This window comes from Wolffia australiana, chromosome 10 (genome assembly GCF_029677425.1).
Source record: "Wolffia australiana isolate 7733 chromosome 10, ASM2967742v1".
Lineage (NCBI taxonomy): Eukaryota > Viridiplantae > Streptophyta > Magnoliopsida > Alismatales > Araceae > Wolffia > Wolffia australiana.
In genome coordinates, this window is record NC_135844.1 from 5,132,903 (window position 1) to 5,204,991 (window position 72,089).

Genomic DNA, 72,089 nt, shown 5'->3' on the forward strand with positions numbered 1-72,089 from the left:
AACTACTCAGAATGGGCGCTTCTCATGAGGGTGAAGCTTAAGGCCCAGCTGCTTTGGAGCGCCATCGAGGAAGGCGGCGCCGAACCCCATGAAGAAATGCAGGTGGTCGACGCGCTCTGCAGTGCCGTGCCATCGGAGATGTGGCCGGTGATTGCAGAGAAGGAGACGGCCAAGGAAGCATGGGAAGCTATCGCAACCATGCGGATCGGTGATGACCGTGTGAGGAAGACGTCGGCTCAGAACTTGCGGCGACAGTTCGACTTGGCGACTTTCAAGGAGGGAGAGTCTGTTGAGGACTACGCGCTTCGTCTCAACAGCATGGCGTCGACTCTCACCACTCTCGGCGACAAAATCGAAGAGACGCAAGTGGTTGAGAAAATAATTCGTAGTGTCCCCCAACGTTTCAGGCAGATCGTGGTCGCCATCACTACGTTGCTTGACGTATCAACGCTCACTGTTGCGGATCTGACGGGCCGGCTCAAGGCGGCGAAGGATGCCTTTGAAGAGACGCCGTCGTCGATGCACCACGAGGGCAAGCTGTACCTGACGGAGGAGGAGTGAAATGCGCGCCAAAAGAAGCAGTATGTTGGCAGAGGAAGCAGCAACTCAGCACGCCGTGGCAGACGTGGGCGTGGGCCAGCCCGAGGCAACAAGAAGGTTTCGTCGGGCAACTCTGGCCGGTCCAACGATGAGTGCAGAAAATGCGGGAAGTTGGGCCACTAGGCTCGTGAGTGCCGCTCAAAGTCCAAGAAGGAGCAGGCCCACGTCGTCCAAGAAGAGGAGGGGGCTTCACTATTTTTTGTGGAGTCAACCCCGGTCATATCGACATCTCCGGTACCAACCTCCACTCCACTCCACGCCCCGATACAGATCCAGTTGCAGGAAGAGAAGGTGTTCGCCCATCTTGGAGACAAGGAACCACGTGATGAAGAAATGTGGGTCTTGGACACGGGTGCCACGAACCACATGTCAGGTTCTCGTATGACCTTCACCGAGCTGGATGCGGGAGTGCTCGGGTCAGTACGTTTCGGCGACGACTCGGTGGAACAGATCTAAGGTCGAGGGACTATCATGTTCCAGTGCAAGAATGGCGAGCACCGGTCTTTCGAAGGGGTGTATTTCATTCCCCGATTGACGACGAACATCATCAGCGTCGACATCGAGAAGGGGGCAATGAAGATCCATGAACCAGGTGGACGGCTCCTAACAAAGGTGATGCGCGGAGAGAACCGGCTGTACATCCTCCACGTCAAGCTGATTTGGCCAGTGTGCTTGGCGACGAAGCTCGACGAGGAAGCCTGGAGATGGCACGCGCGCTTTGGCCATGTCAACATGGCTGCCCTGAGGAAGATGGCTCAGGAGGAGCTCGTGCGTGGGTTGCCAGAAGTTGGTCGGGTGGACCAGTTATGTGAGGCATGTCTCGCCGGCAAACAAAAGCGGTCGCCGTTTCCTGAGCAGGGCGAGTATCGCGCGCAGCGCATTCTGGAGCTAGTACACGGCGACTTGTGTGGTCCACTTGCACCGGCGACACCCAACGGCAGCAAGTATTTCCTTCTACTTGTGGATGATCGAAGCCGGTACATGTGGGTGGCCATGATGTCTTCAAAGGACTGTACTGCAGCGGCCATCAAGGAGAAGGTGAGTCCGGACTGAAGATGGGTGCGCTCCGTACCGATCGAGGCGGCGAATTCACCTCACACGAGTTTGCGGAGTACTGCACGAGAGAAGGTATTCATCGTCAACTCACAGCGCCATACAGCCCGCAGCAGAATGGGGTCGTCGAGCGCAGAAATGGTACGGTGGTAGCAACTGCAAGGAGCATGCTCAAGGCGAAGGGGCTACCGGACTGGCTGTGGGGTGAGGCAGTAGCAACTGCTGTATACATCCTGAACCGGTGCCCAACAAAGAGTGTGGATGGTATGACGCCATTCGAGGCGTGGCACGGGAAGAAGCCGGCAGTGCACCATCTGAGGGTGTTCGGTTGCATCGCCTACGTCCGGAACACAACGCCACATCTCAAGAAACTCGAGGACGCGGCGCAAGATGATCTTCATCGCCACGGCGTGGATCAAAAGCCTATCGTGTTTATGATCCCACCACAAAGCGTGTCCATGCGACACGAGACGTGGTCTTCGATAAAATGCTCAATGGAACTGGTGCAACGGTGCAGAATCAGGCGAGGAGGGCAGCAACGGTTTCATGGTGGAGTATACCATCGGGAATCAGACGCGTGCGGAGGATGATGCGGCGCAACTTGAGCAAATGTCTCCATCGTCTGTGCACTCTAGAGGGGGAGCAACACCGATCGAAGATGGAGGAGAGGACGTGAAGTTCGCCACTCCACCCCATGTTCGTATTGACAACCTGGATGCTGATCACGGTGATGATGCACCACTCCGCTTCCGCAACATCAACGACATCATCGGGCCGGCTTCTCCGCATGGGCTTGCATCACGGGCATCAATTGCAGAGGAGCTGCATGCTGTAAGTTCTGATGAACCTGTTTCCTTTGCTGAGGCAGAATGCAATCCAAGCTGGAAGAAGGCTATGGAGGAGGAGATGGCATCAATCGAGGAGAACCGCACCTGGTCCCTTGTCGATCTCCCGCACGGTCGTCGAGCGATCGGGTTAAAGTGGGTGTACAAGGTGAAGCGAGATGAAAGCGGAGCCGTGGTGAAGTACAAAGCACGTCTTGTGGCGAAAGGCTACGCGCAGCGCCAGAGATCGACTACGACGAGGTGTTCGCTCTGTGCGCGGCTCGACACGGTGTGCCTTCTCATCGCTCTCGCGGCGCACGAGGGGTGGGAGGTGCATCACATGGACGTGAAGTCGGCATTCTTGAATGGTGATCTCCAAGAAGAGGTGTACGTGGAGCAACCTGCTGGTTTCATTATTGCCGGCAACGAACACAAGGTGCTCAAGCTGAAGAAGGCGCTCTACGGCTTGCATCAAGCGCCAAGGGCCTGGAACGCGAAGTTGGACAATACGCTAACGTCGTTCGGATTCAGGAGGAGTCCCTTGGAGCATGCTATCTACACCAAGCGGAGAGCAAATGCGCAGTTGGTGGTGGGAGTATATGTTGACGACCTAGTCATCACCGGCGCCAATTGCGACGACATCAAGAAGTTCAAGAAGGAGATGGCTGACGCATTTCGGATGAGCGACCTCGGCCTGCTTCGCTACTACCTCGGCATTGAAGTGAAGCAGAACACGAGGGGCATCTCGATCAGCCAAAGAGCCTACGCCGCCAAGATTTTGGAGAGGAGCGGCATGACAGGTTGTAATCCTTGTCAAGTACCAATGGCTACACGTCTGAAGCTGAGCAAGAGAAGCGAGGAACCACTAGTTGATGCTACAACGTACAGAAGCATCGTGGGGAGTCTCAGGTATCTGGTCAATACTCGTCCAGATCTTGCTTTTGCAGTTGGCTATGTTAGTCGGTTTTTGGAGGAGCCACGAAAGGATCACATGGCAGCTGTGAAGCAAATTCTCCGCTATGTAGCTGGAACCAAGAGCTGGGGTCTCATGTTCGAAAGAAAGAAGAAGAAGGAGGTCCAGCTGACAGGGTTCAGTGATAGTGACTTCGCCGGTGATGTTGATGCTCGAAAGAGCACAACTGGAGTCATTTTCTTCTTAGCCAGCAGCCCCATTACTTGGCAATCGATGAAGCAAAAGGTGGTGGCTCAGTCTAGTTGTGAGGCGGAGTACATTGCGGCTGCCAATGCTGTCTGTCAAGGCTTGTGGCTCGCGCGGATGCTAGCAGAAATGCAGGGCTCAACCCCAAGCGTACCAACACTGAGGGTGGACAACACATCTGCCATCGCACTGATCAAGAATCCAGTTCTCCATGGGCGCAGCAAACACATTGAAGTAAAGTATCATCTTGTCCGGGAATCAGTAGAGAAGGGACAGATTAGCGTGGATTTTATCAGAAGTGAAGAACAGTTAAGCGACATTTTGACGAAGCCGCTTGGAAAAGGCAAGTTCCATGAGTTTCGCACCATGATTGGCCTCGTCGATGTCCAACATGAGCACAGCAAAGCTCAGGAGGAGATTGTCAAGGTGACCTTTGCACGTGGAAACGTGGACGCATAACTCCACGGTTATGCGGGAATTTCTCCACGTCAACCCATGTGAGCAGAACGTGGGAAAGGAAGTTATTTTAACTTCCGCTTCTGCTCCTCTATTTAAGACGATGTAATCAGTTCTTTTTTATATATGTTTTCTGAGTTCCAAGAGCCTTTCTTCTTCTTGTGTCATTGGTGCTTGAAGGTGATCTCGCCGGCGACGTCCAACCACGTCGTTTTCTCCGACGAGTATCTGACAAGACCGAGCGAGATACCGCGAGAGAGATAGGAACGAACGAGACAGAGAGGGAAAGAAGAGCGAGGGATAGAGCGAGAGAGGAGAGAGCGAGATAGATAGATGGGAAGAGAAGAGAGAAGGAGATAGAACGAGAGAAGAGTAAGAGAGATAGAGGGAGAGAAGGGCGAGCGAAAATGAAAGAGAGAGGAGCGAGTAGGAGAAAGAAATAGATATATAGATTCATAGATAGATAGAGAGAGCGGAACGAGAGATATTGACAGAGAGGAGTGAGTAGGATAATTAGAGAGAGAATAAAAGAGAGAGATATAGATGGAAGGAGAGGGACAACCCGGAGGAAGAGAAGAGCGAGATAGAGAGAGAGAGAGAGAGAGAGAGAGAGAGAGAGAGAAGACCGAGCGAGATAGAGGGAGAGAAGACCGAGCGGGAAATGGAGAGGGAGAGAAGACTGAGCGACATAGAGAGAAAAGGAGAGAAGACCGAGCGATATAGAGAGAGAGGGAGAGAAGACTGAGCGAGATAGATAGAGGGAGAGAGTTCCGAGCGAGATAGAGAAAGAGGGAGAGAATACCGAGCGACAGAGAGAGAGAGGGAGAGAATACCGAGCGAGATAGAGAGAGAGGGAGTAAAGATCGAGCGAGATAGAGACAGAGGAAGGGAAGACCGAGCGAGATAGAGACAGAGGGAGAGAAGACAAAGTGAGATGGAGACAAAGGGAGAGAAGACCGAGCGAGATAGAGACAGAGGGAGAGAAGACCGAGCAAGATAGAGAGAGAAGGAGAGAAGAGCGAGCGAGCGAGTGAGATAGGGAGAGGGAGAAGAGCGACCGAGCGAGTGAGATGGAGGGAGATAGAGAAAAGAGCGATGGAGCAAAAGAGAGAGACTAAAGCAAGTGAGAGAGAGAGAGAAGCAATTAAGATAGAAAAAAGTAAGAGAGTGCGAGAGAGAAGAGCGAACGAGAGAATGAAAGGGAGTCAATATTTCATATTTTGATATTAAGGGTGTGCAGTTTCTGCTGTGCGATATTAAGTCCTAAACACGAATTCTCACAGCTCACTGTCGCCGGGCCACAGCGGTGAGATAGGGTGATGCCGCGCCGCCCAGACGACGGCTCCGGCGAAGACGGCGCCCAGTGGCCACTCCGGCCTGGCCCGGCGAAGCTATCAATCCCTGCTCATAGGGTTTAATAACTTATAATAGAGAGTGAAGGGATATTAGAATGTGGAATGGATAGAAAGATGGGGGTAAATGAATGGTTTAGGACTTACATCTTCCTTTGGTGATGCTCCCAAGCATTAATATCCCTTCATGGACCCGTCTATTGTGCCTGATGCCTTGGCGTGTTGCTATAGACACAAAGATAGATCAAGAGAGGGAAGAAACTCCCTTTAGAAAGAATAAAAACCCTAAAGTGGCACTCCAAAGCCTTTGTTTCACAAGGCCCCTAAACGGAGAAATACAAAATGAAGTACAAGAAGAGCCTATTTCGGGGATCTATTTATAAGCTCAGCCATAGGCTATGGGAAGAGAAATACCAGGTGGATCTCCCCACGAAATTTCAGCCAAACTGCCCACAGGATCAGCAATTACGGTCATTTGAATTTTGACCATTTCTAGCCATTCATTTGTTTGAGTAGTTTCACTAAAAAAAGAAGCCACCAGGGCATTCCACATCATCCATCCTTGTAAGGCACAAATTTGACTTGTTACAGAATAAGAGAGAGCCACGAGTTGTTCCACGTCATCCCTATTTGTAGGATACAAGTTGACTTGTTCCATAAGAAAAGAGAGCCACTAGTTGTTCCACATCATCTCTCCTTTGTGGTCCTTGATTTTGCCATTTTTAACCTTAACAAATACTTGAAAATTATCAATATAATCCAGAAAAATCTCTAAAATTAAAAATTACATGTCTTTATCTAGAACTCTTTTTTGAATGAAATTTTCACCAAATTAATTATTTTTAAATAAACTTTCTATTTTAATCAACATATTTTAATGCAAGAACAATTATTTTGTGGACATATGTATTAGCTTACTTGTGCTCTAAAATGCATGAATAAGCGAGAATTATCATGCTTATTTTCATGGTATCTCATTCGATGTGCATTAAGATTTATATCTTACAATTTATAAATCACAAGTACACCAGTAGCACTCTGGTGATGGGTGCTTGGATGGCTAACTGGCAACTAAAATGAGGAAAGTACTTTAGTTGTCGGTACCACCTTAATGAGGCATGAGTACTTCATTGTTTCTATGGAACGCCGATGCACACTATTTGAAGCACCCCTTAGTGTGTGTTAGGGGCCCATTTAAGTAAACCTCGTTCAGAATCAGATCAGATTCAGAATCGGAGGATAGGAACAAGAGGAACTACTATTTACTTTAATTAAGAAATAGCTTTAAAATAAACAGATTTGCTTACTAATCCCCACTAATCTTATTTACTTGACTCTAAGTCACTTATTCAAGAAAGAATTCCGAGACAGTTCATGTTGAACTGAACCTAAGGTTAGGATTACATTATGGTGATCGCTAATGAATTAGTAATTGAAGACAATAACTAAGAATCAATAACAGGTTCAGCATGAACAATGTGCGCTCTGCCACGACTCCTGCTAAATAGCCGCTCCTTTATTTTTCTTTAATTTCAGAAACTCATGAACGGACGAAGGATGGTACGACTTTGGGAGCAGGATGGTACGACTTTGGGAGCAAAAGGGGGAAATGAATGGTCACGAAGTAGACTGCAAGCCCCCACCCCTAAAATAATGTGTTGTACACCACTCCCGCTAGTCATCTCGTGCCTCGCTTGCTTTAATTAGAGTGGGATGGGATTCATTCACGTGCGTTCTAGCTAGCACTACAAAATCTACTGTCTTAACGCCCCCACAAAAGCTTTATAAGCCCAGTCAAACATGACTATTCATGATGGACGGGATCCTACAGATCATGAAGAAATTTGTCTCTTGCCTCTCGGCACGTCAGAACCGCATGAGTTCAATAAGGTGTAGCACGGTCCATCAACATCGACATAGATTCGGTGTTATTGATGGAACATGGTAAGCCCATCTTTCTCCATATGGAAGTGTTGTGGGCACATAGATATGTGGTTAAAGGAAGCCTCCAAAAGCAAAAGCTGAGCTGTGGATCACGTGACCTGCACAGAAGCTGACTGGGCTTTCTCCTGAATCAAATTCTATTTATCTTAATCTTAATAATGGTTGCATAGGTCTATGGCTCTGGCGACTAGGCTTGTTGGACGAAAGACAGATGACACAACAGATGTCTATTCATTCATCTGTTCACAGCATTTCCTTTTGCCTGATTCATCATCTGCCCATGTTTCATCATCCTCACAACTCCATCATTAGGCCTGTTACGTCATTCATCCATCCTAAAAATAGAGTGGATGAAGGACAGATGACTGGCTAAACAGACTAAATATGCAATGAGAGGGCATAACAAGTGATTGAGCGAGAGAGAGCTAGAAAGACAAGGAAAGGGTGAGAGAACAAGACTGAGAGAGAGAGAGAGCAAAAGAGATATTGAAATAGAAATAGAGAGTAAAAAAGAGTGTGAGTGCCGAATGAGCAATAAAGACAAAGTGAGAAAGAGTACCAAAAGAGTGAGTGAGTGTGTGAGGAGAGAGAGAGAGTAACAAAAGAGTGTGCGTCGAATAAGCCAGAGAGATTAAGTGAATGAAAGAGCAAGGGAAGAGAGAATGTGAGAAAGAGTGTGTGAGGGAGAACAAGAGAGAGAACGACAGTCAGAAAATGAGAGTGAGTGAAAAGGGTGTGCACCAGACAGAGAGAGAGCAAGAGAGGGAGACCAAATAATTGAGACTAGGAGAAAGGAGACCAAACATCTCCATCTGTCAATCCATCCTCCTATCTCCTCCTTGAACATTCCAATCCTGCGGACACTAACATCCAGACTCCATTCATTGTTTAAACTCAACCCTATACATAGGGCATGAATGTATTACAATATACGTACATCTTCTGCATATATAGTCTTCAAATTCATCTTATTTTCTTCTTCTGCTTCTACTTCTCACATATCTTATTTAACTAAACATCACAGCTACAATGTCTGTTTTTCAAACAGGGAGAGAAGTGTGTGAGAGAGAGTGGGAGAGCGAATGATTGATAGTGAGAGAGAGGGAGAGAAAGAAACATCCAAAGAGAGAAGGAGTGAGAAATAAAAAGAATGAATTCAAGATTGAAATCAAGGGGGGTTTAGACAGCAAGAGAGAGTTAGAGAGATAGAGAGTGACAGAAAGAGAGAAAAAAATAGAAGAGATTGTGCAACCCCAAGTAAGACAGGGAAGGAAAGCACAAGAGACAGAGACAGAGAGAAACATTGAAATATTTTTAGATGTATGGAGAGAGAAAAAGAAATTGAGTGAGTGAGAGAACATAGCAGATATATAAAGTATGTGACTGAGAGAGATGAAGAGGGAGAGAGCGTGAGATATAATAGACATATACGTCTTCTTGCTCATCCCTGTACATGACAGTCATCCTCCTCATCATAAATGGCAATTATTGTCTTTACCAATAATGTTCGTCTTTTCCATTGTCCGTTGTCTTCGTCTCTACCCTTCACAATCATCATACCTTGTCGATAGTCTTCATCCCCCTCATTGGTGGTTGTCCTCCCCATCATTGGTGGTTGTCATTCCCATTCTTGATAGTTATCATCCCATGTTTTCAACGGTTATTGTTCCTGTCTTGGTACATGGTTGTCCCACTGTTGTTAGTCATTTTCATTCTTTGGTCACTGTTCCCATCATTGCTGTCATAGTCTGCATCATAGTGGGTCATTGGCCCATCGTCGTCTGTCCTCTTCCCCATCGTCATTGTAATATGCATCATAGTGGGTCATTGGCCCATCATTGTTCGTCTTCTTCCCATCGTTAGTCATCATCCCCATCATAGTGGTCATAAACAACCTTCATGTATTCATCCATTATTGTCCCATCATCGTTGGTCGTCTTCCTCATCATCAATGGTTGTCATCCCAATCGTTGTGTTGTTGTCGCTCTTGTTATCCACAATTCTCATTCTTGTCATCTATGCTTATCATTGGCATCCTCAACAGTCTTCAATCACATCATATATTGTCATTGTCCCCATCATCCTTGATAGTTGGATTTGTCACGGTCGTCTGCATTGTTGATGGTCATCATTATTGTCCACACTAGCCATCCTCATCGGTGGTAGTCATATTATGCATCATCGATGGTGTTCAGGATCGTAACTTAATGGAGCCTAAAATATGTATCCAACCAAGCTCAAGGATACACCAAGAGTATTTGGATGAGAGGAAACAAAACCCATGCACTGATTTGGAGAAAGCAACCTTTTTGAATGGGGTGATAAGTGTTCACAGTAGAGGTCCAAATAGCAAATACAAACGGGAAAAAAGAACAAGTTCACTGAAGGGACTAACCAACAAGAAGATACACATATGGTGTCACCTCATCAAAAAAGCCTCTTTGCAAGATGTTGTGTTGTCCCCAACTCTTCTCCAACTCTCTAATTAGCTAGGCTTGAACCCTCCAAGGTTGTTCAGAAGATGCTCCCAAGAATTTCTTCTAGAACTCATCTAGAATTCCCTCAGGATTTCTCACCCAAGATGAGGTTGAGTTTCTCACCTTGGACTCTTGGATGCTGATGTCACTCTAGTGAGTTGTTATTTATTTCTCTACACCATCATATTGATATATTCTAGATTTTACCATATTATTGTAGGTTGCTTTCAACAAAGCCCACTTTTAACTCAAGGATTATCGATCATTAATATTTTGTTAGAGGATATATTTAATTCTATTCAAACTAACCCAAACGTATCCCATTATCATAACTATGATAGAGCAAGACTATACCTGATGTAACACAAACGCTGGGAACAAACGGAACATGTTACACCACAGGGGACAGACCCAGAACACGATGTGATGCGATATAAATGACGTGTAGGTTTTAAAGAATTAATGAGAAATATGTCGAAAGTCAGATGATACAATACATAAACAATTGACAACACCTGATGGGTTTTTAACGCGGTCAAGCTCCCAATGATCCACATGATCGAATCGAAGGGGCGACGTAGTGGGTAACATTCTTCATACAAGAGTGTACAGACTATCAAGAGAATGACCGGGTCTAATATCGACAAAGAGAATTTCCTATCACACAACGATGGCTATTCCAACAATAGATGTATGCTCATGTAGGCCCTCGGAGCAGTCTCAAAAGGCACTGGAAGACTTAATTTAGCTGAAATAAAGGAAAGGATACGAGGAGATGATCTGTAAGTTCAGACAAATTTGCACGGAGATCGCACGTTCCAAAGATAACTGTGAATTTCCCTGCCGAGAGGAGAGCTTTGTGGGAGATGTATGGCAGCTATCCAAGCATGGAGATAGTGTGGTAGCTTGCTTGACGACGATTAATGTGTTGTCAATATCAATCTCTGACTGAGAGGTCGAGGAGCAGAGTTGCCGGCGAAGTCCCCCTTGATCGTCGCTCAGAACAAATGGTCGTCAAATTTGTAAAATCGATCGTGAAGAAGAAACTAATGCTCAATTGCTGCAAATACTGCAATAGAACGTTACTGGGAGTAGAAATGATTGAGTGGATGGTCCGGAGAGATAGTTGTGGCCCTTCGTGAGTGGTTCATTATGAATGCCCCAAAATTTGTTTCCTGGTTCGTGTACACCATAGATGAACGATAGAGATTGTTGAACGGAAGGGCCCACAAGTAGTCCGCGAAGTAGTCAGAGTGCTGGCAGAGTCTCAAGCTCCCATAATCGTAGAGAACATTCGAAGATAGATGGGAATCTTGAGGGCAGAGTGCTTCTCATTATTGTGTTGGATTGCGATTCTGCTCCGTCTTTCTCTATTTACTCTTGAGCCACCATGTAAGCAAAATTAATCAGCAACAATAACTCATTTGAAAGTCATGGCCAGAGAAAGAAGTGTGATCGACGATTCTTCACTTGACATTTTGGAATTGACTCGTAGATGGATGAAGACCCATGTAAACGGCGTTCCTAAGAAGTGTAGACGACGTCGAATAATTCTATGATGTCCACTGGTGACTTTACTACTAAGACAATACGTTCAATGAGAAAAAATGAAATAAAATGTCGGTCGTGAGAGAATAAAATCCGATGATCCACCGTTGTATCAAGAAGAAAGCACGGTGTAGGGAACTCTAGAGCGACATGATAAAAAAAAAACAATAACTGCTTTTTACAAGACAGATCTGGATCTTCAAATTCAACATGTCTACTCCCACGTCCCCCCTTCCTATTTACTTATTGTGGGGTTGTGGCAGTTAAGGGACTAATGGGTCCTTTTTTAGGGGAAGCTTATTGGGCTTCCTTTAAAAAGGGTCTTTTAGGGGAGAAGAAGAGTCATTATGGACTCTTTCCCTTTCCATTAAAAGGTACGATTAAAACACTTAAAAATAAAATACCGCACAAGAGGGAAGCACGTAATCACGTAGGAGGGGCCTCCCGACAATCCAAAGACGACGGAAAAAGAAAATAGCATAAAGACACACGACATCAAGTAAGACGACGATGCCACTTCTCAAACCTGATAATGGAAGTGTGGTTTCTTCATGTCGGCTTGGGCTCCGTGAAGTGGCCGATGACGAGTCTGGACGCGATTGCCTAGATGGTGCTCCATCAATATCTGAATTATTAATTACTAAAGTTACCGAGAGGCCTTAATCCCATAGTTATCATGACTAAATCAATGTATAACCTACTATAATGCAGATAATAATCCCCATTGAGGAAACTCAAACCTAGCATGATGATATGCTTGTATGGTGCATCTCATATACAGAATCCTATCCCTGGGCCCCCTAGCGGTATATTTGATTCTGAAGATATAACATTTGTTGCTTACACGTAGTAGGAATGGCAAATAGAGGCTCATGTTTCTTCATCAAAAGCCTAAAATTCACCTGAAGTCCTGACTCTAGATCACAGAATTCTGGAAGAACCCACTACAGGAGTGCAATAGCGATGCAAGTACAAACATAGCCATTCTCTCCCCGACAGGGACGTGGGCGCCCACCCTCTTACCTGCTCCAAGTGGAATGTAACGAAAGGTGCCCCCAATGTAATCCCATAAGAAACCTTTTTGATATGAATTTTGTAGCATCTTCCCAGATCTGAGAGTCTCTATGTACAGCCCATGTACTGATGAAAAGCTCACCCATGCAGCCACTTTATGTATCATGCATAAGTGAGGCTCATATGGCGACCAGAGAATATCCTAGAAGCCAAACGAGGAGATGGCAGCCATGGCGAGAGTGTCATGGTTGGCGAAGACAGCGTCCTACTCTTTGAGAACTTTAATAACTGATTTTGGAGAGGTAAACACGACACAGAGTTTGGCCCTAAGGGAGAGGCTCACGATAGGCCATGCACGACGGTGAGCTTTTTCATGCATGCATGGAGGTCGGCCTGAAGAAAGGGGAGGAACCCTAGAAGGGGAAGTCCGCGAGTTCTTGGAGGTAGAATATATGTCCCACTTATTTTCTTACTCCTTGGCTTTCTCAGAATGTATAAAGTGACAAATGTGAACAAGAAAAGAAAGAGGAGGAAGATGAGGGCAAGAAGCAAAAACAAAGTTTTACTTATAAAAAAGAAGAGATCCATGATTTTTACAATAGATCAATAATTTTTCTTTATAGATCGAGAGAATTTCAATGTTTTGCACTTCCACATGTCAAGTATGTATTGTCATTTATGTTTCTTAAAATATGTACTGTTATTATTTTGTCTTATGTGTTGTTTGACCCAGATAGGCTATAGGTGTAAAGTCGTCATGTGACCAAGGTAGGCATAGTGTTTGAAGCTGTCATGACTTGTTCGGACTTGACAATGCAAGTCATAAGTTAGGATTCCATTACACATGCAGTCAAGTTCAACCTTAGTAGAAGGCTGAGCTTGTTGCAAATTGAAAGGAAGGAAGATGTGGGTAGTGGTTTGGTCGACAAGTCGACAAGTTGCTCGCAACTTGGCACAAACTTAATGTCTAGTTCCTTTGCTACAGCCCATTCCTTGACAAAATAGAAGTCAAATTTCACGTGTTTAGTCTAGACATGGTTAGCAGCAAGGTACTTAGCACCAAGGTTGTCACAATGGATGATGGGGCCCCTAGAATGTGAATTTGAATGTGAATTAGAATGGGGCCCCTAGAATGTGAATTTGAATGTGAATTAGAATGGGGCCAGATCAGCTCCGCAGTAGCATTAGAAATTACTATATATTCTCTTTTTGTTCTTGATCATGAAACTCTTGGTTGCTTTATAGAGCACCAAGTGATGCAAGATGACTGAGGAGACGGGGACGGGATGACGACCGGTGCTGGCTACTAGGACGACTAGGGAATAGGTAGGATGACGACTAGGGAATTGATTCTGGAGAATTAAATCCGATGAAATAGTGATGGTGCAGCCCCTTTCCTTGTCGAGGGTGGGAGTACTGTCTTCAACCACCACGGTGATGCCAAGCACCAAAATCAATAAATTCGTATGACCGTTCGCTAGAAGATTCAAAAACCTATTCTGCTAGTCGCTTGAAGATTCAAAATACAAAGCAAACCCTACGGCGGTGGATAAACTATAGAGGAACACTAGACGAAGAACACGGGACACCAAAGAGTGTAGAAGTACCTCAGCACTAGATTAGTGTGTGACGATGATGCAGGGAATTCTTGAGCCGTTGATAAAGAGCACGAAGTTGAGCGGTGATACGAGCGTAGGGCGCAGACGAGCAGCAAGAATGTGGAAGTGGACGGAGATCTGTGTGTAGGCGGGCGGCGATCCACGCCAGCAGGCTGCCAGCGAGGGTGGCATCCCGCGTAGATGGATAGCCTGGTGCGCGGGCGATAAGCCTGCATGCGGGCGGGTGGCCTGCGTGGGGGCGGTGGCCTGCGCGTGGGCAAGCTGTTGGCATGGGTGGCGGCCTGCACGCGGGCGGGCCTGCATGGGCGGTGGCCCGCATGGATGGTGGCCTTTGTGGACGGTGGCTTGTGCGTTGGCAGCCGGTCGGCGTGGGCGGCGGCCTGCACGTGGGTGGGTTTGCGCGGGCGGCTGCCTGTGTGGGCGACAGTTAGTGTGTGGGAGGGCCTGCGCAAGCAGCTGCCTGCGTGGGCGGTGGTCTGCGCACGGGTGGACCTGCGCGGGCGGCGGCCTACGCGGTGGCTGCCAGCGTGGGCAGTTTGTAGGGCAGCTGGCAGAGGTGACCGGCGCGGGTGGCCTGCACGGGCGGTGGCTTCCGCGGGCGGCTGGCGGGGCGGCCTGCGTGGGTGACCGGTGCGAGTGAGTTATCATTAGGGTCAATGAATAAGGGCTTCTCTAGCGGCGACGGCAGCGACAATGGCGGCAGCGGCGGTCCAAGAGGGGAGAGGGCTAGGCCAAATCGTCCAAGAAGAAAACTCCAATTCATGAAAATAAATTCACCGAGTGTATCGTGCAACATTAGCCTACATGTAGGCCTTAAAGGAAAGAGAAAATACAAGAAATAAGATAAAATAGACGACGTGTGATCGTGTCACATCAGAGGGCAGTTCAGGATCTATCGTTGACGACGTGTCATGATGCGTGATGTGTCGTGTGTAAGTGGAGACGCGTCTAATGCCGGTGCATTGACTTGGTCGTTATTAGGGAAGTTCTCCAGTCGATATTAGTGACGAGTCATGATGCGGGGTGTCATCGTTGGCGGTGGAGGCGCGTCCAAAGATGGTGCGTTGACGTTGCCATCACCAAGACATGAGATTTCGGGTGCAAAATATAAGGTAGCCACTAGTAGATTGTTGATCAATTTTGTACCCGACCCAATCTGCATCGCTGTAGGCAGACAACATAAGGTTAGAATTCTGATGAATGAACAAGCCAAGGAGGACACTTCCATTCAGATATCAAAGAAGATATTTGAGACAAATCAAGTCATCTGTTGTGGGAACATGCAACTCTTGATAGGCCTTTGTATGGAAAGGTGATAGCAGGTTGGCTGATTGTGATGTATTTTAGGGCACGAACATTGCTGTAATATATGGTTGAGTTGACTACCGCAGTATTTGGCGAGTTAGCAGTAGTTTTGGATGAGGCTGGCAATGGAGTGTTGAGATGTTTGCAAGATTCCATGCTTGATCATTGTAGTAAAGTGTTGATTTATTGAGATTAAGAAAAAAGATAGCCCGCATGTAGGCAAATAAATTCACTACCAAGAAGCTAATGAGCTGGTCAGATGTAACACAAAGAGCGCCAGGATTGAACAGCTTGTATTCTAGCACAAGGAGGATGAGGCATCAGGGACGCGACGGGATGGATGATGCAAGTTTGCTAAAATCAATGAAAATATAGGTTGGAAACCGCTGAGTTAGGGCGAAAGGACCAAATAAATGACATGAGGGTTTTAGGAAATAGACAGGCTCCCAATGACCCAATTGATAAGCTCGAAGGCCGACGGATGAAGGAAAATCACAGTCCACAAGTGTCCACAACCATCATCGAGAGTGATCCAAATCGGACACTAGGAATGACTTGTGTCGATGACTAAACCTATGACTTGTAAATTTCCAGTAGAGGAGCAAACAATGATGGGCACTGAAAGAGGTAATAATACTCAAGAGAGCGAGGAAGGTGCAACCTATGGGCCAGGGACCGGATGCTCGAGGAATGTTGTAACTGATTGTGAGCAAGGAAATTAGAGGATCTCGAGATCCATAGAGGACATAGTGACCAATTGGATCATCTTTGGCAAGAGAAGATGAACAATCACAAACAGGTTTGATCGGCGTGGTTGAGGGGTGGCGGCGACCATGAGGCAGACAGCAACTGCGCGGGCTGACGTATGTTGTCAGATAATTACAGGCATCTACACACTGATGAAGGCCATTACAGGGGGTGGCCATGGGCAAGCGTCAGCCGCGCACAGTGGCGGTAACAGCCAGTTGTTCCAGTGGCCCCATGTCTGTGCATTGGCCTCAAATCGCAGCTATTGCGAGAAGGCAATGACCGTGATCAACAGTGGGAGACCTTGGGCAGCGTGACTTCGATCTGAGCAACCAAGGTGGCCCCTACTCAATGGACGGCCGAGGATCAATGGGTGTGGAGAGATTGATGGCCGCCACGGCTGCAACTGGGATGGGCTGTAGTGGCCAACGCAAGCAGTGATCGAGAACCCACAGCCAAAGGTGAGGTGTTTGTGGAAACAATAATTTTGTAACTATTGGGGCTACGTCGTGCACACGCGTGAGGTCAGCAAACCACGGGCGAGTGCAGCTTTTGGGCTGGAGTCACACGAAAGGTGAAGGCCTCCTGGCAACAAGGCCACGACTAGGTGGCAGAACACAATGGCATGGTGTAGACGGCCGACGAGCAATGAAGTGTCACATCGGCAAAGGCTGCGAGTCGGGCAGCAATAATGATGATGTCGGGCATCGCAGAAACTGCGTCGATTATGAGGGACTGTGGCGCGATAACAATGGACTGATATGGCTTCTACTGGAGAGGAAAGGAGACAACAACAATGAGCAACGACAGCTGTTCTTTTAGTGGCTTCAACAGTTGTGATGGTGGTGAACGTGGCCGTGGCAATCAACGAGGGATCATCTTCTTAAGGCTAATCTAGAATACTTGAAGATAATTATCCATGGGTGGAAAAGGATAGGAACCCCAAAGAGAGAAGAGTCAACTCAAAATCAAATTTCTCAAAATAGAATTCCAAAGGTTTCTTGGGGTATACCTTCCATTATATAGGAAAGGGAGGGTGCCCTAATGGGTGAAATTACGTAAACATCCAAAGTGACAAAGACATTCCCCTAGTGGCCTGAATCAAACCTGAAAAAATACAACAAATAAGGGGAGGCCAAAACACAGGGGCCATCAATAATCCATAAAACAACTTGTAGGGAAGAAAACAAATCTTGGGGACCCATAGTCAAGTCAGATACTTGAAGTTTGGGTTCCAAGAGCTTGGGCTTCCACATGGTCCTCCATTGTGGTCAAAGGTTCTTGAGATAAAATTGAGATTGCAGGAATGAAATGACAGTAGTAATTTAATTTTGAGTTTGGATTCATGATATGAATATCTCAAACATATATAAGTAAATAAATATTATTTGTATCATCAGCTTTAAAGAAAAGTGATGTACCAGTTTTTTAACCTATAAATCCAAGAATCTTGTAGGCGAGTTGATGGTTTGTGAAGCCAGGCTCATGGAGCTTGTTTGAGGCCATAAATGGATTTTAGAAGTGACATACATGATTAGGGAACGCAGAGTCACGAAACTCTGGAGGTTGTTCCATATGAACAATTTCAAGCAAATCTCCATGTAAGAAAGCATTTGACACATCAAGTTAGTGAACATGCCAGTTAAGGCTAATAGCTATGCAGGGAAGAGTTCAAACCGTGTGTGCTTGACTGGCGAGCTGAATGTCTCAAAGTAATCAAAGCCTTCTTGTTGGTTGTATCCCTTAGCAAAGAGTATACCTTTGCATTTATCAATAGTTCCTTGACAGTATGAATAAAAGGGATACCCTCGTCCTTGAATGTTACTTCTAGTGGAAACCAGAGGAAGAGGAAAACAGATTTATGGCAGCCATGTTTCACGAAAGAAGAGGAGATCCAATTTTTTGAATATCATGTGGATACATCTAAAGACTGGAAGTCTAAACGACTTGAATATGCTCACCCGAGAAACCAAGAAGTCATGAATTTGATCGGTGCAAAGATGATTTTTTTGTGTTTTCTATGATATTAGTTTTCACATCCATCTTCAATTCCACATTTTTCATGTCCAATCGAGTTTTTATCGTTCATGATCAAAGCCTTGACTCCCAATAGGTACCACACCTCATCGCGGTAGGTTGCCTCCCTTGACCCCATAGCTAGAGCCTATACACCCGTAGCGCCTATACACATGTTATCAGTTCTGCCTAAAAAAGCAGAACTGTAACATCTTGGGGTTATGGTACTAAGAAATAGATCCCCTAATCCCATTAGTATCATCCCTTATTACTATCTGCTTCATGCAAGAATGGCATTGAACCTATACTTAAATCGTCGCCTAAGACCAGGATGAATAGAAGAGTAAATATGGAACCTTTCAGCCTGGAACTTCTTCTAGATCATCATATATCATCGATTGAATTTGGATCAGTCTAAGCTATCAATGTTTCTCTCTCTTTTGATTTGTGTGGAATATTGCCAGTGTGGCATGAAATTCTAGGAGTGGAAAAGTCAATGAATTTATCTAAATTTTTTATATAAATTCAAATTTATATTTTTTTACTACTATTTTTTATTTATGAATCTAATGTCGAAAAATCCATAAATATACCTGAAAATCTAAAAAAATGAGGTGTCATTCTAAAATATAATAAACCCTTAAAAAATATTTAAATAAATATGTTAATCTTGTAAAAAAAAATTCATGAAATTTATTTCATACAATTATGTTAACATACCATAAAATAAAGAAACAATAGAAATTCATTCTCAAAGTGCATTAAATCATTTTAAGGCTTGATAATTATGATCATTTCAATGAAAATAATCACATAAAATACATGAAATTACTACTACTAAAAACTCCGTGTTATTTCTGCTTATCATAGGAGCTTGGGAGCATCAGGATAGCATCGAAGGAGCTTCAGGAAGTCATGGATTATGTGCCAGCATAAAGGAAGCCAAGCAATGAAGCTCGCCAAAGTCAAGAGGCTGTGATTGTGTTCCCTGACCTTGCTTGTCCAAATCAGGATGGATCTGGTGAAATCCATGACTCGATCTGGTAGATTTTTATTTGTTTATATTGTTGGATGCTTGGATTTTGATGAAAGCACTGCCATAATTGGATTTTGAATACAACTGTCAAAGTCAAGATGTATAAATACACATTACCATGAATTAATATTGCTTGTCATAAGTCCTTTCTCCCCACCTATTACCACATTACAATGTTCAAATACATACGAATGCCCCCCCTAGCAGATTTTGCGGCACATTGTATTTGTTTCTCCTCTTTCAGTTGTGGGGCTTACTTTCGAGACTTATCTTATTAAATCAATAAGATAAACTATATGCTCTTAAATCACAGCGTTATATAACCTATTTGAGGCATTTCATCAAACATCTATTGTGCATCCAAATTTTCTCATATTTACTTTGATTTTATACATAAATGATCCCAAAAATTACTTCTTAAATATATAAATTGACTTATATCTTATAATATTAAGTAATTATTCCCTATTATAATATATTTCTCTCTCTATTTAATTTCTTAAATCAACCTCAAATATTAAAATACATTTTCTCCTTATCTTTTTGGCTCTTAAACTCTTATCATATATCTACATTCTACTTTAACCTCATTAATCTTTATATAGTTAATTAGTTTCTTCTTCATGAGGTTAAGGTAGCATGTATGGATCAATCTACCTACCTTCTTCTTATTTGGTTCCTCAAATAATCTGCCTCAAGCCAAAGTTTCCAACCTCTAGACATATCCACATGGCCCTCGGTGCAACTGTTATCAACATGCTCTACTAATAAGAACTATCATTACTTTGGGATAATCCTCTTATCATTTCGGTCACAACAGGAGGGGATGGCATGAACGGGGAGAGGTAGAACTATTCCAGTTCGTAAAACCCCTAATAACTCTTATATGGGGACTTTCTAGACCCATTTACCAGTATATTTCATAAATCTATAAGCTAAATATTTGGTATTGGCTAACTTAATTAATTATATGTTATTAATCTATAGATTAATCAATATTGGATCAACTTAACCTAAATGTTTGGTTGAGTCAACAACATGTGAGGTGCCAATCTAGGTGGGTACTCTATAAGGTACAATAATTCATCAACCCTTTGACATAAAATTTCTATTATTAGTTACCATTTATATATAATCCCTCATCTGGGTGACACCCCTAAAATGGCTTAGGTCATCGTCACCTATCAAACCCTTATCAGTTATCAAAGTAAGGCTCATGAATTATGAAATTATTAAATAATCCTTTCTCTGATATTTTTACCATATTGGCCGAGGGATTTATTGCATCATCTTCTCTGAGTAATTCCCCTCTTATATCTAGGGTCAATGATATCCTCATGGACTTGTTGTTGCATTTGACCTTATCTTATTTGGATTTTTGTGACTAATGTGCTGCAATTCTTACTACAAGCAAAACCATGTATCCACAATATGTCTCTGGTGTTCATAGATATAAATGTTACGCTAATTTTCTAGTAATGTATCATATTTTTTACACATTTATTTCATTTAGATTATCATAAATGTAGATTCATTAATCTTTAGTTTTTACATTTTTGGGATGATATATTGATTTTCCTAATTTTTCTGTATTTATATGGTTTTAGAAGATCCTTAGTACATATTAGGTCCCACTAAAACTCTATTCTTCTTTTAAGACTTTTGTACACTCTTTTTTTATTATTGAATATTATGGTTTTCAAATCTACTTCTGTAATTTTATTAAATAAAATTCATAAAGAAAATAGTTCTCTTGATGGTTCAAAAATGATTTTTTATTTCAATTTGGTTCTCTCTACAAGTTTTTCCAATTTTCTTTATTTGGATTGTGGTCGATCATTGGGTACGACAAATGATTGGCACTGACTAACCATTGGCTTCTGCCAATGGTTAGTTGTGCCTCTCAAATCATAGTTATTACTATTTTTCAGGAGAAAATGTGCATAAAATAGAAAAATGAATAAATTTAAGTAGTAAAAATGTATGATGCATAGAAACTTGAGAAAAAATGATGTTTTATTTCATAATAAATGACCCTAAAACCTTTTAAGTATGCCTATTCATGTGGAAAAATGATACTTGACCAAGGGGAAATGCTTGTAATATTTCAAAATTCACTTTTGCTATCCCTTCTTTTGGTCCATAATTTTACTAAGGATATTCACACCAATCATTAATATGTTTAAACACTTTTACAATGGAAATCATCAGATGTTGGTTGTGAGGCTGCAATTAAGGTGAAACTTAAAGGTTCTTTCAATGGAAAACTTGGAAGATAATCATTATGACACTTAAATTATGATTAAATCACCTATTTTTTGGATATGATCTATGATTTCTCTATTGTCCAAGTGAGACATGTTGATTTGTTCATGTGTCAAGATGTATCCACGTAATCATCAGCATGTTGAATCTCTTCCTTTATCTAGATGTTCCCTCTTATTGATCCACCATTATTGTTACATCATTTTGATTGCATTCTAAAATAGATTAAAGGGAGCCAAAGGATTCTGGCATGGGTGTTTTTCTTTGGCGCATTCTCCTACTTATACTTGAGAGAAATTTAATTCAAGGCTTTCTCCTACTTTCTAACATCCAAAATACCGTTTTCATCTGACACTCTAGGCACATACATCAATTTATTTATCAATTATTTTTGTCCAATACCATTTATTTACCAACCCAACTTATTATTTATAATCACATAGATAAGTTAGCCTATATCAAATACTGGTTGAGTTTATAGTTCATGGGATCTCAAGATTCATCCCGTACTCTATAAGAAATAAAAGGATTATATTGAATCTCATATAGAATCTTACTATCATTGGTTCCCATGTACGTATAGTCCCAAATCCTCTTAAATCTCCTAAGATAACTTACGGTAAGATCAACTATTAAACACTCATGGGTCATCCGAGTTAATATTTATGCATTGAGAAATCATCTGAAAACTCTATCTGATATTTTATAGCATTGGCCAATGACTTCATTGCATTATCTTCCTTAAGATCTCTCCTCTTTTATTGAGGGTGGACTATCCCATCTTAACCAATAAATTACCTTTGTGAACTTCTTGCTATATCTGATTCACTAAGGTTTTTACTTACAATAATTGGAACCCATAAACCATAATCAAAGTAAAATTATGCGTCCATAAGATGTCTTTAATATCTCAAGTCCAAGGACACCTTACACGACTGCAACATGAATCGACATGATTGACATTTTCACATAAAATATTCAGGGATTCCTATGAATCAATTGATGGATATTATTTAGCTGTCAAGCCAATCACACCACCGGTTTACTTAAGTTCATTGAATAAAATATTTTATGTTCATTATTACTCTGGTGTGATGTTTATAATGAAGTCCACGAAGACGTGCAATGACATAGTGAATTATGGTGACATCATAATACAATTATCATTAGTCTTTAAACATGTATTCTAAATATTCCTATTTGATGAATAATCGAGGCGGACATCAAATTATCCAGATTGAATAATACTAGTTGATCCTACTTATATGATAAGTATAGCTAATCATGTGGCTATTAGTGCGGTAACACTAAGGATAGATAGTGGGTGCTCTTTGGAGAAAGAGTTCACTGAATTGATCCGTACGAATCCCTAAATGGCATTACATCTAAACGTCAATCAGGTTGATTCATGTCACGGTTATATAAGTGATCCACTAACCTGACACTCCCAGGACATCTCGTGAATGGACGACTACATTTTGACTACGACTTACGAGCCGTGATCATGAGATTCATTTAAGTCATAGCTCGGATGTAGTAAGAAGCTTATAGAGATGATTGAGAGGTCAAGACGAGATCATCCGCCCTCGGTATAAGAGGAGATTGTCTCAAGGAAAATGATGCAAAAAATTCCTGGCCAAGTTAGTGAGGATATTGGAGAAGGTGTTCTCTAATGATTACCATTATGCATCAGTACCAAACGAATGACGGCTCAAGGTTTGAAGATAAACCATACCCTAAGTTGTTCGAGAGTCTCGCGCAGATGATGGTTGTACATATACGATAACAGATGACGGTAAAGGTTCCATGAGAGAGGTCAAACACTACTAGGTATCTTCTAGAACACGAGGTGTAGCTTGGCACCCCATGGGCTGGAAACTTAACCTATCCATTGGGTTAAATAGATCATTAATTAGTTAATCTATATGTTGATATACTTAATTAATAAGGTTAGCCAATAATTGTTATTAGGCTACTAAAGTTATTAACTAGAATGATACATGGGCCTAGAGGGTCACACGCATAAGGTCATAAGGGCATTGTGGATATATTCTACTTTGTAGGGGTTTTTCAGAAAAAAACCTAAGTAAAATATAAATAGGGAAGGGGCACTCATTTCAAGCACACAGGCCAGCCAGATTTGAGAGGCCATCCCTTTCTCCACTCTCTTCTCCACTCAACCAAGGAGAGTGTCTTCATGGTGAGAAGATCTTCAAGATTTCAAGAAGAGTTGAAGAAGAAGATGTGGAAATCCAAGCACCGAGTGATTGCGTGGATACTTCTAGAGGCTGAACCCGTGAACGGCTTTAGAATGATCTCAGAGCGGCAAAGTCAAGGGTGGAACAAGTTCCCCACAAGGTACATTTGATGTTTGATTTTAAAGATCGATTATGAATCGATTAACTCACTACCACATCTATGGAATCGTGTTTTCCATTTACGAACCAAGGCACTATACCCAATGGTTTTTATTGTGTTCCTACGCTAAGCGTATCCCAATCAAGGTATCATAACTTAGCTAACTTAGATATATTGACTTTTTAAAACTTTTTAAGAGAAGGTAGCATTGCATTTTTGCATAAAAAACAATAAATAAGAAATTTAATCATTAGTTTTCTACTCATCCTTAATTTGTTTATTTCCCCAAGGCGCAGAACCCAACATCAATTCAATGAACTCATCATATGTCCTTAGTGTCTCCACACTAATGATTATGTTATGGATTATACTGATCATATGAGTGAGAAAAGATAGTGCTATTCATCCAAATATTTGATGTCCTTTTTTAGTATATTAAGAATAGGATTGTTTTGAATATACTTTTAAAGAATATATATTAAATTATGATCTCGTCATAATTCATTTGGTCATCGAATGTATTTAGGGACTGGAGTATAACATCTCGTAAGCATGATAATGAATAGATTGTATTAAAGATTGTTGAATGAGATATGGAATGTGTGTATGCCTGCCAACTACATATACGTCCATTGGCGTATGAATAGAAGGGATGATTTTAGTGAAATTAATTTTAAATCTAAATTTTATCTTTGAATTTTTGGGAAATCTATTATTTTATGTGCCACACTTATGATTGATGATTTAAATCAAGGAGGAGAGAGAAATAATCAATTTTTCACACTCTCTTATTTTTTGATTATTAAATATGAAATCCAATAATAAAAAAAGTTTCAGGCTTGAATTTTGGGAATAGTTATGTATTTTTCACCTTTATACATCCTTGATCTTGGATTTATAAATAGATCATTCACCCAGGTATAAACATACCCTTATATCTTTTCCTAAGGGTTAATATCACGGTACATCGCATACTTTTTCGAAAATCAGCGTTCCAGCCTAAACTTTTTTTTTGCCACGGTACAGCCCAAACTCCCTAATCGGTCCACCGGCGTATCCCGGTTATGTCGTGGAATCCACGTGGCTGCCAGGTGGATTTCTGGTGGAATCCACCTAGGCAGAATCCACCTGGCAGCCACGTGGATTCCACGTCGTAAACGGGATACGAAGAAAGTGAGAAATACGTTCTATTAATCCGTCCAAGTTGAATCACCCGGGAGAGAGCTCAGAAGCAGGACTGAGAGAGAGGGGACGGTGGAGAGAGAGAAAGAAAGGGCGTGAGAGAGAAGGGCATCGGATTGGTGTTGTTTGCAGTGAAGGGGCGTCGGACTAGTGCTGTTGGCAGTTTCTTCTTCGCTGCGGGAGTTCCACGAGCTAGGGTTCATTGCCGTCGTCAGGGGCTGCCTTTTGGATGTTGTTTATGAGAGAAGCATTGCTCGTCTGGGGCATCTGATTATCTCCCCCATTGGTCTTGTTTATCCAAGAAAGATGCTCTCTGTCCTTCCTAATCTTCTTATTATGCAGCTCAAATTTTTTTTTGAAGGATCAATCTACCGTGGTTTAATTCTTCGTGGTTAAATTTTTTTTCCATATCTCTTTGGTCTTATTCTTCATCGAAGGATCAATCTACCGTGGCAGATTGAAATCCTACTGAACAAAAAAAAAATCGATCAATGTCATCCCCGGATGATATTGAATTCCATTACCGATGATTTTTTTTTGCTGGGAAGAAAGGTGCTCTCTGTCCCTCTTAATCCTCTTATTATGCAGCTCGTTTTTTTTTTTATTCTATGTCTCTGTGGTCTTATTCTTCATCGAAGGATCAATCTACCGTGTCAGGTTGAAATCCTACGGAACAAAAAAAATCGATCAATGTCATCCCAGGATGACATTGAATTCCATTACTGATGAAATTTTTTTGCTGGGAAGAAAGGTGCTCTCTGTCCCTCTTAATCCTCTTATTATGCAGCTCTTTTTTTATTCTATGTCTCTGTGGTCTTATTCTTCATCGAAGGATCAATCTACCGTGGCAGATTGAAATCCTACTGAACAAAAAAAATCGATCAATGTCATCCCAGGATGACATTGAATTCCATTACTGATGAAAAATTTTTGCTGGGAAGAAAGAATGTAGAGAGATTTCTGCAATGTTTTGTTTCAGCGTTGGGAGATAGCCCAATGAATTGACTCCCAAGAGTTCAATTTTTGAAGCCCATTGATCTCTGCCTTCTTCTGGTGCCATTTTTTTGGGCTTTCTTGCCTTGATTTTAGGCGAACCTTTGAAATGTCAGCACAATTTCTGCGTACCCATCTGATAATTTTCTCATTTTAATAGTATGTGAAATTCTATCGATAGAAAGGAAATGAACATAAGGCTATGCCGAACTTTAATTTAATTTTTTAATGGAAATTTCTGTTCATGGGGAACATTGGCGTTATATTCATTGGTATGCTAACATGCCAATGTTAAAATGATTCCAAACCTACATCACACAGACGAAGCGCTGACCACGTTCAGTCATCGCACCTTTGAGGATCATTCCCTTGCAGCTAAGATCAAGAAGTACTTGGAGCCTAATGCATACCAGAAGAACATCCTCCTTGTTCTTGCCCTTATAGGCTCTTGTATGACTATTGGAGGTGGTATTTTCACTCCTGGCACTTCGGGTAATTTCTTATTCAAACGCTTTAAATATCCTTTGTTTAATAATTGAAGTAATTTTCTTTCTCAATTTAGGTGATTTTCCTTAATTGATTTCTAGGTGTTGCTTCTCCATGCCATGACATTAACTCAATTATCTTTGAAAAGTTTGTCTTTTGATGTACATCTTCATGTATGTCTTATTTCCCTTTCATGACATTACCACAGATTTCTTTAAGAATAATATTGATGAGATACCTACTTTGATGGACCGATAAGATTTGATAGCTGTTGGTTGGTATGGAAATTTCATTAAATTTCAATATCCACTGAACTTAAATGTCCGATATCAAAGGACAGATACGGTTGAACACCGCTAGGTGACCTCAATATGTACTAAATTTCAAACATCAAAAATTTCTCCTTTTTGTTCTAATTATTTTTTCCCTTCTAATTCTTTAGTATATCATTCAGTTTATCTTCTTTTATATTGTAAATCAAACCTATTTTATTAAATTTACTTATTTTTTATGGTTTTTTATAGTTTTTTGAAATTCACATTCCGAAATTTAAGGTCTGAAGGAAGCAGAACGAGCTGGGCCACGACCCAACCTACTTAAATTTAAGGTTCAGAATGTAAGAGGTATCTAACATCGGACTGAATTTAAGGTCCGGTTCTTCATCGTGCAGTGGTGATCTCCCCCACCGTGCTCCTATTAGTGTAGAAGAATGTAAGTTCTCCCTGGTAATTTAAGTATGTTGCACACATGATCAATTACTATTTTCCATTTGTCTCTTAAACAGGGCTGATGACGAGAGAAAAGTGTTTGGTTCTGATTATGATAGTGATGATGATTCTGAATATAGTATATGTGAGGAAAATGAGGAAAGTGACGTGTATACAAGTGCTCTCGACGAATATTCAAGTGACGAATGGAATGAGGAATTGGTTGATGGCCACAGAAATAGAAACGAACAAGTCCAACAACAAATATTTGTTGATGGACATCATAGTGAGTATGATGATTCGGAGGACGAGATGTTAACTTCCAACGATTCTGATGATGAGGGTGAAGATAGAAGGAACATATACAAGGGCAAGAGGTATGATCCGAGATGCCCCATTGAGAGTATTATATTTCAATTAGGCATGAAATTTGAATCGGCTTCTCAATTTAGGTCAGCTGTGAAGGACCATGCTATATGGAACGGATTGAACATTAGTTTTTTAAGGTCTGGTGAGCGGAAAGTTGAAGTTGTTTGCAAGGGAGATTCCCCATGGAGGATATATGCTAGTTGGGATGTTACAAAAGAGGCTATTGTTGTGAAAACACTTAATGATACTCATAGGTGCAGTAGGGCTCTGAGGAATAGGCAAGCCAATCATCATTTGATTGCAAAACACTTCTTAGAGAAAATTTGAATAAATATGGATTTAAAGGTGGTAGATATGATGCGAGAAATAAATGCACAGTTTGGAATCACAATTTCAAAGCAAACCTGTTATAGAGCTAGATCTGCGGCGCGCAAGAAGCGTCAAGGATCTTTGAATGACCATTATCACTTGCTTCTTGCTTATGTTGTTGAGTTAAAGAAGGTCAATAGGAATGGTACTTTTGAGTTGGTTCTTGATAGAGCCACTCCTGATTCTTTGGTTAGGTTTAAGAGGCTCTACATATGCTTTGATTCAATAGCAAGAGGTTTTCTCGAAGGTTGTAGAAGAGTCATTGGCTTGGATGGATGTTTTTTGAAGACGGAACTGAAAGGCCAATTGTTGAGTGTTGTGGGCAAGGATGGGAATAATCAAATGTTCCCCATTGCCTGGACAGTGGTCGAAGGGGAAAATCAAGCTTCTTGGACTTGGTTTATTCAACTGGTGAGGAATGATTTAGGATCGTGGATGGAAATGGTTGGACTATTATTAGTGATCAGCAGAAGGTACTTAACTAACTCGCTCATAAATATTGAATTGTTTAAAGTCTTAATGCTTAATGTCGAACTGTTGCAGTACACTAATAGCTTGGTACTCTCTAACATTGTGCAGGGACTGGAAAATGCAGTGTCATATTTATTACCCCATGCGGAGCATAGGAATTGTGCTAGATATATTTATGCAAATTGGAAGAAGAAAGGACATTCCACTGAGATTTTGAAGAACTTATTTTGGAAAGCTGTGAAGTGCACAACTCATGAAGATTTCTAAAGGATCATGAGAGAGATGAGCACATTGAAACCACAAGCCACGCATGACTTCGGAGATATAGGTATAAAGAAGTTTTGCAGGGCTTACATTAGTAAGGATACAAAATGTGAGGTGATTGATAACAATATTTGTGAGTGCTTCAACAATTACATCATACAGCCTAGATCTAAATTTATCATAGACATGTTGGAAGAAATTAGAGGTGCAGTCATGTAGAGGGTAGCTAAAAAAAGGGAGTTGTTTTCTGACAAAACTGATCAATTATGCCCTCGGATAAGGGAGTTGGTCGAAGATAACAAGAAGAAGTCTAGGACATGCACTCTTAGGCATGCATGCAAGTATCAATTCGAGGTTACAGACTTGGGAAGCAGATTTGTGGTTGATTTACTTCGTAGAACCTGTAGTTGCAGATATTGGGGGATAAGGGGTATTCCATGCTCCCATGCTATTACTTGCATTCATTGGATCAAGGAGGACCCTGTCATTTTTGGCAGTGAGTGGTTGAAGAAAGATGTATACCAGCTAGCTTATAGTTATGGTATCCCGCCAATGAATGGAAAAAACTTATGGAGCGAAGTTGAAGGGAGCTACGTATTCCCTCCTCTCGCGATGAAACAACCTGGAAGGCCCAAGCAGAAGAGGAGAATTGGCATCAGTGAGAAAGAACCTATGGTGCAAAGACTATCGAAGAAAGGCGTGCATATGAAGTGCTCCCTCTGCCACCAAGTTGGCCATGATCGGAAGACATGCACCCAACCAGGAATAGAAGCTGGAGGCCAAGTACGGTTTGAATTTTATGTCCAACTTTGTTTATATGCTTCTTGGAGTTTATTCAACGTAAAATAATGAACTTGTATTGATCAATCATGCAGGGATCCCAGGGAGCTATAGAACCTCCACGTGTTTAAGTAGAGGACACATATCCGCAAATTTTCAAAGACCATCGCTGATTAAGTTTCAATGGAGCTACGAAACCTCCACTCGTTCAAATTTAACATTAACTTGTATTGTCAGAACATTTACCTAACACGATTTAGTTGTCATTTAATGATATGATCTTTGTTGTCTAATTTCCCACAATTTCCGTTCATGTTTGCCATTTCAGGCCCTCTAGCAGTCCATGGCTATTAGGAAATTATGATTAAATGTTTTATATTTCCTTGGAAACCGATGGGTGAGAGTAACAGAAATGACGACTGTTGTGCCATGTTTCCCATCTTTAAGGAAGCCAACACGCTTGGACGAGGGCATTTTGAATCGCGCTCAATAATCCATGAATTTCTGCGCTTGTTCATCCTTTGTAGGCGTATTCACTTGATCCAATGGGCAATCAACTTTCACACCAGCATCGCAAGATAAATTGGGGGATATTGGTTAGAAAACCTCTCAATGGGGTAAGCAAATATACCGGAGGATCATGTGAAACAATTAGTAGAGATGATCACCATATATAGATAGATAACTCCTTATTTCTAAATTATTATGTGTGCCCAAAATTGAGAGCCTTTGAGATTATTTAATTTTCCGAAGAAGTCCAAATTCCTTTAACCGATTATGGTTATGTTTTCTTCCTCCTGATTTTATGGACCAAACCCCAACCATTCCTTTAAAGAAAATGATGGTCAATGTTATACGGTCATAATATTCAATTTCCTTGAGCTTCCCATTGATTTCTCATTATTTTTTATAGCTCTTATCATTATTTTTTCTTTTGATAACACTCTTTTCCTTAACAAAATTATAATATCTTTTCATCATTTTCTTCACTTTTTTAAAATCTATAGTTGACCATGACGATCCACATTTCACTAATAAAAAGACATTGTTATCCCTTAACCTTGTAAAGTTGTTTCCTCTTTTCATGTCTCTCATTTTTCAATTTCGCATCAGTAAATGTATCCTTGAGTATTAGACTTTATGTGAATCGTCGTGTAGTTTGGAATCAATTGAATGATGAAGATGAGAATATATCTTTAGGTGAGAATATGTTCAGCCCTCGCATCTCTTTTGTCCTTCCCATTATTTTCTATTTTCTCTAATAGGGGACGATGGAATATAAAGTGCACCGTTTGTCTGCATTGAAACCATAACTTAACATTCTCAAAAATAATTTCCTTTGCTCTTTTTCTCCAGATTCTTCTTCACTAATCTTTACTCACCTACCACTTATTTTACTTTATGGGAACTTACACCTTCATCCCTATAAAGATAGACTTTCTTGCTCACAATTCAAATCCTATCAAGGTTTTTCAGCCAATCGTCACACGGTCTCACAGTCCCGCAGCTCCAAAGGTGACCAAGGGGCTGAAATCAGGTACAGGTAACATTATTTTAATTTTAAAATTGTGCCTTTCTTCTACAATAATTTATCACTATCACCCGCCAGGATCCGGCGCCGCAGGAGGATCAGCATTGCACAGCAGACTCTTAGCAGGTCTCATGATAGTATTAATCGGATGCCCACGACGCTATTGTCATGCTGCTGGCAGAAGTTATCTCCAAAACCGCTCAGAACCACCACAAAGCAGACGAAGGTGTCTGCCTCTGCTGCTGCCTGACAATTAGAAATGAAAAAATAATCAATTTATTTCTTCATCCACTGAATTCAATAAAAAATTATAGTAATCAGCAAGAATTTGGACCCAGGAATTTAGCGTTTAGAGAATTTTGAAGCTCAGCTAGGTACACATCTTTCAGGAAAATTTCTACTAAAGTATCTAAAGTACTACAAAAGACAAGTATGTAATCCCAAAATGAAGCATTTTCTCTGGCACATGGAACTTAGTCATGCAAGAATGTAAATTAAACTTCCAATGCAAAATGATAACTGAATACCTTAAGTATGAAATATCCTAGGTCAAAGGTGGGGCTCCTAATTTTACAACTAAAATTGATGCGAAAACATATGATAACCAACATAAAAGACGGAGGAATTCAACTTATGCAATTAGCGAATACCCAATATTCACTTGAAGAAAGACTCTATCTTAACTTTGAAAAATGAAGGACATCACAAAATCACCCAAAATTCAAACAGATTTCATAAGAAAATCCTTGACTTACATCATTATCCTCATCCGGATCATTCCAGAACACGTAGAACAGAGGAGCCAAAATCTCATTCATTCCTTGAACGTATCGAATGCTCGGGTTTACTTTAGCAAAGATGATGAGGATTCTCCTGATAGACTCCGAATCCTTGATGTGAGAAGTGATGCTATAATTTTGTTTTTAAAAGAAAGAAGAGATAATTGAAACAATGAAATTCCTCATTTTCACGCTTAGAATTGCAGAAGATATAAATGTTTATTTCAAATAATACAATTGAAACAATGATAAATAAGCCGATTCTATGAGATCACCAGGACTTGAGTGTTCTACTTACATTTGTGAGAGCTAATTAAATTTTTAAACTGATTCCAAACACTAGTGTTCAGTAGGATTTCAATCTGCCATGGTAGATTGATCCTTCGATGAAGAATAAGACCGCAGAGACATAGAATAAATAAAAAATGAGCTGCATAATAAGAGGATTAAGAGGGACAGAGAGCACCTTTCTTCCCAGCAAAAAAATTTCATCAGTAATGGAATTCAATGTCATCCTGGGATGACATTGATCGATTTTTTTTGTTCCGTAGGATTTCAACCTGCCACGGTAGATTGATCCTTCGATGAAGAATAAGACCACAGAGACATAGAATTTTAAAAAAATGAGCTGCCTAATAAGAGGATTAAGAGGGACAGAGAGCACCTTTCTTCCCAGCAAAAAAAATTCATCCGTAATGGAATCCAATGTCATCTGGGGATGACATTGATCGATTTTTTTTTTGTTCAGTAGGATTTCAATCTGCCACGGTAGATTGATCCTTCGATGAAGAATAAGACCAAAGAGATATGGAAAAAAAATTTAACCACGAAGAATTAAACCACGGTAGATTGATCCTTCAAAAAAAAATTTGAGCTGCATAATAAGAAGATTAGGAAGGACAGAGAGCATCTTTCTTGGATAAACAAGACCAATGGGGGAGATAATCAGATGCCCCAGATGAGCAATGCTTCTCTCATAAACAACATCCAAAAGGCAGCCCCTGACGACGGCAATGAACCCTAGCTCGTGGAACTCCCGCAGCGAAGAAGAAACTGCCAACAGCACTAGTCCGACGCCCCTTCACTGCAAACAACACCAATCCGATGCCCTTCTCTCTCACGCCCTTTCTTTCTCTCTCTCCACCGTCCCCTCTCTCTCAGTCCTGCTTCTGAGCTCTCTCCCGGGTGATTCAACTTGGACGGATTAATAGAACGTATTTCTCACTTTCTTCGTATCCCGTTTACGACGTGGAATCCACGTGGCTGCCAGGTGGATTCTGCCTAGGTGGATTCCACCAGAAATCCACCTGGCAGCCACGTGGATTCCACGTCATAACCGGGATACGCCGGTGGACCGATTAGGGAGTTTGGGCTGTACCGTGGCAAAAAAAAAGTTTAGGCTGGAACGCTGATTTTCGAAAAAGTATGGGATGTACCGTGATATTAATCCCTTTTCCTAATTATGTTTAGTAAAGTGGTTTACACTTTCAAAATCTTGTTTACGTCCCACCTTAAATGCCGATGGTTATGGATTAAAGGAGTTATGATCTAATAGAGGTTCAAAAAGAGAAAGCACCAGTCAGTATGTTTGGCAAAAGGAAGAGAGAGTGTTTCCCTCTTTCATTTTTTATTCTACCCATAATAGTAAATCTACACTTCTCATTCCACTTTTCTGTCTGTCAGAGTCCATCCACCACTAATTTTTTTCATCAGTGATGGCATAACCCAATCTTCTCCACGTCATGCACACTACACACATTTGCCGCAATTTACCATTACCTAATTATATTGAAGCATTCTCTACAATAAACATCTATAATTTAAAAAAAATTATAAAAATGGAATAACTTAGTTAAATGAGATAAATATCATTAATGCATTTTGACTATTTATGATTTCAATTAAATTTAATTCCCTGAATAAATATAAATTACTAAGTTTATATATAAGGCAAATTTTCACCTTGTAATACATGTTTTATGGATTTGGCACCTAGTCTGACCTAAAAAGGAAATTATGAGTACTGTTGCATAAATTTAGAAGAAATAAATCATATATTGAACTCTAATTTTGGGTTTAGCAGATGTTTTATGTCCAAGGACCATTTATACAACCATGACATGAATGTGAAATTCAGAGATTAATGTGGACCAATTCGCTTAACACTTTTTTATGACATGTCTTAGTGAATTGGTTAAGTGAATCAGCACGTTATGTATCTTCACCAAAAATTAAATTTATTTGTTCAATGTGGTCTCATCCTTGGCTTGTCATCACCCACCAGTTTTGAAGCCTTTCTTGACAACACACTAGATGATGACCCACCGAAGAGATGCTAGTTATTACTTCAATCTCATAACTTTTACATATTTATTAGCATTAAGAAATTGTGTTTTTAATATTTAAATAATTTTGATAACATTGAGAATGATATTCTTTTTTATTATGTTATGTAAATTTTCAACATCATATTCTTCAATACCATAATTTAGTCATAATATATTTTTGGGGATGTATTTAAATAGTTTAACGACTTTAAAATGCAATGCATTATGGGTTATTGCTGTCACACCATGTGTTAAAATCTAATATATTCAGGTTGCATCCAGTCATCAAGTGTGTCTAATCTATAACTCTTAATCGAGAAGAACATGCCAATTATTAGTGATGGTCCTAAATTTTACATGTTTTTAAACATTAAATGATCATATATGCATGTTAGTGACAATGACAAACATTAAATGATTAAATATACTGTTAGAGAATTACTATGAGTTTTTCGAATATTCTAATATTTTGTAGAATGCTTTGATATCAAATTAGTAGAAAATTCATGTTTACAAGTCATAGTGTGTTTCCTTTAATTTATTTAATGATTTTATGAATTTAAATGAATTATCTCATGATTTTTTTGTTGGCAAAAGACACGGTGCCGGCTACCGCCAACCCACGGGTTGTGCCCGTAAACCGATCCAGCCTTGCCCTGGACGTCACCCAAGGGGGTTTTATATATTAAGTGGAGTGTTTATAAGCATTTAAATGCATGGAGCGAGCGTAAATGTCCCAAATACACACGGACCCTACTCGCCCACACCCATGGTGGAAAAAGAAAAAAGATATAAGAGATGATACAGAGGCTACTCTTGGAGAAGGTCGCAGGCTTTCACGTCGTGCATGCTGATAAGCTCAAAAAATATGTGTTTAATGTCGTTATTTAAGGGTTTTCAAACTTAACCAATAAATTTATTTATCCCTTAGTGCTCAAGGGGTCAAACCCTGGGGTGGCGATGGTAAAAATTCACTTTTTATCAACTTAGGGTTTAGAAATCTAAATTGGACTGATATGACATCCTTTTACTCAAGTGATAGAAATGCTTGTAAGTTGTATCAAACCTTCTACTTTTTTTCAAGTCAAATTATCTCAATTAACAGAGACTTAATTTCTAATTTTTTTATCAATGAGAATCAGATTTATGATTAGTTAGCAACTCTTGATAAAAATTGCTAAATAATCCCCTTCTTAGATTGACTATGTGTCCATTTGATCTTAGATTTTTGGAATGTTAGCATTACTCTTCACTAAATTGTTTTAATCACTAAAGTCTAGATCAGAAGTTGACCATTGACATTCATCATTTATTTTACCCAAAAACTTAATTCACTTTGCATTATGTTTTTAGGTTATTTAATGAATCGGAAATGGTTTAGAAAATTAATTAAATTCTAATTGATTTATTAAAAAAATTTGGTAAAACCTGATCACTAGTTCCTGCCAAATTGGAAACCATAATAATTTTTTTATGTAGTTTTTGAATTTTTATCCAAATTTAATCTTGAAATTGGTGAAATAGCTTAAATTAGAAAATCATGATTATGATCTGCTAATTAAGGAAATTGGGAACTAATGTGAGTGATTAAAGATTCAATTCGATTCAAAATGGTTTAACATTAACTAATGAATATTAATCGATTCGAAAACAAATGAAATTTTGAGAATTAAAAGGATTGAAATCAGAATTTAAGGCGAAACTTTGAGCGTATGCGAAATTATGAAATTGCTGAAATTGAACATGAAATCAAGCGTAAAATGAATTCAGATCGAGCCTAGAAGTACCAGGAATGATCTAATAGTCAGCTTGAAAAGATTCCGCGCACGAACAACCAGATTTTCCACGAATTGATGCTTGATTTTGGGGAAGAATACGGCGCCGGGTCGTCAAAATTACAGACGAAATGGAGCTCAAAATACACTCCAGGCTGTTATTGAGTCTTCAAGGAAGCTAGGCTAACTCTCCTCAAGCATAAAAATCAAGAACAAGCCCTAATTTCCGGTTTTCCCAATTTATCATCGCGGAATCGGAAGAAAAAATTATTCTGATTATTATTAATGCATTTTTTCCTTTGTACGCAGGTTGCACGAAGCCCCACGATTGGTCCACGTGGTGCAGCATACGCGTTGGACTTCATTTGCATGGCGCTGTGTACGTGAGATTTTCACGGACGAGACTCGCGTGGACTATGTGGATCTGAAATCCCATTGGTCCACGTGAGCTTCGCACAACTTTACTCATTTCATCCCACGCATCGAGTTAAGTCACACCTTATTGGTCCACGCAAAGCTATGTATGGTGCGAGACACGCACGCTGTTGTGTGCATGCGTGTCGCGCACCGAAGATGCCATCGTGATTTCTGATTGGCCAGCGCATGCCTTGGTGTGTTTCCTGCGCATTCAACACCCGATTAGAGCTTAAACTGGCCCATTAAAGGCCAGTTTCATTAAAAATAATAATTTTAAAAAAAACTGAAATAAATTTTAAAAACCATATATTAATGCATAAAAATGCTTTATCAATTTCTTAAAAAAGTTTTGTTGTTAATTTATTTTTTTTTATAGGAATAGGTCAATTAAAAACATTTAATTTCTTATAAAAGTCAATTTTAAAACGTTTAAAATATGTTAATTAACCTAATTATTTATCAAAAGTATTGTTTCTCTTGAAACGTAAGAAAAGTCTTCCTTTAACATAAAATAATGATAACATGCAATACAATTTAATGTTTTTAAACGTTAAAAGCCCACAAATATGATGAAATTAGCATTTTATTAGCTCTTATTTGTATGTTATCACATGTGTCCCTCGGAGTTGGTACTACATGGAGTACGAAGGTCCTCGCGCCATCTTCGGATATTAGCATGTAGGTGTGCTGAGGGACATCAGTTTGGCAAGAGGTCACACACTCTCGCCACTAGTGCTCCATGCGATACACCACTCTTGGCGGCGAGCCTTTGGCAGGAGGTGACATGTGCGGAGAGCAGGCAAGCCGAGACTCTCAATGCGATGACAACCACGAGCCGCACAAGGGAGGTCCTGCCAAGTGATGAAGAGGGAGGGGGTGCGGGAGCAGACCGCATAGTTAACGAGGTCATCTACCATCTGGTTCCCTCGCACAACTGGTGCCAAATGCTGGTCACGCGGGGGTGACACCACATAGTGTCTTGCCATACGCTCTAGAGATGCTAGTATGAGCATGTGATTGCACTAAGCATGTTGACCAACAACTGTGAGTCCAGTTCTATGATGATATGGTGAAGGTTGCGCTCCTCGCAGAGTAGCAAACCATCACGTATCACGATAGCCTCGGCTGTTGTGTTAGTTTGGACACCATAGAAATATGAAAAAGCAAAAAGGATACACCCTGTCTAATCTCGTAGAATACCCTCCCCCCCTCGCTAGTCCCGGGTTTCCCTTGGCCGCACCATCCACATTGAGCTTTAGAATGCCTATTGGTGGTGGTGCCAATGGACAATCTATAGCCGAGAGGTGATGGGGGGTCAAGGCCATGGGGATGCCCCAAGTGCAAAGTAAATCGTAGGTAACTAGGGAGCTCAGGGCAATGGGTGGTACGAGGTGGTGTGTGCACTGTAACCATTGCTTGACACGTTGCATTACATCTGGTGCTTGCATGGGAGACCCTACAATACGAGAAGAATTTTTTCTATTCCATATCTCCATTAGTAAATAAGCTATGGTGATGTGTAGATAGGGGCTCCGCTTAGAGCGTGTTGACGTGATACATATATTGTCCAAACACTTTACTAGTGTTAGAGGAGTGTGGGTGCATAAAAGCGGGCGCCAATGATGAGTAAATTGGTTCCAACATTCTGTAGCAATCTCACTATGTAAGAAAAGGTGTTCCATAGTCTCGACCTGACGAGAGACGGGGTAACAATGGCAGTGTGAACTGAGTGAGCGACCAATACGGGTTGCACAATCATCAGTAGGGAGGCCACAGTGCATGAGCCTACAAAGGAAGAATGAGACGCGAGTGAGAATCGTTGGATGCCATATGCGGAAACCCCAAGTTTGTATAGGGAATCTCTCTCGAAAATAGTCCCAAGAGGACTGACAAGAGAAATTCCCATCAATCATGAGCTTCCAAATAGGTTGATTGGGAGAGGGCCCTATGGCAGTAGCCATGGCCTGTGGTAAGGCATGTAACAGAAAACTATGCTGCTCTCAAAGGAGTCGTGTGTTGATAGGAGTTGCATTTTATTTATGAAGCCAATAATCAAGAAGTGTTAGTGACAAAATATTAGCTTTACCAATCATTGTGTCAATCACAACTGTCTTTTTGGCTTAAAACTACAAATCCAATTAGGGAAAAGGCTAAATTAAAATCACAATAAATGTAACATGACAAGGCAAACACATAGTGAATGGATTAATATCAACGAATTAAAATGCAACAAATACAATTAAAGTGTCTTTCAAATGCAAATGACATGAAATCTTTGGTGAATCTGAAGATTCTGCTAACATGCTAACAAGCTATGAGAGAATTAATCAACACTCCAAAGTTCTCCAACTTAAGAACATGACATCTAAGGATCAGAGTTTGGGTCTGAAAATTGAGGGCATCTCTGTGTTTCTCTCATATATTCATCCATTTCTCCAAATATTGCTTTTGAAAAAAAACGGACTCCACAATTTCTCATGTTGAATTTTTGTTCTCAACTAATTTTGGCAAAGTGATTTGCAGATTCAAAATCTCATTGGGTCCTTAAATAGTGAAAGATCAAGCCAACAAGGATTTGAGGAAAGCACCATCAGCCTTTTGAAATTGATCACCATGAGGTTCATGTGGTATGAAATGCCTTCATTCTTCAATAAATGTGAGAATCAAATTATTGTCTTTCTCATTAATACCTTGAAAATAGTAGGATCTTTGTTTTTTGAGGAAAAAATTTAATGCTTCTTCAAGTCTAAATGATATATATTTTAAAATTATTCTATGCAATTAATATTATAGGACCCATAGCTAAGTCTTCATATTTGACCATTAGTCATCATAAATAATCTTAGCAGAATGACGAGTGAAAGAAGATAATTTAGCAACTAATGCATAATTCTCACCTTGCCAATTTTTTATTGCTCTAGTGTGGAATAAATCGTATATATTTTCCAAGTAATAAATGCCCAAGTTTCTTTAGGGTTTCAAATACATATCTAATATCGTGGTACCCTAACATCATTAATAAATAATAAATGCTTAAATTGTTATGTTTAATATGCTTAATAATCGCGACTCCATAAAAGGATAACTAATGATTATCTGAGTATTATTTTTAATTAACATTTTGTGCATATTAAACATATTTATATGCTGGACTGGATGAGGAGAGCAGGGTACGCCGCTGAATATGAAGAGTTAGGATCAATTTTTCTCTATATCCTAACTTCCCACTACCTATCCTTTCAAGCCAGTTTAAGGCCTAGACCAAGCTCAAATCATGTCACCTCATCTCTTTATCATCTGCTTCATTTGATGACTACCACATCCTTGCAGAGATGGGTTGATGAACAAAGTAATAAAAAAAGCCAATTTGTGAACTCAGGCCTAGATTGGTGCAGGTTTTCTTGGCCTAAGTCAAGCATCGTCATTATGGAACTCCCAATTTAGTATCATTACCAACTGATACTAGCCACTATAATTTTCAACCTGAGAGCCAATTAAAAATTATGTTGTTGTTTTAGACTTTCGTGAATAAGCCTATTCTTAGCACAAGTAAGGACCTTAGTCCAGACATTATTCTCCCCTGAGGTTGAGAAAGAAACTGATTTGCGTCCACTAAGTATGAATTCATTCAAGTTTAGGATACTTCATTGCTTAGCTAGTGTTCAGTATTCTCTAAATTTTTTGTATAATTTGTACCTCACTCAAATTAGTGACTATTAGGGAGTATTAAATTTAGTTTTGATTTGATATCACTTAGACATTAAATGAGACCCTTAACTTCAAGACCTATTAAGTGCCTCTCAGGGAGTGATATAGTTATAATGAATCTTACTTAAGACTTAAATGACACCCTTACCTCCAATAGCCACTTATTTAGTGCATGTTCAAGAGTAATGAAATTAGTTTTGATTCATCTTACTTGGGACTTTATGATGACCCAAGTTAAAACATGAATATATGTCATCTATGAGCTGATGCAGATTGTCAAGACTGTGTGTTTGATCTTCAGTGGGGGTCACCCATCTCAAAACTATCTTAAAGTAAACAAATTTAAATATGGGGGTTCATAATCCCAAGCCAGAAACTAATTCTCTGTGTCTCTCTACACAAGTTTTTCTCCCAAATGTGGCTTTGTAAAGTCACTGTTTTTCACCATCTACGTTTTTAATTTAGAATGTCCAGGAAAAAATCTTTCAGAGTTGTCTTCCAAAGCAGACGAAATATTGCATTCTATTTTATGTAAAAGAATTAACCAAATGGATGATGATTTAAAATATAATTTTATAAAACTGGATTTTATTAGGAAGACAGAACTACACGGTCTTGCCTTCAAATAAAATACATTGTTTTGCAGTAGCATCAGCAGAAGACTCATGAGAAAAAAAATGAGATTGATGAACAAGGCAACCCATCTCCGAAAAACTAAACACAAAGGGCAGTAAAGGCATATTCACCCATTTTATTAGATATGTATTATAACATGGTGTAAGAAGGTTAGTACCCGTCAAAATATTTTGTTCCATTTTTAGCCAATTCAAAATAGATGAAAATAAATTTGATATGTTGACCTGAAGGATATTCTTTGTTTATTAAGACCATGGAGAAGACTAAAAAAAATATTCAAAATTACTTCTTACCACAGCGATATTTTCTCTGAGATAAAAACTTTATTCAATGAGCAAGGATCCTTAAAAATAGTTCCATGATGAAAAGAGGAACTCAAAGCCTTTAAAACTTTTATATTTTAGAACCTCAAAAGGAGAATAAACAAAAATAGTATACAAATGATGCTGAGTGATCTCTATTCCTCTTTTAAAATAAAAATGAGCACATCACTTGAGGTTTCTATTAAATTAAATCTATTGAAAACAGAGCCAAGGGAGCTAGGTAAAAAAAAACACGGCATAAATATGTAAAATAGATAAAACTTTACACTTAAGAATGTGAGAGATGTGTGCGAGAATCTGAGCTTCCGGCTACATTTCTGATGGAGAAGATAGTAGGCGAGACAGAGAGTTGTCAAGAAAGAGGAGGAAGCTCTTGGGGCAACAAAATCCAATGAGAGAGAACAAAAAAGAAAGTCATTTTCTATTGCACTTGATAAAATAATATATATGTATACATGTTCAAGAGATGGTTTATGTATCTCAGTGGATGTATCATGTGACTGACACATGATATGTCATAACACCTCCCCACAATCTGGAGAGTGGTTATTATCCATGCCCAGCTTGGGCACAAGAAAATTGTGCTGAAGCATGGTCAAGCCCTTTGTCAGTGAATCATCCAGTTGGTGCTTGGTAGAAAACTATTGGATTTTAAGAGTATGCTGCTAGAAGTGAGGATGAAGACCCATGTTCTTCATTCGTTCATGTTGAACAGGATCATGCGCAAGACTGCTTGCCGACTTATTATCACGAAGGAGCATAGCGGTTGTTCAATAGACAACTTCAACTTCAACTCTTGATGAAGGTTCTGAATCCAAAGGATCTCCTAGATGCCCTTGACTAAAGCAAGAAACTCAGCTTCAATGTTAGAGAGGGAGACCGTTTTGTTTCTTCTTAATGTGCTACATGATTAAGTTGCCACATAGGAAAGAACAATACGTAGTGGTAGATTTGCAATCAACCTGTGAACCAGAAAACTCAGCATCAATATATGCTTCAACAAGGGAAGACATACATCGTCAAGAGGATGAGATACTTTAGGGCACTTCATGAATTAACCAAGTACATTAACAGTATACTAAATATCTGGTTTAGTTTGAGCTAAATATATAAGTTTTCCCACAAGTCTATGATAAGCTAGAATGTCAATATCAGATTGACCTCCATAGGGGTTGACTGAGGTCAACATTGTAGATGCCCTGTTTCATTCAGCAGATCATAAATGTACTTTTGTTGGAATAGGGTGATACCGCGAGGAGTATAGGCTACCTCAATACCTAAGAGATAAGTAAGTCCCAAATTCTTTATATCCAAATTTACTTTAGGATGATGCCTTAAAGTAGTAATACCATGCAAGCTATTCCGGTAATAAAATATCATCTAATGAACAATGAGAAGAAAAATCTGGCCTGAGGAGTTATGATCATCATCACATTGGTGATAGTTGAAGTTGGTCATAGTCTTGGTGAATTTTGAAAACAGCATAGGGGGGAACTGTTTCAAATCATAAAGTGCCTTGTGTAGATGGCAGACTTGTCCAGATGGTTGATCAGTCCCCGAGGCGGCTTCATATAGACTTCTTGTAATTTACCCTGAAAAAATGCATTTTTTTACGCCATATTGGGTCAGTTCCCAATTGTGATATGCTGCTAAGGAGATTAAGATACACATAGTTTTCATCTTTTTCATGGGGGCGAAGGTTTCTTTGGAATTTGACAAACCCTAGAGGGTTTGGAGGAGAAGAAGGGTCGATGGAGGTTGAGAAATGAGAGAATAGATTGACATCAGAGAGTAAGTGGCTTACATTGGGGTATTTATACCCTATGAGAGAGAGGAAATAAGAGCTCCTAAAGGGCTTATAGAATAGGGCCCAATAGGAGGATAAGCACTTAACTAACAGAATTGATACCATTATATTTGGCATATCCTTGGGTAACCAGTGTTGCTTTATACCTCTTTGTTTTCATGCCAATAAAGAGGTGAGTTCCCAAGCTTGATTCGAATGTAGAGCCTCCATCTCAGCATCCATAATGGTTCGCCACTGTGGATGAGCAAGGACATCCTGAATGGACTTTGGAATAGTAACTTGTTGTAGAGGAAAATTATGTGGCTTTTAATTGAATTGGTCAAAGGGAGATAAATAAGTAGGCGAGGATGACAATAGACTTGGATAAGTGTCAGTATCATTACCCCCCGGGTGGTTGAGAGTATTAAAATTTAAATTTTTTAAATGTTATGTCTATGGATATAAGTATGAGTCTCATAGAAGGAAGGAAGCATTTATATCCTTTTTCAGTAGCTGAGTATACAACAAACACACAGGTTAAGGAGCATGGGCCCAACTTGTTGGTCTGGTGTGGACGTAGATGAACATAGCACAAAAGAGATGTAACATATCAGAGTTTATAAAGTCTCATCCATTATCAATAAGGAATCTCTTAAATTTTACCTCAAACTGATGATAAACCATACTAAAAAAACCAAAGATAATGTTAGTGCCTTCGGACTTATGCTTCATAAGGTGAATCTAACAAAAACGGCTCACATTGTCCATAAGAACCAAAAACCATCCGACGATGTGAAAATCCAAAAATGGGGCTGGTCCCCACACATCACAGTTGGCTAGCTCAAACATGTGTGAGGCTCCATGGGAAGAAAGGGGGTAGGTGATACGCTTATGCTTAGCCAATTGGGATATATTACGCATATATTACACATGAAGGTAGTCATACTCAAATGAGAACATAAGTCAAGAAAAAGTCTTTCATGACAGAAAATGTTGGGTGTCGTAATTGCCGATGGAGGAGCCAGAAACGTAAGTTCCCAGAGGTTGTTGTAGCTGAGGCTTGGCCGCTGCGCGCCGATAGTAGAGTCCCTCAAAGATTCTAGTTAGCCCATGCTTCAGGCCGCCACCGTGTCACAAAGGAATGTGTTAATGCCATCAAAAATGAACTAATAAGTGACAGTTGAGAAATAAGTTGGACAAGAAGTAACCTGGCGCTTAGCTTTGAAACATGAAGAATAGAAGTTATGATTCCTAATGGTACGACCTTGATCCTACCAATGCTAACCGCAGGTAGCAGGGTACCATCTGCGGTCTGAACCTTTCGACCACTAGTATATAGTTCAATGGTGTTAAAGAGACCTCGAGATGGAGCCATGTGATCAGTAGATCCCAAGTCATGGATCCATAAGTTAGACCGATGAGACAATGCTCTAGTAAGGGAGTAGCACAGAGAGTTATCTGAGTGAGCAAGGGATGTCGATCAGATAATGTCGGATGGTTGACTTCAGGAGGTTATTGAGTTGAAGATGTTCTTCTGTACTAAGATTAGAGCCTTGTTCTTGAAGTCTAGTATCATTCGGTTGAGGCACTTTAGATCCTTCACTTGGTGAGATAATATTATGGCCATTGCTCATTTGATTTGTGGCCTAGGATGGATGATCATGTATCTTCCATCATGTCTTTTAGTGTTGCGTGAACAACCACAGTGACTGCACCATAGATGATTGGTTTTGGCCAAGATCCACCATGAGTGCCAACACCAGACTGTTTTTTTCTGCTGATGTTTTCATGGCTAGTGTTGTCTTTGGTGTGGGGTGGTTTAACAGTGCAAGCTGTACTCTCTGCAAGTACCATGACTGTTCCACGTGGTATACCTAGTCGACCTTCTTGTTTGCACACTTGAACCACAGTTTCTTCAAGTTTCAGTTTATTTTCTCGGGCAAACAATCGGGCTCGAATGGATTCAAATATTGGGTCTTAGGCCCTTTAAATACCTATAGATCTAGACATGTAGGATAAATCCACAATCCACTCAGTTGTCAGTGAGGGGTCGGTAGAAGTCAATCTCCGACCATAAGGCCCGGAGTTCATTTTCATATGCTAGGACAGTCCAATGTTCTTGCATAAACTGCATTGAACGGTTTACAAGATCTGTAATACGGGATCCATTTTCATGTGTTGAGTAGAGCTTCTGAACAGTGCCACACATATTTGAGAGTGTTGGAGTCCATATAATGTTGACTCAAATCAGGGGACATAACAACCAAGTAGAACAGAACGTCTAACAACCAAGTAAACAGAACGTCTTCCTCACAACGACAGTTCTGATAGGATTTATCAGATTCTGCGGGTGGGATATATGTAAGTTGACATAGTTGCCCACGAGGTCTGAATATAACACGAATTTAAGAATTTACTTAGTCCATTGATATAAATGGTGTCCCATAAAGATGTTACGGGGCACAGTGATAAGAAGATGAGTGTACCAACTTTCCCCTAGATGAAGCTGTCCAACACCAGAACCAGCATTTATCTCAAACTTTGCTTCATATTTGGCCATATATTTAAAGAACTATGGAGCTCAATAAAAAAAGGAGTATTTGAAGGCAAAGAGACGCTTAAGGCAAAGAGAACTGGAACTTTACACCTGGGAGTGTGTCAATGATAAGGCATCAACAATGAGAGAAATAATTGTAGCTCTTCTTGCAGATACCAGGCGAGGATAAGCTTCTTCAATCTACCAGTTAGCTGGTAGAGAGGCCTTCGATTGACTATCGTCTTTCCAAATCAAAGGTGACTTTTGTCTCCCAAATCAGGAGAAAGAGCAGATCGTCATCCGAGAGATTTCCATCAACCTACCAGTCACTTGGTAGATGTGGCACAGAACATCCCGATGAGTCGATCGGCAACTGATTCTTCAATTGGCATAGCTCCGGATGACAAAGGGAGGTTTCCTCCGTTGCCAAAAAACAAACGCCGCTTGAAGATCATCATGAGATTTCTTGAGAATTATCCCCAGAATGTTTCCGTTACAAATGCGGAGAGATAGTCACCAGAAGAATGTTATAAATCTATCTACATCTTCCAAACAACACGGCTTCCAGAGTGTTAGATCATACGGCCGAATCACCCTGTACTCGTGTATTACCGGGCCCATGTTCTATAAATGGGCCCGCTCATAGTGAAATATGACCGTTGATTCCAACGGTCATATCCCTCCAACGGTCGATCGTCAACCTCTCTAAAAGAGGGGAACATTGTGTATGATTTAGTAGTTCGCGTGGGTGAAAAATATACATTTGTTTTCTTCTTGTTCAAACTCTCACAGAGGACGAATATTGAGGATAAAGCTTCCATAAGGATGAATGTTGAGGACAAATCTTGCTCTTGGAAAATGATGTCTATCCTCAAAAGAAAAAATCATCGTAGATCATTCGCCGGGAAGTAAAGCTCTCAGAAAACATGCCCAAAGTCTTTTAGATGTGTCCTGATACTATACTACAATCTGAGCTTCCAGCTACGTTTCAGATTGAGAAGATAGTGGGCGAGATAGAGAGTTATCGAGGACGAGGAAGACGCTCTTAGGGCAACAAAGTCCAACGAGAGAAAACAAATAGGAATGCCATTTTCTACTGCATATGATGAAATAATATATACAGATACAGGTTCAACAGCTAGTTTTTGTACCTCAGCGGACGTATCACGTGACTGACACGTGATACGCCATAACAATAAGCTTACTTAGATCCAAGCTGATGTTAGATAAGCTTCCTTTCCCCTGCTGAAGTAATTTTCTCCATTCTCAATTGGGCAAGGGCCACTGCAATCTTGGCTCCAACAAGAGCATTATTCTTGACGAGTGCAATATCTGTCTCAAGGTCAAGGAAATGAATGAACGTGAAAGGGATCGTGTGACTAAGATAAAAAGAAATAAGAGCAAAGCAGTGCGAGGAGAGAATATTTGCAGCTTAACAAATAAATAATTAACAAATATAAATAAATATTAGTCATGAATCAAGATCGAGGTGCAAAGGATACTCGCCACCAGTGATTCTCCTCCAGTCAGTTCATTAACTCGCGCAAGCAAGAACGGAGTTGCTGCGCTTCCGGTGATTTTCTCCGCCCTAACACCGAAACAACAACCAGTAGTGAGCTTCTCTCTCCAAATATCCATAAATCCATTCATCCATCTGTATATTTATATACAACATATCTCTTAAGTAAATATTCTATCTCGCATGTCATATCTCTCGCTCAGTCCATCCATATCGATTCATCTATCATTTCTATCAATAAAGGATTTCCTGCTACAACAAAACACCAAACATTTTTCTCTCTCTGATCACAAGTATGTCTTTCATATCATATATTCCCACTCAATCGTATAAATCCATTCATCTCTTATATCTGGATGACAGTCTACGTGTCATCAATCTATTTCTTTTGTCATTCCAATTTATATCCATGCATTGATTTATCTAATTTACCAGATCTCAGATACAGATTAAGATAAAAACAATTCCATACTCGGCTTCTTCGAGGGCTTTTACGATAGCAGACTCCATCAACTTTCCAGAAGCCGCATGCTCCTTTGGGATAGGAACAGCTATTAGGGTTCCATTCCCAATCCCAAGCGTCAAGTTTGCATCTGCAATTATTTCCCCAGAAAGGACAGCAGATCTAAAATTCCTAAGCAACAGGAGAAAGAAAAATTCAGAAATAATTTCTCAGAAAGTGATTGCAGAAGGATTTTTACTTATGAGCCTGGCACATTCTTCTGGGGAATCTAGCCGGCAAGGTACCTGAAAATTTTCATCATTTCCATTTAATCATCTGGCAGAAATCGGTGGCGTGCCATCTTCAATCTCTCTCTCTCTATCTATCTATCTATCTTCATTTCTCTCTCTCTCTCCACCTCGCTCTCTCTCCCTTTCTCTCTCTCTCTCTTCCCTTCTTGCTCTCTATCTCCCCCTCTATCCCTCTCTCTCACTCGCGTCCCTTCTTGCTCTCTATCTCTCCCTCTATCCCTCTCTCTCTCTTGCGTCCCTTCTTGCTCTCTATCTCCCCCTCTATCCTTCTCTCTCTCTCTCCCCTTCTTGCTCTCTATCTCCCCCTCTCTCCCCCCTCTCTCTCTCTCCCCCTCTCCCCCTCTCTCTCTCTCTCTACCCCCCTCTACCCTCTCTCTCTCTCTCTCTCCCCCTCTATCCCTCTCTCTCTCTTCCCGCTCTCTATCTCCCCCTCTATCCCTCCCTCTCTCTTCCCTTCTCGCTCTCTATCTCCCTCTCTCTCCCTCTCTCTCTCTCTCCCCTTCTCTCTCCCTCTCTCCCCCTCTCTCCCTCTCTCTCTCTCCCCCCTTCTTGCTCTCTACCCCTCCCTCTCTCCCTCTCTCTCTCCCCCTTCCCGCTTTCTATCTCCCCCTCTATCCCTCTCTCTCTCACCCCTTCTTGCGCTCTATCTCCCCCTCTATCCCTCTCCCTCTCTCCCCCTTCCCGCTCTCTATCTCCCCCTCTCTCTCTCGCCCCTTCTTGCTCTCTATCTCCCCCTCTATCCCTCTCTCCCTCCCCTTCCCGCTCTCTATCTCCCCCTCTCTCTCTCTCGCCCCTTCTTGCTCTCTATCTCACCCTCTATCTCTCTCTCTCTCTCCCCATTCCCGCTCTCTATCTCCCCCTCTATCCCCCTCTCTCTCTCTCGCCCCCTCTTCCTCTCTATCTCCCCTCTATCCCTCTCTCTCTCTCCCCTTCTCCCCCTCTCTCTCCCCCCCTATCCCCCTCTCTCTCCCCCTCTCCCCTCTATCCCTCTCTATCTATATATCTATTTATTTAATCAAAAATTTATTGTCTATCATAGACAAGATAGCAAGGCAAATAAAAAATGAGAAACGTCAAAATATTACGGATCATAAGCTAGTGGACTGAAAATCTAGGAATTTTTCCCTTCTGCAACAACAGCATTTTAACGAGGGGAATACAGTTAATGTTACGAAATTATTATCCTATATGGGACACTGTAATTAAACGATAAAGACATCAACAGAGGTGTATGATGTATTTGAAATTTGCATCACAGAATATTCATAAAAATAAGTTTCAACACCTGACATCCACTGGACTCAGTGAAAAAAGCAGGAAACTCATGGGTTTTGTACGTCACCACGGTTACTCCTTGGGTTTCCTGTAAAACCAAGGGTAATATAAGAGATTTTATTGAATGAACCAGAATATTTGAAATCAGAACTATTTCAAAAATATATATATATTTGAACTCATAAGTGTACTACGCATCAGAATTCAGGTCCTTATAGTAATTCTCTTTTTCTTATTCCACGCTAATCCCTTCTGTCAGCCTGAGATAGCAGGGAGAGTTGAGTGCAGTGTGGCAAGATAAACTCCCTGGCGATGGGAGATAGAAATTAGACAAAGACGAAAATCAAGCTCAATTAACACCTTACTTTCCTCATCCTTAAATAGATTGGAATTGTAAAAAATGAATATTAGATAAATGCCTCTATCTTCTAACAGTTTTGCCGTTAGATACTCTCAACATTCCATGCTAGTCGACAGTCAGAGAAAAGTTCAAGAGTAGTTGACACAAAATACTCTATGCCCTTTGAGCACAGCCTAGGACATTGATTTTTTTAAGAACTGAAATGATTATCTACCATAGATATCACTTCATAATTCAAAAGAAGGAAATACCAGTTAATGAGTAGTACTAGGCAAAAAAGATTTGAAAATTGTTAAATGTGTGGAGAAAAAAGGGAGTACCAGGAACTCCAAAGTTCTTGGAATGTCTAATATTGATTTCACACCAGCAGAGATAACCGCCACTGGAGTGCGCCCAAGTTCGGTTAGATCGGAAGATATGTCCATCGCTGCAAAGTCCGTAAAAATTAAAAGCATTTAGAAAGCATGATATCATCAAGACCCTGATATAAAGGGACCCAGGCCCAATAGGAAAAAAACATCTAGTCTTCTGAAAAATTAACTTCTACATGATATCTCCATCTCTAATGGGAGACGATTGTAAACTCTCACTTCAATGAAGCAGTTCAACATTATCAGATGGTCTTTGGAAGTGTCAAGACTGTGAATGAGAGTTTGGGAAGAAAATATTGGTCGTTAGTTAAGCAGGATTTTCAGATTTTGCTTATCGTTTTTCTTTCCTCTTTATATCCGTGTTGCAGCTGTATTCTTGATTACTTGTGTTAAACAGAGTCCCTACTGTGACTGTTTATTGCACCATGAGTTAAGTCACTTAACTCAGCATGGGCCATGGCCTGCTATTGTATCTCATGGGTATTTAAAACCCAGATTCTGAGCAGGAAACTATGTTGTCTTTTTCTTTCTCAAACCCTAAACATGGAGACTGGCGGCTGATCTGTTATGCTCTAGAAGAACTGACAATGTCTCTTACAATTGTCTGGCGCATTAAGTGCTACCCACACTAAGTTAAATCACGGGAGCCACAACCAGGTTTTCTTCTTCTCTTATAATAGGTTAAATTTAATAAAGTGTAAACATGAGAGAATTAAAGAAAAGCTGAGACACTAAATGTGCATACTTTGCTCTCCATGTCGATGTACTCCTCCAATACCCCCCGTGACGAAAACATGTATGCCAGCCTACAAGAGATGAGCCAATTAAAACTAGAGATAAACAAAATTTATGTATGTGGGCCATCCAGATAAACAAAATTGAATGCTCCTTTGCTCGCACAGTTTGGGCCAGCCAGGTACTCTCAAGGTTGAAGGTGACATCTGAATAGGCTTTTTGGGACTCGGCACGGCATTTCGTGGGAAGAAGAAACAGGGAAGGGGGTCGAGCACTTGCCGTGTTGTGGGCCATCTGGCTACATAGAAACGAGGTGGTGTTCAGAGGAAGAAGGGCTTCTACCGATGGAGCTATACATGAAGCAGAAGGACTTAAGGCAGCATGGTCCTTGCAAGCGACGGGAAGCGAAGGGAGGTTCTGATGATGACTGTTAAGCATGTAAAGGGCCTGTGAGGTCTAGATGGGAGGTTCACCGATTCTTCGGGTGTTCATCCCTTGTTATAGTTCAAAAAAAAAAAAATTTAATTTATGTATGTGAAGATTGTAAACGGTCACCTTAGAAGCAAAAAACATTGTTGCTGACACCGTTGTTGCACCATTTCTGCCTGTTGCAACCTGTCACGTGGCACAATGATTTTTCTGCTTCAGAAAGTCATCAAACACAAGAAATGCAAAATTAATTTACGATTATTACTGTCACAATATGCAGTGTTTGTTTGTATCCTAATCCATAAGATTTTATTATTGCATTTATACCCATTACCATTGTTATAAAAAAATGGCATTTCTCATCATTCCACAGAAAGCATAGTAAAGGTTTCAGATGTCCCTCCACTCAATAGAGAGTATGGAAATCACCTTTGCACCTTCGTTCGAGGAAATAATCAGAAGACATATTTCATAACAGTAGTAGGGATATCTCAGGAGAAAAAGAACCTCTTCTTTTACTGCTTCCATATGCCATTGTGAAAAACCAGTTATAATCGAGTAATCAAGATGATGACAATTAAATGAGATAAACTATGTTAAACACTAAGAAGGCAAGAGGGAGGCAAAAAAATCTGTGGCCAGTTGTCTTGATAAAACTATATTAACTCATTTAAAACCAACCACAAAACGGATCAAAAAGCGAGGAAAGATGACGAAAATTATCAGATTCAGTTAAAGAGATTAAATTTATCAGAGATAAGAGCCATTACCTTTGCCAATTCACGATCACGAATGAGCAGGAATATGACTAAACCGAAAGCTTATGAATGGAGGAAAAAAGTGAAGTATTTTTGAGCTCACGAACATTAAAAATGCAAGAAAAAATAATGATAAAAAAGATGATCGCACTTACTACTTGTGGTATATCTCTTCGTGCTGTCTTTTGAGCTTGCCTCCCAAGGATTGCTAGCTTCTCTAACTCCTCTTTGGTAAGACCTAAAAAGAGTAAAATCGCATAAAAGTCGTCTCTGAACATTAAGACGTACACCTGCATGTGAAAAGCTACACAACTCTCGACTAATTACCTATCATTGGAACACTGTACTCCATGTAAGAAGGGCATTATTCTCATTTATTCTTCTCAATGTTCCAATTCCTATAAAATGGTAGAGAATTTTCTAGTTAATTGAATTCGGTTTGAACTTAATCATCTGCCGACTCTCAGGTGCAGGGTCTTTGTCTTCCCTGCTTCCTTTGTTTTCTCCATCGTTTCTTTGATCTATCTTCAACTCCCCTTATGGAGTTCAACACTAACTTCTGTTCACAGAGAAGATTCCAAGATCCACATCCCAAAATTCTGAGGCAAACGAGAAGATTCTCCGATTATACTATTTGTTCTGTAAGGTCCACACTAATACCTAACATAAATCTAAATGTTTTGAATAGGTAAAAGCCCATTGTATCAGTTTACTAAAATAACTAGCAGAAACATATTAAAGATAAAATTGTACAACGATGTCAAAGTCAAAAGTATTTATTGGTCAAATCGTTCCACAATTAACACCCAACAAAGTGAATTGAATAATCTGGACACCTGATACTATCCTTATGGATCTCTTGAGAGTAAGGGAGAGGAAAAATGTTGATCTAGATAGGAAGGAGGAGATTGATCCAAGGGAGAAACCAGCTGAAGACCCTGCAAGATGATCATCAAGATAGGTGTTCACAAAAAGCTCGAGATGTGGGCTTGACAGTGATATGATGCAGTCCCAAATGGTAAAAGCAACTGCTGGAATTTAAGACTTACAGAAGGATCTTGATTCCGCTCCTCGTACTCTGGTACAAGTCCACGTCGCCTTCGAATCTTCTTCTCAAGATCACCGTAGAGGCAGCTCGCCGAATGCAGCTCTGCTCCTCCCGACCCCTTGCTCAAGAAACCCGAAATGCTCCGTCCTCCTTCTCCCCCTTCGCTCCTTATTTATACTCTTTTATTTCCTAACTAACTACCCTTTCAAGAAGGGTGGTTATTTGGCCAGCTCAGCGCCAGCTGGCCCGCTGCCTTTCTGGCCTCCTCTCTTTCTTCTTTCATATACTCTTACTGGGATCGTATCATTTCCCCCCTCATCGACTATCACCTTGTCCCCAAGGTGGATGTCGGGGAATTGCCCTCGGATGACTGATAGAGGTTCCCATGATGCATCTTCTTCTGGAAGCCCTTTCCATTTAATCAACACTTCCACTTGTCCATTCCGTCTCCTAGCCGACACCACCTCTGCTGGAGATAGCTGCCACTCAAAATCATCAGTAAATGAAGGAGGCAGTAATTGCGTGACCCTGCCTGGACCCACTGCTTTCCTTAGTTTAGATACGTGGAACACCGGATGTAGGGAACAACTGTCTGGCAGTTCTAGTTTGTAGGCCACAGGCCCCACCTTTTGTAAGATCCGAAATGGACCAAAATATTTTGGAGATAACTTTTCATTGATCCTTTTTGCTAAGGACTTCATGCGGTAGGGACGTGTCGAAGATACACTTGTTCCCCCACCTGAAACTCAAGGTCTCTTCGGTGCTTATCCGCTTGGCGTTTCATGCTGGATTGCGCCGCTAGTAAGTTGTTTCTTATCACTTTCAGAGTATCATCTCTCTCTTTTAATAGAGTGTCGACAGACTCAAGTGGAGATGAAGGGGTCCCATAGTACAAAAGTTTTGGTGGGTCCCTCCCATACACTGCTTTGAAAGGTGTCATCTGAATGGATGAATGGAAAGCTGTATTATAAGAGAACTCTGCCCAATGGAGCCACTTGGACCAAGACTTCGGTTTCTCACCAGAAAAACAGCGTAAATATGATTCCAAACATCTGTTTACCGCCTCTGTTTGACCATCTGTTTGGGGGTGGTACGAGGAACTCATGCATAATGTGGTGCCTTGCAAGCGGAACAACTCCTTCCAGAACATACTGGTAAAGATTTTATCTCTGTCTGAAACAATTGAGGAGGGTATCCCATGCAAGCGTACAATTTCTCGGACGAAGATGTCAGCTACATCTCGGGCAGTAAATGGGTGTTTCAGTGGTAGGAAGTGACTATACTTGCTCAGTCTGTCCACAATCACCATAATGCAGTTGAATCCGTGTGATGTTGGCAGCCCTTCTATGAAATCTAACGATATGTCTTCCCAGATGCGTTCAGGAATGGGTAGAGCTTGTAATAACCCAGCAGGTGAGAGGGAAGATATCTTGTTAGTTTGACAAATATGACACTGATTCACATATCTCTTTATGTGATCTTTCATGCGTGGCCAGTATAAGTCTTGAGCAATGCGCTTATAGGTTCGTTTGCATCCCGTATGCCCCCCCGGTGCTGAATCATGATAGGTCTGTAACACTTTTGGTAGTAATGAAGAAGTCCCCGTAAGCACCAGTCGTCCCTTGTACAGTAGGGTATCCTTGTATAATTTGAACTTTGGATAGGAAAATGGACTGAGTCGCAACTCCTTAATTACTTTTTGAAATTTCAGATCCTGACCCACCTCCTGTTGGATGATCGCTTGGTCTAATAGCTGGAACCTGGACACTTGCAATGCATTGACTTCCAATGATGATGGGGCCCTGGATAATGCATCAGCTACAACATTGCTCTTCCCTGGTTTATATTCAATTTCGAAATTAAACCCCAGTAATTTGTAAGCCCATTTGCTGTACGGCTCCTGAATCTGCTTCTGACACAATAAGTATTTAAGACTGTACTGATCGGTGCGGATAATGAAAGGCAAATGTGTCAAATAGTGTCGCCATTTCTGCACTGACAGGACAATAGCCATCAATTCACGTTCATAAGCAGATTTGACTTGGCTCCGCTTGGGAAGGACCTGACTAAAATAAGCGATGGGTCGTCCATTCTGTATGAGGACAGCACCAATGCCTACTCCTGATGCATCCGTCTCGATGGTAAAAGGTAATTCAAAATTTGGTAAGGCCAACACTGGAGTAGAACTCATTGCTAGTTTAAGTCGATCAAATGCAGCTTGCGCGTCTACATTCCACCCAAATGCATCTTTCTTCAGCAATGCTGTTAAAGGGGCGGCCTTCAAGGAGTACTCTTTGACAAACCTGCGATAATACCCTGTCAAACCCAAGAACCCTCGCAGTTGCTTGAGATTCTTCGGTACGGGCCAGCTCACCATCGCCTCCACCTTGCTCTTATCCGCCATAACTCCTTGATGCGAAATCCAATGCCCCAGGAATTCCAACTGATTGCAAGCCAATTGACACTTTTTGGGATTCACATGAAGATCATTATCAGCCAGGACAGTAAAGACTTGTTGCAAATGTGACTCATGGTCTTCCAATGACTTACTGTAAATCAATATATCATCAAAAAACACCAGTAAGAATTTTCTGAGGTACGGATGAAACAGGTGGTTCATAAGAGATTGAAATGTAGCTGGGGCGTTCATAAGCCCAAAGGGCATAACCCGGAATTCATAATGCCCTTCATGGGTTTTAAATGCAGTTTTATGAACGTCCTCTTCTTTCATCCTGATCTGATGATACCCCGATTTCAGATCTAACTTGGAAAACAATAATGCGCCATGGAGTTCATCCAATAATTCTTCCACCACAGGAATTGGATATCGATTTGGTATAGTTATTTTATTAAGTGCACGGTAATCAACACAAAATCGCCATCCGGCATCTTTCTTCTTAACCAGTAAGACTGGGCTTGCGAAGGGACTATGTGACGGTCGAATGAATTCTGCCTTCAACAGCTCCTGTACCAGTTTCTCAATCTCATCCTTCTGCAAAAATGAATACTTATATGGTCGTTGATTGATGGGCTGGGCCTGGGGTAACAGTTGTATAGCATGATCTGTCGGTCTTTCAGGTGGTAAAGCCGTCAGTGGTTCAAAGACCCTGGGGAAACTTAGTCTGAGTTTCTCTTCTAACCCCTTCTCTGATAGCGTTTGTGGCAAGGTGACACAATGGTCTAGGCGATATAATTCCATCATCAGAAATTGACTCCTCTTCATCTCTTTATCGGCCGAATGAGGATTTATGTGCGTCTTGGTCAACCTCTGATCTCCTCTTAAGGTAACCACCTCTTCCCCTCTTCTGAATTTTAAGATATGTTTCTCCCAATGGATATGAGTCCAGCCCAGAGAGGATAACCACGCCATACCCAATATCATGTCGATGCCCTTCAATGGGAAAGGTAAAAAGTCACTACTCATCTCTATCCCCTGAAGTGTATACTTGACTCCCAAACATAGACCTTGGCCTTTATTGGTCTCCCCATTGCCCAAAGTTACCTCAAACAAAACAGAGGTATCACATTGAAATTGAAACTCCTCCACCAGTCCTGTACCCAAGAAATTGTGAGATGCCCCACTGTCAATAAGCACTATGATTTCTCTGCCATTCAATTTCCCCATCAATTTAATCGATCTGGGATTATTCCATCCTAACATGGAATTAAGTGAGACATGTGCGGACAATAATTGTGCTTCTGGAGAGTTGTCCTCTTCGACTTCTAAGATAGCAACTGCGTCTGGTTCGCCATTGTCACGTTCTTCCTCGCTCACAATCACAATCTGTAAGGTCTTCTTGCACCGGTGACCCGGACCAAACTTCTCATTACAGTTATAGCACAGTCCCTTCTCCCTCCTTTTCTGGAATTCCTCACCAGTGAGCATGATTTTCTTCCTGTATGCGGGCGCCTCTTGTTGGGTCTCTGATTCTCTCCACTTAGTCGAGGAAAAGTTGCCTCCACTCGCTCCTGATGGACCGATGTTGGTAGCCTTACTCCCTTGGAAACGTGGACCACTGCTCGATGTTCTCCCTCTTGCCATGCAATGGTGCTCCCATGCTTGCCATAAGGCCTTCAATCTTTTCTCTGTCTTCAACGCCAAGTCCATCAATCTTCTCAGTCCCAAGAATTCTTCAACATCCATTTCTGTCTGGATTTCGACCTTGAGTCCTTTCAAAAAAATGGCATACATTATGTCATCAGCCATGGGTGGCAGATAAACAGATAACCTCTCGAACTCTTTTCTGTACTCTTTTACGGTCCCTGTTTGCTTGATGTCCATGAACTGATGCTTGATATTATCGCCCAGTGTTTCGTTGAACCTCCTTCCTATTTGAATCTTAAAATCGTTCCACCCTGTAAATGTGTAACGATCCGTCGTCCACAGATACCATTGCAATGCTTCACCCTCGAGGTTGGCCATAGCCACATCAATACGATCTTCCTCTAGCACTTCCTGAACCTGAAAAAATCTTTCCATTCCTCTTACCCACCCTTCTACGTCATCTCCCCGAAACTTAGGTGCTTCCATCTTACTTCTGGCTAGCTGCATTTGTGCTCGATTTGCATTATCTATGGGCGCTTCCTTCCTGGTATCCACGTATTCCATTGTAGGACACTTCCCTTTCTTCTTACTTGTGTGGCCGGCGTCCATACTCGGTCGTTCTTCTGGTGCATTACCTTGATTCAGCATTGCTAGACTTCTGAGCACTTGCCTTAGCATTTCACCATTTTCCTTTGCTTCATCTCGCAACAATTTCATTTCTTCCCCTAACCTCTTTTGTTCCTCTTTCATTTCGCCCATTTCCACCTCCTTCGCCTCCAATCTCGCTTCCACCTCTTTCAACGTCATTGGAAAGCCAAGATCGCGGCTCTGATACAAATGATACGATGCAGTCCCAAATGGTAAAAGCAACTGCTGGAATTTAAGACTTACAGAAGGATCTTGATTCCGCTCCTCGTACTCTGGTACAAGTCCACGTCGCCTTCGAATCTTCTTCTCAAGATCACCGTAGAGGCAGCTCGCCGAATGCAGCTCTGCTCCTCCCGACCCCTTGCTCAAGAAACCCGAAATGCTCCGTCCTCCTTCTCCCCCTTCGCTCCTTATTTATACTCTTTTATTTCCTAACTAACTACCCTTTCAAGAAGGGTGGTTATTTGGCCAGCTCAGCGCCAGCTGGCCCGCTGCCTTTCTGGCCTCCTCTCTTTCTTCTTTCATATACTCTTACTGGGATCGTATCAGACAGCTAGACGCGCATGCAGAAAAGCCGGCACCTGTAGAGACCCTTTAAATAAGGGGAAGGAGGGAAGAGGGGGTCATTGAGATTTTATTTCAAGAAGTTCCCGAGTAGAGTGGTTGTGGGAACAACCAAGGGCTGGAGCTGCGGCAGTGAACCTGCTTCCAGAGGGGGTAAAATTCTGCAAGAATTCTCCATATTATGTATTTATCATCTGTAATCTTTCTCATGGTGTCATTCCTTCTATGGCTCTCACGGGATCTTGAACTGGTTTTTAATTTGCTTTGGTGAGAAAGTGGATTTTTTCTACCTTGATAACAGCAACATATCAGGATCCTATCAACACCAAACATTACGCATGTCTTGCATATAAAAATGCCACTAAGCACTTTTAGCTAGCTTTTATATTGATTAATGTGTCTAGACTTCTCCTCAAGGACCAGATTGTCCCACTTTGGAGATTAGACTTGATAGCTGAAGATTTGAAAATTCACGTGGACCTTAAGAAAACATTAAAATTTGATGCTAATGTGAGAATAAATTACCAACACATGGGATACCATCAAGAATAGCAATTGTAGCTGGAATGGCACCGTTTTCTCGAATGACTGCTTCAACTTCTCTAGCAGTTTGCAAATTTTGGGGGTACGGCATGCCTGCAGATAAAAGCAAAAAAATAAAAAAAAAATCAATTAACGAGTATCCAACTGTACAATTGTATCACTGGAAAAATAAGCTATTGCACATAGTTAAAAGGCAAACAAAGTCTCGATAGGATGTGAGATTCTTTTCATCAAGTATTGAGAATGAGCCGAACTGAAAGAAATTTACCATGGGATATTATTGTGGACTCCAGCGCAACAACTGGATCCCCATGCGACAATGCATGATACACCTCCGGGGCTAACTTCAAGTTTCCAACCATAGCGCCATCGGCATCCATCTATAAGGACAATAATGGGAATGAGTTCCCAAAGATGAAGATATCATTCATCAAAACACGGAGAAGGGTCTTAATGGAGGAGGAAGTTGCAACATTGGCGAGTAGTTAAAAACGGACACAGGATGACAATTCCTCTGACATGGTGAAAACTTCGAGGGAACCAGGCGAGATTTCTTAATCAGTTCTGACACTGGATACGAACCCCAACCCCTCTTGGGAAAATTTTAGTCATTTCATTTCCCTATGTTTTCCTTTTAAATACTTGTAGCCTTTCCTTTATGAGACCAGCAATGAGCCATTTCCAAGTTTACCTCTCCAGAAAAGTTCAATCAGCCTCTTGTTGTTGCCTGGCAACGTCCATCCCACCAGGTGCTTCTTCTCTATTTCATCCCTGCGACGATCTTACCACTGTTATTTCCCTGCCTACTCGTTTATCCCTCTAGATCTGTCCTAAATCAAGTCTCATCCTCCGTGTTACAAAAAACTTAAGGTACATTTTGATAGGATCCCAACCAGATTCCTATCCAACTCCCACTCCATTACATGTGCTCTCCTAGTTAAGGACTGGTTTCCACCTAAAATCTACACGATCAATCTGGTATTTGCTTTATGCAGTGATACAGTTCTCTGAAAGCCAGACTTCAATGACCAAACAGCAGAAATGACCTATAAGAGGATCCTGGTTGAACCACCTAAATTGCTTGGTAGATTGATATTTATTGATGTTATACATCATAAGCATTACGTGAAGCAGCTCCCGGTTCAACCACCTAGTCCCGGAACAGTCCACGAAATGGGACAGTTTGCATTGTCCAAGTTGATTGATATTTCCCGATATCTATAATTCTTTGAATGCATTTTACATGGTCTATCCGTCATATATGAGAATCGAGCGCAAAGAATAAAAGTAACACCTCAGTAAATTCATCAAATTACGTGCATGGAAAACTAAAGCGCGAGGACAAAATATAACACCTCAAGTACGTCATTTTGAAATTGGAATTACAATTAGGAATCACTCGAGCTAAAATGACAGGTATGAATCAGAGACAGCATCCTACGGTCCTTAGGCAAAAGACAACGGCGTCGATAAACTTATAAATGTATATAAATCAAAAAATAAGCGGAATCCGTGGATAAACTGAAAGAATTTGAAGCTTTAGCCCGAACTTGAAAAGCAAACAGATTCTTCCTCCGCCTTTCGCCGGGATTGTGAATTATGGATCCGTGAGAAAACCTCCGCCGCTTTGAGATCGTGTAAAGAGAGTGCATTGCCGAACTGGTGCATTTAGACATACTCGGCGACTGATTTGAGCTTGAATTTCTGAGTATCTTCTCCACGGACGGACGGCACAGGGAAGAACATGACCACATTTTCCACAGCGGATGGCGGTTACTCCGAAAAATGTCAAGAACAGCAAAACGGAAGTATTTATAAGCCCGGCGGGGTAGAAGTGTAATTTCAGTGAAAATCTAAAAATTGAAACCAGGAAATTATTAGAATTTGACTTTGTTCGATGAATGAAGATTCAAGTCATGGTGAATAAATATTATTAATTAAAAGCGGGAAATTATCAAAATTTAACTTCGATAAATGAAGGTAAAAGTCATGGTGAATAAGTATTATTAATTAAAGTAATGATTTTTTTATTTTTAGAAACCATGTTTATACTAAAACTTTGGAGGAGTTTGAGCTTGACAAAAAACATAGTAGATGAACAGTTGAAAATATAAAATTGAAACTGGGAAATTATTAGAATTTGACTTTCTTCGATAAATGAAGATTCAAGTCATGGTGAATAAATATTACTAAAAATCGGGAAATTATTAAAATTTAGCTTTCTTCGATAAATGAAGGTAAAAGTCATGGTGAATAAGTATTATTAATTAAAGTAATGATCTTGTTATTTTTAGAAACCATGTTTACACTTAACTTTTGGAGGAGTTTGAGCTTCCTGACAAAAATATAGTAGATGAACAGTTGAGTACTGAGTGATTATTCTATGAATGATAAAAAATGAAATAGTGGGGTGGTTTGGTTGCTTTGATATAGACTTGTTAACACGTAGTATTGTGTAAACTTGGTTCTTGTTTAATTGTGATAATTGACTTATATACAATGTTCTTATTATACAATGCATGAGAAAGGCTGAACCATATGAAGATGATTAGTCGAGTGCTGACTGATTGCAGTACTAACTTGTCACAATTAATTATAGTAGATGAATAGTGGACTACTGAATGATTATTTCATGAATGATAAAAATGCTATAGCGGTGTGGTTTGATTGCTTTGTTCTAGAATTGTCTAAACTCGATTATTGTTTAATTGTAAAAATTAAATTATAAATGATACTCTCATTATAAGATGCATGTGAAAAACCATACCATATGAAGAGAGAGAGTGGGTATAGTTCATTGATACTATTGATAGAGTATCACCTGTGCCGTCTAGTTTATATGCGTGATGCCAATGACCCTGAGCCTCTTCTTCCAGTGATAAGTCTGTACAAGATCTTATCATACTCCCTATTTGATTTTTTAAGTTATTGTCTCGCGCATGATGACATTGGCATGTTTAAGCCAAGATATGTGAAAAACTAACATGTATTATAATAGCGGAAGGTCCAATTTACTTTGCTGTGAGTGATTATCTGCTGGTGTGATGGCTATATGTTATAGTTTATTTTTGTATGATGATGATCCTTTGATGTGATAGATGTTAGCCACACAGAAAAAAGATGTCAGATGTGTACGATCAGTGTGACACACCCTATGCTAGCATTCCAGACCTACCTAAAAACTCAAATCACCCTAGCACATATCACGTCAAAACTGCCATGTTTACAAATTTATAAATAATACTTATTTTTTGCTACTTTCTTGTTTGTTGTGTTAAAGAGACATCATCATTTGCTACTCTCTTGTTTTTAGTTTCTTGTATATGTAACCTTTACGAAGCAGACAACCTCCCTTTTAGAGGTTACTAATTATTAAGAGAAATATTATATCTGAGTAATATTGTGCTAGAGGACTCAAGCATTTCCTTATTGGACTCTAGGGCTGAAGTAGCTGATTGAGTGGACATAAACCACAACTTATTCAAGTAGCGTCATGTTTTAAATTTTCAAATCCAAGCTCTAGAACTACTCTCGTGTTGGACCTGCATCGCAGACGTAAAGAGTTGCAATAAAAAAGAGTTGAATTTTACGTTTACCTTATATTATTGATAAAATATTTTAGGTTAGTTGAGTAATAAGGCATCTATACTAAAAGTCAAGATGTTTGATTAAAAATATAAACTTCAGTAATTTGAAATTAAAAATATAAACTTCAATACTTTGACAAAGTATTTAATGCCTCGATCCCTAAATGGTGTAATTAACCTTATGGTGTACATATTCTGACTGGGGTCGACTCGCAATCAATCATGGGAAAATGTCCATGATATCCCAAGAAGTCTCCAACCATCATTGATTCCCATGACAATCACCCATATAATTATTGTAAATTTCTGCATGGATGGAACTTGAAAATATCCATCAATAATAAAACTTCTGGAATAATTGCCAAAAATACTCACAAATTGCATTCATATGTAACTCAGAAATATTTGAATACTTTAATAGATATCATGATAAATTTAATATTTGGACGAATAAACTCATATCAAATGCATGAAATTTTGACCACAATTACTTGTCAATTAGTCCCTTGTCAAGCACCCATGTCAACAAGCGCAAGGAAGTGATAACTCATTTTATTTACATTTTTATTTGTTTAATATACTCGTTAATGACCTAGTGCTATCATCATGTATGGTAACATAAAACAAGTGACTCACAAACATCTACATTAACATATACATAAATGTGGGTCACTGCTTTTTACGTTGGTGCAAAGTTGTGATGTAGTCCAAAAGCCCCTTTCTGGAGGCCCATTAGCATTTGATGGTGCAAGATGGAGATTTCTCTATAAGGTGAAAATATATGTAGAAAAGTGCATATAGATCCACAAAAATATTCTGACAGATTCTTCGTTTGACAAAATCATTTGATAAAATCATCTTCCACATAATATCTCTGATACACCTTGTGCGAATCTCAAAAATATATATAATACACATTTTTTTATAAGTCCTTATCTTCTGTCTTGTCAAAATATTATTGAGCCACACGAGATATTGTGGATCCAAGTCTTGTTTCTGATGGATATTATTTGGTCATCGATCCAATTACACCACCATGTTTACTTAAGTTCATTGAATAAAATATTTACGTTCATTATTACTCTGGTGTGATGTTTATAATGAAGTCCACGAAGACGTGCAATGACATAGTGAATTATTGTGAGATCATAGTACAATGATCATTAGTCTTTGAAAATGTATTCTAAATATTCCTATTTGATGAATAATCGAGGCGGACATCAAATTATCTAGATTGAATAACACTAGCTGATCCTACTTATACGATAAGTATAGCTAATCATGTGGCTATTAGTGCGGTAACACTAAGGATAGATAGTGGGTGCTCTTTGGAGAAAGAGTTCACTGAATTGATCCGTACGAATCCCTAAATGGCATTACATCTAAACGTCAATCAGGTTGATTCATGTCACGGTTATATAAGTGATCCACTAACCTGAGACTCCCAGGACATCTCGTGAATGGACGGCTGCATTTTGACTACGACTTACGAGCCGTGATCATGAGATTCATTTAAGTCATAGCTCGGATGTAGTAAGAAGCTTATAGAGATGATTGAGTGGTCAAGACGAGATCATCCACCCTCGGTATAAGAGGAGATTGACTCAAGGAAAACGATGTAAAAAATTCCTGGCCAAGTTAGTGAGGATATTGGAGAAGGTGTTCTCTAATGATTACCATTATGCATCAGTACCAAACGAATGACGGCTCAAGGTTTGAAGATAAACCATACCCTAAGTTGTTCGAGAGTCTCGCGCAGATGATGGTTGTACATATACGATAACAGATGACGGTAAAGGTTCCATGAGAGAGGTCAAACACTACTAGGTATCTTCTAGAACACGAGGTGTAGCTTGGCACCCCATGGGCTGGAAACTTAACCTATCCATTGGGTTAAATGGATCATTAATTAGTTAATCTATATGTTGATATACTTAATTAATAAGGTTAGCCAATAATTGTTATTAGGCTACTAAAGTTATTAACTAGAATGATACATGGGCCTAGAGGGTCACACGCATAAGGTCATAAGGGCATTGTGGATATATTCTACTTTGTAGGGGTTTTTAAGAAAAAAACCTAAGTAAAATATAAATAGGGAAGGGGCACTCATTTCAAGCACACAAGCCAGCCAGATTTGAGAGGCCATCCCTTTCTCCACTCTCTTCTCCACTCAACCAAGGAGAGTGTCTTCATGGTGAGAAGATCTTCAAGATTTTCAAGAAGAGTTGAAGAAGAAGATGTGGAAATCCAAGCACCGAGTGATTGCGTGGATACTTCTAGAGGCTGAACACGTGAACGGCTTCAGAATGATCTCAAGGCGGCAAAGTCAAGGGTGGAACAAGTTCCCCACAAGGTACATTCGATGTTTGATTTTAAAGGTCGATTATGAATCGATTAACTCACTACCACATCCATGGAATCATGTTTTCCATGGATGAACCAAGGCACTATACCCAACAGTTTCTATTGTGTTCCTACGCTAAGCCTATCGTAATCAAGGTATCATAACTTAGCTAACTTAGCTAACTTAGATATATTGACTTTTTAAAACTTTGTAAGAGAAGGTAGCATTGCATTTTTGCATAAAAAAACAATAAACAAAAATTTAATCATTTTAGTTTTTATACTCATCCTTAATTTGTTGATTTCCCCAAGATAACCAAAATTTGCATTTTGAGTTAGAAAACAATAAGCAAGAAAGTTCAGCAAAAAATGAAGACTCTAAATATTATAGAACATTTATATAGGTGTATACATATAGTGGAAAGTTTTATAGTATTAGACTCGATTGTGGCGTTGGATTGAAAGGTATTCGTCCCTAAGATAAAAAAATGAAGTCATAGACACTGACTTTTTTTTAACTATGTAAGAGAAGGTAGCATTGCATATTTGCATAAAAAAAAGAAAATTTATCATTTTATTTTTTAACTTCTCCAAGATAACCAAAATTTACATTTTGAGCTGCAAAACAATAAGCAAGAAATTTCAGCAAAAAAATGAAGACTCTTAATAATGCAGACTATATTGTGCATGGACATGGACAGGACAGTTATTTCGTATGTGGATGAAATAGTCATTCATCTGGTAGGAGTCAAGTAGGAGCCTGAGATCTCCAACAGGAGGATATATGTGATGTGCCACGTGCCAAATTCTTATTGGCCTAATGCTGACACATGCACTGCTTCGCACTACCTTGTCACGGACGTTGGACGGGATGAGAATGTCTTGGACGGGATGTTTTTTGGACAGGTCGGGACGTGGACAAAAATAGTTGGGACGGGATGAACTCAGGACAGGACAATTCAGACGAATCTCTAAAAAATGAGACACAGTATGGGACAACTCGGACGAAAGACTAAAAAATGGGACGTAGTACGGGATGATTAGGACAAACCTCTAAAAAATGAGACGTAGTACGGGACGATCTTCATCCCCTACCTGGACGATGGTGCACTATAAATGACGGGGGCATAGACGAAATATTTGGGACAGGACGAACTCTGGGCGGGATGATTCGAACGAACCTCTAAAAAATGAGACGTAGTACGGGACAATCTTTGTCCCATACCTAGACAATGGTGCACTATAAATGACGGGGCATGGACGAAATATTTGGGACAGGACGAACTCTGGGCGGGATGATTCGGACGAACCTCTGAAAAATGGGACGTAGTACGGGACAATCTTCGTCCCCTACCTGGACGATGGTGCACTATAAATTACGGGGCAGGGACGAAATATTTGGGATAGGACGAACTCTTGGCGGGATGATTCAGACGAACCTCTAAAAAATGGGACGTAGCACGGGACGATCTTCGTCCCCTACCTGGACGATGGTGCACTATAAATGATGGGGCATGGATGAAATATTTAGGACAGGACGAACTCTGGGGGGGACGATTCGGGCGAACCTCTAGCAAATGGGATTTAGTACGGGACAGACAATCTTCATCCCCTACCTGGACGATGGCGCACTATAAATGAATGGGCGTGGACCAAATATTAGGGACCGGACGAACTCTGGATGGGACGATTCGGAGGAACGTCTAAAAATAGTACCATAGCAGAGAATTTAAATAATTTTTTTTAAAAAGCAGAGTATTTAAATACTGTGGAAAGTTTTATTTACAGTATAAAAATAATCTAATATAAGCTTGGTAAGAGAAGAGAAGTAATCTATTTTTTTCATTCATTCCGTTGTTCTATGCTGCGAGCGGTGCTACGACCGGGACGGCGGCCGGCGGCGGCGGCTGCGCCGCCGGCGGATGTGACGCGGCGGAGGATCGCGAGATGGGTTCGAGAGATTCGGCGGCGGCGATGGGATCCACGAAGAGACGAGTTCTTCGTTCCTATTCGCGAATCGGGGGCGTTCCTCGACACGGCCACCATGCCCATGGTGCTCACCGCCGTCGCCACCGCTCTCTTCGTCAAGATCCTCATGATGGTGCGTCAAACCCTAATCAATTTGAATTTTCGTTCTGCGTTTGAGGGTAATTCCTCCGGTTTCTGATCAGAATTAGGTGGTTTGAAGGAGAAAAATGAAGAATTTCTGGTTTTTATGTTATTGGAGATTTTTTTGTTTTCTTTTGAGTTTTTTTTCATTTAGATATGCATGCGTTTTGAAGAAAACTTTGGGTTCCTTCCAGAAATAAGGAATTTTGGCGTTGAGAAGATTGTTTTTTTATTTTAGTAGAATCTTCTTCAGACTGCTTGAGTAGAACCTTCCAGTTGCTGATCCGAATTAGGTTTTCTGAAGAAAATAATTGCTTGTTTTATACTTCTATGCTGCAATCAACAAGGTTTTTTCTTTCTTGAAAAAGAGATCAACAAGGTTTTTATGCTATAGAGGTTTTTTTTTATTTCATTTAGAGATACATACATTTTGAAGGAAACTGTTGGGGTTCTTTTAAGAAAAGATGAAGTTGAGCGATGAGAAGATTATTTCGTGATTTTAGTAGAAACTTCTTCGAAATGTTTGAGTAGAACCCTCCGGTTTCTGATCAGAAGTAGCTGGTTTTGGAAAGAAATAAAATAGTTTGTTTTATATTTCTGTACCAAAACCAACTAGACTTTTATGCTATAGATGAAGTTTTTTTAATTTTAGTTAGAGATACATGCATTTTGTAGAAATCTATCTGGGTTCCTTCAAGAAAAGAGGAATTTGGGCGGTGATAATATTAGTTTTTGATTTTATTAGAAACTTCTTCAAACTGTTTGAGTAGAATCCTCCAGTTTCTATTGTTCAAAAAAAAGAATCTTCCAGTTTCTGATCAGAATGAGGGGTTTTGAAAAAAATGAAGCATTGCTTGTTTTATCTTTCTGCGCTGAAATTAACAGTGTTTATATAGAAACAGTTTTATAATACTTAGAGATGCATACATTTTGAAGAAAACTATTGGCGTTAGGATTTGATGATGAGAAGATTATTTTGTGCTTCTATTTGAATCATCCAATTTTTAATATCGAATTATGTGTCCTCGCAATCTCAGGGATCCTATTTGTCTTTTAGGTCCTCTAGGAAACCTTATTTCATAAAAGGTAAATCCGTTACCTCTAAATGCTGCATTTGAGTAGAAATTTAAAATATCATAATCTGTATCCAAAATCGTTGGATTTAATTATTCATTGTCCATGGACTTGTTTTTCATCTCATCCCGTCTCCATTAACTATGGCCTGTAGCCCTTAATTTCGATTTTTTCTTATCCAAGGACATTGTCGAACACCAATGAATCAAATCATGTAATCAGGTTTTTAGTGAATTTGTGCGATCGCCCTACTCGGAAAAGATTTGACGAGAGTTAAAACTCAGAAACAATATTTTAAATTGAAGTCTTTTCATCTTGATAGAGAAAAATCATCACCCAAGTTGTATGAAGAGATTTGACGAGTTCTGTGATTGAGAAAAATGGAGATATAAAAGTAAAATTCCTTCTACCATGATAGAGACAAATCATAGCACAAACTAGAAGAGATTTTGCAACCCGCTGATTGAGAGAACAAAACAGTAAATATTGAATTCTTTTCATCATGATAGAGACACATCATTGTCCAAATTGGGAGATATTTGCCGATGTAAGGTTGAGAAAAGTAAGAAAAATTAAAAATCCTTTCACCACTATAGAGACAAATTATTATCAAACCTGGAAAAGATTAAACGAGTTGTTGGATAAGGAATAAATAAATAAAGTTAAACCTGTTTTAAACGTGATAGAAATAAATCATTTACCAACTTGGAAGAAAATCGATTGATGAATTCTGGGTTTTAAGGAAGATTCGATGGGTTTTAGTGAGTTGAAACTTGTTTAATCAATTACGTTGTTATCGTAGGTTGATGAATCAAAGGAGCAGGAGAGGTTGGAACGGAAGATTCAAAAGGCCCCTGCTGGACAAGGAACAGTGAGAATGCTCACTCGTGAAGAATGGGAAGAAATTCAGCAAGTGAGGCCCAGGACTCCCTTTGAATCTGCCCTTGCCCGCCCAAATGCCAGGATCAGGACTGGAGATCCCGTTCATCTGGTAAGAACACATCTATCTATACATCTATCCATAAAAAAAATCAACAGTTTTATAGAAGAATCATAGTCAAATAATCAGATTTATAGGGAAAATAAAATATATTAGTGCTAGCTATATTGAAGCAAAAAAACCTTACAGAAGAATACAAAATTTCTTCCCTGATCTCGAAATGCTTAATAGAGTAATCAGAATCAGAGAAGAATCTTTGTAGAAAATGTAAAAACATATCAGTACTGTCAAAGTCGAAGCATAAAACGTTTACAGTAGAGTCAGCAATTTATTCCCTCACGTCGGTTTACAAAAAAAATTGAAGGTTTTACAGAAGAATCATAGTTGGAGAAAAATCTTCATCCAAAAAAGTCAGCGCTATCAAAGTTGAAGCCAAAAAGCTTACAGAGCTTTCAGTATAATCAAAATTAGAGAAATGTTTATTTAGTAAAGAATCTAGAAGAAAAAGGTTTATAGACGATCCTAAAGTATTCTTTACTCAAGGAAAGAGTTTGTATAACAAACACAAGTTTCAGTGCAGTCTAAGCTAAAGAAAAATAATAAATTCAGTGCAATCAATGTTGATTGAATTTTTATGAATGAAGAAGCAAAAGTTTCAACGCAGTGAAACCAATGACAGTCAAATTTCTATAATATGAATATTAGGTTCACACTAGCATCAAACATAATTTGTCTCCTGAGCGTTTGGTGACTGTTTTTTGTTTTGTTTCTGATTTCATGCAGGAAGATGTGAAAGACTGGAGCATTGATGTTCTGACTGATGCGCTCTCAAGAGCCCAGGAATGCGCTAAGCGTAGCTGATCCAATCTGACATAGCTGTTGGAGTTTCAAGATCTGGTAATCTTGGAATTATTTTGTTCGTAGTATAATTATTCTAAGAAAAGGACCATCTTCACAAAATACCAGAGGTGAGTTATATGGCATGACACAATGCCATATACACGACCGGAGGAAGCCCATATAGAAGCACGGCCTGTACACGACTTCCCAGCCTATTAGTGGGTCTACTTAAGCCTTTGAGGAGGCTGGCGAGGGACTTGACACATGAGTTCCTTGAGCCTTCTCTTCCCTTCCCTCGTTTTTTTTTCTAATTAGCAAAAAACACGGTGCCGGGCACGACCCCTTCCCTCATTTGGTCATAATCTTCTCTCCTTGTGTCGCAAGTCTGACATTGTCTCCCTTCAATAAACAACAACTTAGTTGCCAATTCTTCGTCATTCCCTTTCCGTTCTCGTTCTTCTCTGCTTCCTCAAGAATGTCTCTGTCTCATCTATCTCTCTCTCTCTCTCTCTCTCTCTCTCTCTTTCTCTCGTATATTGTGAACATTGGGCGATCTAATCATATTCCATTAACAAAGTTGAAAGGTTTACAAGGAATCTGATATGTTTCTACAAGTGAACACATCATTGTTATCAGAGTTGCCCACTTTATCTTCAGCTGCACTCGTAATGGATGTTGAGTTAGAGCATTCTTCCACAATGGGTGTGGATGACATGTTGGAAGGCCAGTGTCAACACCATGGATTCCCATGTCACTTTGCTCGTAGAGCAGATGAGAGGAAGGAATGTCGTCCTCCAGTAGCAACATGCCATGATATCGACATCGTCCCTCATCAAGGTACCATCATCATCATTCAGGTGCATTTTACCCCTCATTGGTGCGCCTTTGCTTGATACTGCCATGGTGCGATTGTCTGGCTCAACGTGGATCCAACCTTTCCTAAACATTGTCACATCCAACTCTGACATATCCTCGTGATCCCCCACACATCAAATCTCCACCTTCGTATTGATGATTCTTTTTATCAATCCACCATTGTTGTTACTAAGTCTTAATCACACTAAGAGTGAAGGGAAGCTACAGTGAGAAGGAGAGGCAAATTAAGAATTTGTCTTGGGTGAACTTTGTTTAAGTGCTTCTCATATTTATACATGATGCGAGTTCTTCAAAAGACCATTTATGTGATCCTCTAGGCCCCTAAATTAATCTAGTTAACGACTCTAATTACCCAATAATATTACTTGTCAAACTTATTAATTATCCATATGAACAAATAAATAAATTAATTAAGATTGATTTAACCCCATCGATAGGTTCAAGTATCTATCTCGTGGGGTGCCAAGCTACATCTCATGCCCAATAAGCTATAAATGAGTATATTAGCTCTATCATGGATTTTTAGTGTCATCAGTTACCTTGTACTTCTTGTTGAGATTTAGAAGCCTTGATCTACATGATATGAACTTGATTGCATAGAGGAATTTCAAATCTAAAATCAATTAGAAAACTAAAACTTATATAAATAAAAAAATCATACGTAGATCAAATCATAATTTCTTCTTTTCTTGAGCAAGCATCTTTAATTCGTTCAAATGTCCGGCCTCTAAACAAGGGCAACCATTAATCTATTTGGATTAATGTATGTCCATATCATACTCATCGTATGAGTGAGAATAGATAATGTTAATCTATTTGGATATATTGATATCCTTCTCAAGTATCAAATATGAATATTCGGTTCACAAATCTAAATAAAAATGATAGACGTATGATAATCTCATCATAATTATCGTACGCAATTGTATGATTTCATGGATTTCAATTACAAGAACCACACATGTATTATAATGGCTGTTATATTGATGATATAATAAAAGACACATAGCATGTGTAATGGCTTGTAGGCCGCATATATCTCCAACACATATAGTCCCTCATTTGCTGGACGCTCCTTGGATGACTAATGGTATACATGACGTTCAAAATTCAATCGATCATCCAAGTCAGTACTTCGGCATTTGAAAATCATCAAATAACTCTTCTTTGCTATTCCAATACCTTGACCAAGGAATTCATCACATCCTCTTTCTTTAGTTTTCTACTCTTGTGGTGAGGGTTGTTCGCTTCTAGAGGCCTAGATCTGGATGAACAAATGAAAACGATTTGTAACGGAAGACTTGAATGAATCAAACGACACCAACAATACATTAAAATGAAGTACTTTTATACTATTCCCATCCATCATTTCTTCGATCATGGAGTGAGACGAGTCGAGCTGCTCACGTGTGCAGCCTCTAGACATATCCACGTAATCCTCGACACGTCGAATCTCCTCCTTCTCATTGATGAACCTTGTTTAACCTCCACCATCGTCATTAGGCCGTTTCGATCGCATCGGCCATAGAGAGGGGTGTGGGGAGAGTGGAGAAGAAGGGGAAAATCCCCTGAAAAATTCTGGCATGGGTGAATTTCGTTCACGGCCTTCCCTATTTATACTAGGGGGGTATTTTTCTTAAAAAAACCTCCAAAGCTTAAATGTATCTTTCGAAGTCCAAAAGACCTTTCGGGTGTGATCCTCTAGGGCCATGTATCACTCTAGTTAACAACTCTAGTGGCCCGATGACCTTTCTTGGCCTTCCAATTTAATTAACTATATCATCATATAGACTAATTAATGTCGGATCGATTTAACCCAATTGATAGGTCAAGTCTCCGACACGTGGGGTGCCAAGCTACACCTCGCGTCCTAGAAGATACAAAGGAGTGTGTGTATCGACTCACTCATGGAACCTGTCCATCATCGGTTACCGTTTATGTGTAATCCATCATCCACTTGACGCTCCTTGGATGACTTAGGGTATGGTCAAATGTCAAATCCTCATCGATCATTCGAGTTAGTACTGATGCATTCAAAAATCATCGGAGAACTCTT

At 40.3% G+C, this 72,089-nt stretch overlaps 3 protein-coding genes across 6 annotated transcripts in view; 2 read left to right on the forward strand and 1 right to left on the reverse strand.

The window, feature by feature from the left end:
* LOC144708254 (uncharacterized) overlaps positions 1–561 on the forward strand; it is a 645-nt gene extending 84 nt beyond the window's left edge. Inside the window, exon 1 of the mRNA XM_078581507.1 lies at positions 1–561. This exon is cut by the window's left edge and continues 84 nt beyond it. Within this exon, the coding sequence (XP_078437633.1) occupies positions 1–561 (561 nt within the window).
* A 41,720-nt stretch (positions 562–42,281) lies between these two features.
* LOC144708205 (indigoidine synthase A family protein) lies at positions 42,282–60,062 on the reverse strand. Of its 4 annotated transcripts, none has more exons than XR_013582720.1 (13): positions 59,812–60,061; positions 58,530–58,641; positions 58,244–58,354; positions 51,569–51,651; positions 50,782–50,841; positions 50,237–50,297; positions 49,441–49,547; positions 48,770–48,847; positions 47,433–47,478; positions 47,204–47,324; positions 46,715–46,800; positions 46,364–46,544; positions 42,282–42,482 (listed from the first exon to the last, which is right to left on the reverse strand). XR_013582720.1 is itself a non-coding variant. In XM_078581419.1 (12 exons), the coding sequence occupies exons 1-12, from the start codon at positions 60,013–60,015 to the stop codon at positions 46,435–46,437; spliced, it is 1,164 nt and encodes a 387-aa protein (XP_078437545.1). In that variant the 5' UTR covers positions 60,016–60,062; the 3' UTR covers positions 46,282–46,434. The 4 variants fall into 4 exon arrangements, 2 of the variants coding, with proteins under 2 accessions (XP_078437545.1, XP_078437543.1); XR_013582719.1 differs by lacking the exon at positions 42,282–42,482 and adding an exon at positions 43,572–43,789; XM_078581419.1 differs by lacking the exon at positions 42,282–42,482 and having other exon boundaries at positions 46,282–46,544; positions 58,259–58,354; positions 59,812–60,062.
* Positions 60,063–66,022: 5,960 nt separating this feature from the next.
* Positions 66,023–69,584, forward strand: LOC144708813 (cytoplasmic dynein 2 light intermediate chain). The gene is made up of 3 exons (XM_078582251.1): positions 66,023–66,295; positions 68,180–68,368; positions 69,101–69,584. Exons 1-3 carry the CDS (start codon positions 66,056–66,058, stop codon positions 69,176–69,178), a joined length of 507 nt encoding a protein of 168 aa, XP_078438377.1. The 5' UTR covers positions 66,023–66,055; the 3' UTR covers positions 69,179–69,584.
* The last annotated feature ends 2,505 nt before the right edge of the window (positions 69,585–72,089 follow it).

Bases quoted from the DNA above. Each gene is read 5' to 3' on its own strand.
- LOC144708205 (XM_078581417.1), bottom strand. From the start codon at position 60,015: ATGTGGTCATGTTCTTCCCTGTGCCGTCCGTCCGTGGAGAAGATACTC. The intron at 58,642-59,811 runs GTTCGGGCTAAA...TTGTCCTTATAG, and splicing joins AGAATCTGTTTGCTTTTCAA to ATGGATGCCGATGGCGCTAT. The intron at 47,479-48,769 runs GTGTTGAAACTT...GAAAATTTTCAG, and splicing joins CTGAGTCCAGTGGATGTCAG to GTACCTTGCCGGCTAGATTC.
- LOC144708813 (XM_078582251.1), top strand. From the start codon at position 66,056: ATGCTGCGAGCGGTGCTACGACCGGGACGGCGGCCGGCGGCGGCGGCT. The intron at 66,296-68,179 runs GTGCGTCAAACC...TTGTTATCGTAG, and splicing joins TCGTCAAGATCCTCATGATG to GTTGATGAATCAAAGGAGCA. The intron at 68,369-69,100 runs GTAAGAACACAT...GATTTCATGCAG, and splicing joins CTGGAGATCCCGTTCATCTG to GAAGATGTGAAAGACTGGAG.